We start from the raw sequence: 61087 nt of genomic DNA, 5'->3' as shown, positions 1-61087 counted from the left end.
GAGCAAGCACACTTGTTGACACCCCAGTAGGACAATGTAGGGTGAGGTGTATCTGCAGTATCACTTCTGGCCATGAGGGTGGGCATAGGTGGCCCACCCCGTACATGAAAAGTGTCTATCACAATGTGCAATGAATGTCAATAACATAAAAAGTACACAAAAACTCAAATGAACAAGTAAGAGGAAAAAATAAGACTTTCTTGAAGCTTTGTGAAATTTAAAGTTTTCAATTTGCATCCTATAGAAGTTTCCTTTTGAGTTGAAAGAGAACTGACCTAGGCTGAAACCACTAAATTTCAGCAGGTCAGAAATACACATTAGATAACTCGGTGGGTTTTTTTATTGAAAACCTAAAACAGGTAACATCCAGCATCCAGCCGTACCCACCCACCATGCCCAGATTCCTGTCTTCTTGGGATGTCTTTCAAAATTGTTCCTCACCTCCATTGTTCCTGCACAGGGGGACAGCTGAGCTGCTGCCCTATTTGTGTCTTCACGGGAGCAGAATAAGTTAGATCTGCTTCAAAAAATATACACCTGGAAATCTTTGGGAGAATGGAAGAAAAATCCTAAGCTTCTGCCTGAACCTTAGCCCAGAAAACTATGAATTGCTCCTGTTCATCTCCAGGGGATGTTGACCCTAATGATGATGATGTAAATCTCAATGTCAACTATTTCACTGCTGATCAAAGCATAAGCAAATAAAGATCAACACATTCTACTGGAAATGGCAGCTCTTTTTGGCATCATGAATGGCTGAAGCTTGAGTTATAGACAGCTCCTGTAGGTGTACCATCCTAATGAGAGCCAATGACTGGAACAGGAAGCAAGACAGGGTGCAACTTTTTAACAGTGAGGGTAATTAATCATTGGAACAATTATCTAGGGATGCGGTGAATTCTCCATCACTCAGAGTCTTTGTATGAAAACTGGATGTCTTTCTAAAACATAGCTCCAACAGAAGTTATGGTCTTGATGTAGCAATTACTGGATAAGGTTCTGTGGCCTGTATTATGCAGGAAGGCAGACTAGATGATCATTATAGTCTTTGTCCTAAATGTTAGGTAATGCTCACTCTTACTTTGCTCCATGCTGCACATAGTACACACACACACACACACCCCTGTGTGGCTCTCACAGGTTTGTCTTGCGCTTGGAACACTGAATGACAGAATAACCAAAAAGAAAAGGAGTGGACTCTAAGGTGCCACAAGTCCTCCTTTTCTTTTTGGGGCTATAGGCTAACGCTGCTGCTACTCTGAAACCTGTCAGAATAACCACAGAACATTTCCATGGATGTGATTCCAGTGCTCAGGTGTAATGTCCCTGTTTTGCTGTGACGATAAATTCGCAGCTGTTCTTTGTCACCCTTCACAAATTCTCAGGGTAGAAAAAGGACCAATATGTCCTAAAGCCGCTGACTGGCGGATTAAGCAAATATGGTGAAGCAGCCTGTGTCTTGTCAGTGAAAAACTAGGAGGGAACAGCTGTGTCAGCCGCTCCCCCCGTGCGGTTAATGAGCGGGTTTAGGGTGGGCTAAGCATGCTCACTAACATCTGAAGCTACTGTCCTAAATCTGTTCTTCGCTGCGGTCAGGATCTCTTCCCTGTGCAAAACCGGGGTAGACTCTCAGAGGGACGTTGGTACTCAGGGGAAGCTACATTGGGCTGCGATATCCATGACCCCTCGCTATGGGCAGCTGGGAAGCAGAGACGCAGGAGACTTTGCAAACCCCAGGTGAGTGTAGGAGAACTTGTTTCTTTCAGATCCTGCTCTCTTTAACCTTTTGGGTTGTGGGTCCCCCCTCGCAGAAACTGGGTGGCTACCCAAGCATTGTCTGAACGCTTCTGAAACCCGGCTGACTTCTTTTGTTGAGGTTAGTGGTTTGCGTTTCCTTAAGGTGGGACCTGATTTTTTCTGAGTAACTGCAACTTTGAGGGCAGTGGACGCGTTTTGTCTGCACTCCCCCCCCCCCCCCCCCGCCCTTTGGTTGTTTTTGTAACTAAACTCTGCACATCAGAAGAACTCAGAACTACGAAGATCGCTGTCTGGCACATACTGCCGTGCATGTTTCCATCTCCCACTGTTGAAATTGACCCATTTCATCTTCTGTTCTTGGGTAATGTGTTCAATTGGCTTTTTGACTTTGTGTAAAGGGTAGCTGAAGCTTCGCAGGAGCTTTTTGTCTGTTTATAAAGGCTATGAAGGGACGAACTCGAAAGTTTCTTGCTGGCTATTTAAAAACTCTTTGACCCTAGACAAATACCGAAAAGCCTTACTAGTGGGGCCTGAAGCCAAACCTGTTAAATAACTGTCTTAAAATACCTTGGAAAAAGAGCAAAAGGGTATCTTTGTTTTTCTGGGAACTCTCTTCTGGCCTCAACCTCACTCTGGAGTGCAGAATATCAGGAACGCTTAAAATATACGCATGGCGGAGTGGAGAGAAAGAAAGTAGTAAATTTAAATACTATCTATTGCAAACCTTCTTTGATGGATACAAAGAGCTGGCAAAGAACAGGAGTACTTGTGGCACCTTAGAGACTAACAACTTTGTTGGAGCATAAGCTTTCATGGGCTACAGCTCACTTCATCACATGCATTGAATGGAACATATAGTAAGAAGATTATATATATATATATAAAGAACATGAAAAGGTGGAAGTACCCATACCAACTGTAAGAGGAAAGGAGTACTTGTGGCACCTTAGTGACTAACCAGTTTATTTGAGCATAAGCTCACGAAAACTTATGCTCAAATAAATTGGTTAGTCTCTAAGGTGCCACAAGTACTCCTTTTCTTTTTGCGAATACAGACTAACACGGCTGTTACTCTGAAACCTGTAAGAGGCTAATTAATTAAGAGGCGCTATTATCAGCAGGTGAAAAAAACTTTCGAAGTGATGATCAAGATGGCCCATTTCAGACAGTTGTCAGGAAGGTGTGAGGATACTTAACATGGGGAAATCCTCACAAATGGGCTATCTTGATTATCACTTCAAAAGTGTTTTTTTTCCCTGCTGATAATAGCTCCTCTTAATTAATTAGCCTCTTACAGTTGGTATGGCTCCTTCCACCTTTTCATGTTCTCTGTATGTATAAATATCTTCCATTCTAGGCATCTGATGAAGTGAGCTGTAGCCCACAAAAGCTTATGCTCAAATAAATGTTAGTCTCTAAGGTGCCACAAATACTCCTGTTCTTTTTGTATCTTAAATGTTTCTTACATCTTTATTTGTAAGCTGATTGTTTTACAGCCCAGAGACCCAGAAACAAAGTGTATGTGAGGGATGAGGTATAGACCTTTTTATAGCACATTAATACTGTGCAGACAAACTACTGCAACTTTATATGCTAGAAGTTGACAGTTCACTTAAAGGTGCCCTGGGGTCTGATCAGGCAGCCACTACTCAGATGGGAAGTTCTCACTCCCACAAGTAATCCACTTAACTTCAGTGGAGCTATGTGTGAGTCACAGTGGCAAGATTTTTTTATATATATATAATTGATGCTGCAAGCTGCTCAGTGCAGAAAGAGACTGGGAGACTCTCAGAAGTTAAGGGGACCCTGGGTGCAAGAGGCTATACAGGTCAGCTTGCAGAGTTGTGGGAAGGGTTTCACTTAAGCTATGTCTACACTGCGCTTTTCTCATTAAAACTATTGTCCCTCAGGTAGGGTGACCACATGTCCCGATTTTTTGGGTCTTTTTCTTATATAGGCTTCTATTACACCCCACCCCCACCCCCCGCACACATCTCCCCTGTCCTGATTTTTCACATTTGCTGTCTGGTCACCCTACTCTCAGGGGTGTGGGAAAAAAACACCTCGTTGTGGGGTGGTTTTATTTTGTCAAGAAGAGTGGCTACACTGCTTACCTTACAGCTGCACCAAGGCTTGTAAGCTGTGCAGTGTAGACACTGCCTTGTAAAACGGTGCAGTAATATATTCAGAAATGGTGGGTTTTAGGGCTCTTAATGGCAGAACATCAATTACCTTTTCCTGACCCATGGGTTTAGGTTACTAATTCCAAATTCCTGCACATCTCTTGTAAACAGACAGCTTGAAATTGTGTCCCAGTTTATCAGAGCCTAATACAAATATTTGTAGTTTTAGAAAATGGCAGACCAGAAGTTCCCAGTGAAGAGTCAAGCAGGTTTACCAGAGATCAGCTCTTCACGATGGCAGCAACAGCTTGTTTGAACTTCAGTTCGATGATTTGCTATTCAATCCTGGGGCCCTTTTTTCCAAGAGAGGTAAACAATATACAGCTCTGCAAACTATTATTCAAATTACTTGCATATTTTGTAGATCTTTTTAAGTTACTTCTACTTTAAATAATTAGATCATTTATATTGCAGCATCACCACTAGGGCTACATGTGAGCCCAAGCCCCTATTGTGCCAGGCGCTGTAAGAGACAGTTCCTGTCCCAAAGCACTTGCAGCCTATTTTAACTGAGGCAGCTAAATCGTAGAGAGGTGAAGTGATTTGCCCTGCCTCACATAGCAGGTCAGTAGGAAAACCAGGAATAAAACCCAGGTCTTCTGACTCCCATTCCAATGCCTTATCCTCTGGATATCACTCTTCCCTCCCCTCCCCGATCCACTTATGACTTCCCCCTCAGTCTTTCCCAGGCTAAAATTTGCCTGGCTGGCAGATAGGAAAACCACCTTTATTGTCATATTAAACTGAGCAAACTTAATGTGCAAGCTGAGAAAAATAAATAAATGCATGTAGAGCCCCATGACACATCAGAGTAAGCAATTGCTCAGAGAGAGAGAGAGAGGCAGGCCTTGGGGCAATGCCTACAAGAGAGGGCTACAAGGGTTTTCTCCTGGAGCATTTCAGTGTTCCACTCACCTGCCTGATGGAGTGATCTTCAAAGCTTGCCCCCAGAGGCTGCATAGCCACCAGGATCTGAGAGGCCAGTGCTCTCTGCGCAGAGGCCTTGTACCTCTGTTCCAGTGCTGGAGTCACTCTGGTTCTTTCCCCCCTGGCAGCGTAGTTCTAGCGGAAAGGAAAAGTACAGTTACAGAACATATTACCTCTTCCCAGGTAATTTCTATGAGGCCAGTGGGGAGATGTTGTCATCTTTCCCCCTGCCCACTCCACACCCTTCCTCTGCATGGATCCAAAATTTTCAGGGTGTCCTCTGTGGCAGCCCGGGATGTGGGGGTACAGGAACCAGGCTGTGGAGACCGCAGATTCCTTCATTTGCCACTTCCTTGCAGGGGGGATGAGGTCTGTGCACACCAGGTTCCACCTGTGTACAGACTTAGGGAATGCGTTCTGTCCCTGAGTAAGGTCCAATTAGCTGACCTGTAGTGCAGCAAAGCAACTTAGAATTTCCTTCCTTCACACCTGCTTCCACGTGGAATAGATGCTGCTTCTGCTCCTGACTATAGAAATACTGAATTGTGGTGCAATTTTAAATTGTTGTCGAGTTACTGCTGAATCTCCCATTCTTTAAAAGAGAAAATGTTTTATGACCATACTGGCAGGTACAATGTAAGAAGGATGAAGATGAAAGACTTGATTAAAAGTATTTTACTTAATGCTAACATTTTTCTTTGTGTACTGAGGTCTCTCTTTTTTTTTTTTTTGGTCCATCTTATAAGTCTGGCTGTCATGGTGTTTCCTTTTACAGGCAGAGAAAAAGGGTGCCAGTGACACAGTCGTTGGACTGATTTTTGGATGCTTTGCTTTATCTAATTTCTTGACTTCTTTAATAGTAGGCAATTATGTAAGTATTTCTACAGTTTTCAGTACTGACTTCCTTATGGAATAGGACCTAACAACCTTACTCAGAGTCTGGTCCAGATAAACCAATTTGTGACTGCTGACATATATGTTTGCTCTTTTAAGCAAGTGAAAAGATATGTAAACATAATAATGGCCATACTGGGTCAGCCCAAAGGTCCATCTAGCCCAGTATCCTGTCTTTCAACAGTGGTCAATGCCAGGTGCTTCAGAGGAAATGAACAGAACAGGTAATCATCAAGTAATCCATTCGCTGTCACCCATTCCCGGGTGTTTAGTGGTCAGGAAAAACTAATTATGGGCACTCTGAGACTCACTCCATACTCTAGTAAACATATTTATGTTGTCTTCCTATTTTCCAATTGCTTTTACAGACATCTGCGCTCTTCCTTTCAATGAAGAGTCTGGACACCTGTAAATTCAGCTAGAAATTAGGAAGACATCCAGCAGCATGAGACTAAGTTACTCTGCTGACCATCAGCAAGCACTCTACAGTCTCTACAGTAGAGAAGCTGCTGTTTTTTTCTTTTTTTTTTTAAAAAAAGAAGGCAGCTTTCTCTCTGACGGCACATTCAGCCAGCTGGGTCAGAAGCAATAGTTTGTGTGCTTTGTTCTCTGAGACAGACCTCCCAGGAGAAGAGGTCAAAACTAGGACTGTCAAGCGATTAAAAAAATAAATCATGATTAATAGCACAATTAATTGCACTGTTCAACAATAGAATACTTTATTTAAATATTTTTAGATTTTTCTACATTTTCAAATTGATTTCAATTACAACACAGAATACTAAGTGTACAGTGCTCACTTAATATTTATTTCTGATTACAAGTATTTGCACCATAAGATAGAAATTAGTATTTTTCAATTCACCTAATACAAGTACTGTAGTGCAAACTCTTTATCATGAAAGTTGAACTTACAAATGTAGAATTATGTACAAAACAAATGCATACAAAAACAAAACAATGTAAAATTTTAGAGCTTGCAAGTCCACTCAGCCCTGCTTCTTGTTCAGCCAATCACTCAGACAAACAAGTTTGTTTACGTTTGCAGGAGATAACGCTTCCCGCTTCTTGCTTACAGTGTCACCTGAAAGTGAGAACAGGTGTTCTCACGGCACTATTGTAGCCAGCATCGCAAGATATTTACGTGCCAGATTCAGTAAAGATTCATGTGTCACTTTATGCTTCAACCACCATTCCAGAAGATATGCTTCCATGCTGATGACGGGTTCTGCTTGATAACAATCCAAAGCAGTGCGGACCAACACATTTTCATTTTTGTTATCTGAGTTAGATGGCATCAGCAGAAGGTTGATTTTCTTTTTTGGTGGTTCAGGTTCTGTAGTTTCTGCATTGGAATGTTGCTCTTCTAAGACTTCTGAAAGCATGGTCCACACCCCATCCTGCTCAGATTTTGGAAGGCACTTCAGGTTCTTAAACCTTGGGTGGAGTTCTGTAGCTATATTTAGAAATCTCACATTGGTACCTTTTGCATTTTGTGAAATCTGTAGTGAAAGTTTCCTTAAAAAGAACAACATGTGCCGGGTCATCATCAGAGACTGCTATAACATGAAATATGTCAGAACGTGGGTAAAACAGAGCAGGGGGCATACAATCCTCTCTCAAGGAGTTCAGTCACAAATTTAATAAATGCTTTTTTTTTTTTTTCCAAGCGTCATCAGCATGGAAGTATGTCCTTTGGAATGGTGGCTGAAGCATGAAGGGGCATATGAATGTTTAGCATATATAGCATGTAAATTCCTTGCAATACCCGGCTACAAGAGTTCCATGCAAATGCTTGTTCTCACTTTCTGGTGACATTGTAAATAAGAAGAGGGCAGCATTATTTCCTGAAAATGTATACAGGCTTGTTTGTCTGAGCAACTGGCTGAACAAGAATTAGGACTGAGTGGACTTTGTCTTTGAGTGCAGATATGTAACAAAAAAATCTACATTTGTAAGTTGCACTTTCAGGGTAAAGAGATTGCACTACAGTACTGGTATGAGGTGAATTAAAAATACTATTTCTTTTGTTTATCATTTTTACAGTGCAAATATTTGTAATAAAAAATAATATACACTTAGATTTCAATTACAACACAGACTATAATACAAAAAAAATTCCAAAATAGTTAATAAATTTCAATTAGTCTTCTGTTTAACAGTGCAGTTTAAAAGTGTGATTAATCGCAATTCATTTGTGAGTTAACTGCCCTAGTCAAAACTGTGGCCAGAATATGCTGTAATCAAAAAAAGTTCTCCTGTCCACTTTTTTTTTTTGAAGTATCTTCTTTTAATTTCAATTTTGCCTCTCTTCGTGACTAGTACTCAAAGATTTGAGAAACCCCTTGTTAGTCTCTTTCAAAATTGACACTCCTCCCACCCCCACCCCCTCACTGCAGTGATTACAGTCTGGCCAGTCAGTGGGCATGGAGCTAAACCATGCAAGAAAACATTTTAAAGCTGGAAAATGTCTTCTAGGTTCTTACCTTAAATATGGCTATCAAATATAGTTCTTAAGTTTAGTGTACAGGCTGCTTTAAGGCCCTAACTACACTTTTTTTAGTGTTAAGAGTGTGTTATCTTTTGCCCCTTCCTTTTTTTGGGGGGGGGGGAGGGTGGACGGTGTGTGTGTGGGGGGGGAATAGGGGGATAGTACTTGAAAATCTTTTCAATAAAAGTGTCATTAGACCTCTAGTGTTTCCAATGTAAAGTCCCTTCAATCTACAAGAAAAAGAATAAAAGCCCTTACAACAGACCACAGGGGTGAAAGTAAGGCAGTATGGGTTGCTGTAAAAGTGGCCACCAGTACCGGTCTGTACAGCTGACTTTGCCACGACAGCGCTTTAAAGGGTCTACTTAAGTGCTGCCGCAACAGCATTTTAATGTTGTTGCCCCTTTTGCCCCTCCCCGGGCTGCCAACGGGGAGTGAAAGGAGCAGCTGCCCTGGGGCCGGCGAGTTAAAAGGGCCTGGGGCTCCGGCTGCCACCCTGGACCCTTTTAAATCACTGCTGGAGCCCCGGGTGGCGTGAGCCAGGCAGTGCAGATGGGCTGGCTGGGGGATGCTGACCTCCAGCCCCACCCCTTCTGCCTGAGGCCTCCACCCCTTCTGGGGCGATACCGTACCAGTAGGAGTTCAATTTTACTTTCACCCCTGATAGACCGGTAATGTAGAGGAGGAAAAAGAGGCATCTGGTTGTTTTCTCAGCACTGCTAATATATTTACATTATTGCATTCATTTTCTTCTACCCACCTCCTGACCAGTTCTAAGTTTACCTTCTTTCTCGCTCCTTTCCATCAGTCTACATCCGTGTCTCTCTTCTGCTACCTCCCCCCACATAAGTTACACTTCTCCAAGTGCTTTCACAAAGGCTGAAAATATTCCTCTTGCTGAGCCACGAGGTTGCCCCACAGGTAGCTTTGATTGGAGTTGTAGTCTTTATGTATCTTGACAATATTTAGGAGTGCATGTGACTTCTCAACTGCAAGGTAAGTGAGTGGGGGCTGTGGAGCAGCTGAGAGGCCTCCACTGGGGGTGCTGCTGTGTGAAATGCACAATTCATTACTAATGGAAGAGACAAGTGAGTAGCCTATATCAGTGATCAGACATCTCAGGGTTTCACTGAAAGCAGGACAAACCACTGGCTTCAGGAAAACAGGCTGCAGTACAGGAACTGGTTCTCTAGACCCAAACAATCCAAAGAAACTGAAATATCTGCTCATGCTAAGGGAGGGTTAGAATGCAATTAGAAGTCCCACAGGGTTATATTGTTGAAGGTGACCTGGCCATAGGCTATGCCCTCAGCCATCCATTTCCTAGCTGGTAGAGACTGTAGTGAAAGCAGGCCATGCTGTCTTGCCTCTGGCATTTCTGAAAATGGGGAGAAGTGAGGTGCGTTCCCTACCTCAGAGATGGTCACTAGTTTCTTTTAAAATTGGCTTCTATGACAGAATGATCTTTTCCCTGAATAATTAGTCTTCCACAGATCCTGCGTTTACTGCCTTCTGGAGCTTATATGCCCTGCACTGCATACCCTGTTGTCTTGGATTAGCTTCTAGTCTGTTAGATGAGCAAAGGAGGAGCTGACGAAAATGGCCGTTTCCATCACTTACCTTAATAGCACCATTACTGCCTACTATAGGCAATGCTGGATGTATTGAGTCACTCCATCAAATTGGTATAAGAATGCTGGGGCATTCTGCCACTGTATAGAGGCTACAGCAAATGGCTGTGAGAGTGTTAGCTCTACCAGTGACTTACTGTTGGGGAGAAAAAGTAGGTTAAATCACTTAACCTAAAAATACTCTAAATGGTTTGGTTACAAGTTAAATGTGGGGGGAGTCAGTGATCTTTTTCTAGAATGTACACACAGTGGTTTTTATTTCATAACAAAACTCCCCAAATTTCCTTGATAAAAATGGACTGGAGATAATTAAAATGTAATATTTATTCTTCACCAATTGCAGCTTGTACAAATTGGAGCCAAATTCATGTTTGTAGCTGGGATGTTTGTCTCAGGATGTGTTACAATTCTGTTTGGGTGAGTGTGTTTTCTTGCATCTTATTTGTAGTGTGAAATTTGCATTGTGTTGTTAATTCTACGAAAAATAGATGGTCTTACTGTTAAAACTCAGGGGTAGGAGTCAAAAGACTTCAGTTCTGTTTCTGACATTGGGCTGAATACTTAACTTCTCTTTCTTAGTTTTCCTCTTCTGTAAAGTGGGAATAATACTTACCTAACTCCTAGGGCTATAAGGCTTGTTTAGGACTGAGACCCTTGTCTGGAAGGTGCCATAAATGCAATTTGCTGTTTAGTTATTGGAAAAACCTCAAGTAAGTATGGTAATAAGTGCATACAAAATCTAGCTTACAAAAGGAGGGGATTTTTCAATTGTTTTAAATGCATTTGGAAATTGGAAACTTTGCCTGTTTGCCATTGTAGGGGTTAAGGCACCAACTTGTGCAATGTGTAGGCTTTATTTTTAAAAAGTGTCTATTCCCCATTGGGCAGCTGTGAAATCAAGTTCAGCTTTGTGGGGATGTTGCTTGTCAAAACTACGAGGAGTAACGGAGGAAGGCACTGGAGTTCTTCACAGGGAAGAAGGATGCTGTGCTGGCCCTCTGCCCCCAAAGCGGGGCAGGGGAGTTGGAGGAGGGCTAGAGACTGTTTCCCTCCCCTTCCCAGCAGCCGGTAGAACTCTCCTTTTCCTGTTCAGGCACTGGGGATCAGGGCCGGCTCTACGGGTGTGTTGTGTTTTGTTTGTTGTTTTTTTGCCACCCCAAGCAAAAAATTTGCTGCCCCAAGCTCAGGTGGGGCTGGGGCTTGCAGGCAGCGCTGGAAGCGGAGGGAGTGACGTCACCTTCTCCCAGCGCCTGCAGGGGCTTCCCCCCTCCCCTGCCTGGCTGCGCAGAGAAGCCCCGATATAAGGGGAGGCACAAGGCAGCGCAGCAGCCAGTGCGCAGATGAGGTGATGCAGCCCTGGCTCCCCGGCAGGACTCGCTCTCTCCTCCCCAGGTAGCGGCAGGGCCCTGGCAGCTTAGCATCCCAGGGCTGGGGCTTCCCCTTCCCGCTGCGGCCAGGAGCGCGGTGCCCTCGCCTCGTCTAAATGGCGCAACTGCCCTGAAAAAATGGATGACTGGAACGCCGCCCCTGGAAATGTGCCGCCCCTGGAAATGTGCCACCCCAAGCACGTGCTTGCTTTGCCGGTGCCTAGAGCCGGTCCTGCTAGAGGTATGTCTACAGTGCATTGTCATCGTGGGTCTGTGGAATCTGAGTCTGCAGACTTGGTATCTTTGTTTTGCATCCACACTGCATAGGGAACCTGAGTTTATCATTTCTGGACCTGGGTCTCGCAATCATGCTGACGCATGCTGACGCATGCTGTGCTATGCTGACCCCAGTCAAACCTTATTCTTGGGGCATATTCCAGGCTTCCTAGTGTAGCCTCTAGCTGTAGCCATTCTAGGCCTTGTTTCACTGTGTATTGTGGGGAAACTTGACTGTCCATCCTACAGCACTCGACTGGAAGTTGTCTCAGCCTGCCAACGCATCCAGCTGAGTCATCTTTGGGTCTACACCCCCCCCCCCCACCAAGAACCAGAGCCATAACCATGGGTGAAGCACTGTTGGAAGAACTTGTCTAGCTTGCACTTTCCCTCCCATTTCAGGAAACAGTAGAGTGTCTATGAGACGCTGGTGGTTATTTTAATAGTGATTTTTTGGTCCTACTGGAGGCACTTCTCAGAAAGGAATACAGATGTAGCAGACTCCAGATGGTGGGTGCTGTTCATGATTCTTGCTATAACTGCAGATTTTCCCCATGTGTTGACTGGTGCTTCTGGAGCAGGGCCATGAGAACGACTAATGGGATCAGATCATGTGGACCTGGGATGCCCAGCAGTGGCTCCAGAACTTTCACATGAAGAAGCAGATGTTTCTGGAGCTTTGTCATCAGCTTGCCCTGACACTTCAGCATCAGGACACATGTGAGGGAGGCCAGGCTGGTCAAGAGCAAGGTTGCTATAGCCATCTGAAAGAAGGCTGCCCCTGACTGCTACAGATCCATGGCTAACCAGTTTGGTGTTGGCAAGTCAATGGTGGGAGCTGTGCTGGTGGATGTTTGCATGGTAACTGGAACTGAGATTTACCTAAAGGTTAATGGGCATAAACGAAGTCCCTGAAATAATTTTGAGAGAGTGGGCTTTCCAAACTGCACTGGGGCATGGATGGGACTCCAGTGTCCTTAATCTGCTCTCCCCAAGGAGCATGAGTGCATAAACTACAAGTGATACAACTCAATCATTATGGAGGCCCTGGTTGACCACGGAGGCTAATTCATGGGTGCTAATGTGGGCTGTTCCAGCAAAGTACATGGTGCCAAGGTTTTCTGCAGAACAGGACTTTACCTTCATGGACAGGCTGGGACACTATTCCCACCAAATGAGATGGTCAAAAATAGAGTAACTGTCCTTACTGTTGTTCTAGGGAATTCCACATACCTCTTATGGCTTATGAAACAGTACCCTGATCTCAGAAGGCCTGGCAAAAAAGGTTAATTACACCTTCAGTAGCTGTAGAATGGTGGTTCAGTGTGCCTTTGACAGATTGAAATCCTACTGGGGCTGTTTTGTTACCAGATTTGCCCATTACTTTGGGGTATGCTCATTTATTAGGGTTACTCTTCTGGGGGTGTGGGGGGCAGGGGTTCTGTAATTCTATTGTACTGCTTGTGTCACTTGTTTTCATATGGCACTCTATTCCTCCCTTCTGCAAGTCCCCTCCCAGTGGAGGTGTCCTGCAGGATGTAGGTTCCCCAGGACTGGGTTCCTCCAGCCCCCAAATCAGATGAGCGCACACACATTAACAGAGCAAGTATGAGTGGACCGGGTCAATCAGCACTCTCAAGCTGGCCCTTATATGTCCTTGGGCTCAATAGCCTGGGCCAAGCAGCACTTCCAAGCTGCCACCCTTGTATGCCACAGGTACTGCACCGGAATAGAGTAAGCCTGAGCAGGCTGGGTCGAACAGCACTTCTGGGCTGCCACCCTCATATGCCCCTGGACTTGGCAGACTGGGTCCAGCAGCACTTCCAAGCTGCCACCCTCATATGTCACAGGTTCAGCACATCCCTTTCCCCACTTTCTTGTCACAATTGTTCTGGTAGTAACCCGCTTGATGAGCAAACCCCACAGTATTTTGGGGTGCTACAGGGATCTTTAGCTTAGATAAGAGAAGCGTTGTTGCAGAGTAAATAGGGAAGCCAGAAACACAAAAGAGTAAAGTTCAGAGAGAGGGAGGGAAGCAATCAGCTTAACCATAAATGAGTAATCAGCATAAGATGATGTTAGATGCTTAAAGCCCAGAAGGTTGTCTTGTGTCCGAGATCAAAACAATGAGTCTTGGGGAAATAAAACAACATTTTGTCCATCACTGAGGGAACAAAATGGACAGTGCTTTTTGCTTCCATGAAAGTTAGATCCTGGCCTTGAGGCTGGTGATGCTGAGAGGTTGTTGTAGGCAAGAAACTTAGCTTAGGCAAAGCTTTCCACCTGTTAAAAGTTTTGATTAGTCTCTGAGAAGTGTTATACTTATTTGTAACCAGTTCTCCTTTCACCATTTTAGTCAGTTTCACTTATGCCTGTGGCTTTAATCAATAAGCTTATTCTTGGATTTATTATAAATTTATCTCTGTGCTTTTATACTTAAAGTGTGAATCTTGAACTGAAAAACAGGCTGATGAGTACGCTCTCTTTGGAGACAGCCAACTTGGTAATTTCTGCGAGTGTCTAGTGACAGGATCTAGATATTACAGGGAACACTCTTCTAGGGAGCATGGGGATTACAATGTTAACCTGCAGGGTACAGTAAAGGCTGGCACAGCTTCTCCAGAGATTGTTTGGGTGGCTAACAAAGTGGTGAGACAGGGAGTTGGTACCAGTTCAGCACCACTAAGTTGGTCTTTCTCTTGCTGAGACAGGTGGCTAACTGACTCATAATCCTGTCCACTCCAAGAGAAAAAAACTCCAGCTCTGTTTCACCAATCCTGAGTGCCTCCCACCCCAGTTCTCTTTGGCCTTTCTAGTGTGTCATGTATGCACTGGCTGCTTCACAGGACTGGAAGAATGAATGTGGCACACGTGCCCATTCCAACTGGGGTTCATGCCTTGTAGCATGTACCACCCGATCACAGAATAGTCCAAAGGGTTCTGGGGCTGCAGGATACAGTAGCGTGGTGGGGCTCAGGGTGTGGGACAGGAGCAGGAGGTACAGATGTAACTGTGGTTGGAACCTTCAGTCTCACTGCCCTGAGCACAAGCAGCTTCCCTAACCTTTCTGCTGCACTTGATTTTTCTCCCTCAAGTGTTGCTTCGGCTCCAGAAACTATACTGCCAATCTCTTCTAATGTGCTGCAGCCTCTCTCTCTGTCAGCCTGGCATACGTCCTCATCCCATTGGTATTGCTTCTGATGACCTGGTTTATCCAGGGTGTCGATTATCAATTCTTCTTTCCTGCTTCCTCCTTGATCTCTGTAGCCGCATATGGCTGCCCCCTCCCCTGACCCCTAAAAAGGTCCTGGTTGACTGACTGCCCTGCAGAGGTGAAAGGGCTGGCAAGACAAATGAAAGAACACATTATTGTCTGAGTATTTCAAAAAGAAGTTTGACTTCATCTGTAGCAAAAGTCAAGGTCAAAAATGATACTTTGGTTTCTGCTCAACTCTCAACAGTATCTAAGAACCAACTTTTTCTAAGAATAAAGCCCAATCACATTATGATAAGGTCTGATTTACAAAATCAATTTAAATTATTTCTAACATTCCAGTCCATTTTTTCCCTTGTGGTGGAAGAAGGGCGACCACTTGTCATGGTTTACTACCTATGGTTTTCTAATCATTTTAGACTTATAGTGCCTGGCCAGTACATCTACTAGTGGAAGGGCCTACGGAGGAGGCCCTAATGAGCATGCCCTGCACTGAAATGTGACCACCCGTTTGGAGTCTGTGCTCCGGGAAAAGTTTGCAATCATCAGCAAATGGGATTGTGTGGAAAACTTGTGGGGAAAGCAACAGGGTGCTGAGTTCTCTTGCAGATAGTGAAGCCTCCCTGCAAGCTCCCTGCAGTCCTGCACTGACCCCAGTGCAGCTTAAGCTTACACTACAGCCCCCATGGTTACATACAGACCCCCCAGATCAATTTGGACTCCTTATATGGCACCCACAGACTATTCACACACACACCAAGGACAGCCTGGATTCCTCATAGGGCATCCATAGCCTAAATAACTTTTTACCCCTCCCCTGTTTGGATCATAGCTCAGTAAAAGGGACTGAAAAGCACCCCCCTTTCCTGGCATCTTTCTGGACTCCTAATACAGGACTCCTGGAGTAGATACAACCCCAGGTGCATTTTGGACAGTTAGTAAGGCACCTGTGGGCTATAAATTCTCCCCCATCCCCATTACAGCTGAGAGTAATTGGACAGCCAGCTTGGCATGGTCCAATGGTACCGATTTGTATGGCATTATGTACTATCAGTAAAAGGCTCCTTATCTCCATAAAGCATCTTTGACACAAGGGGAGGGGCTGAATATTTAGTAAAAAATTTCATCATAACTGCTTAACTTTTTGTTTTCATTTCCCGGAATCCATTTTGAATTCAATGTGGCGGCTGGGAGTGGGGGGGTGACACAAGGGTGCTGGCATGTGTTTTGCCTTTAGCAGCTACATGCCGCTACCCCCAATAATCATTTCATTGGGGCATAAGCCAAAATTGACTCTTCCATATATTATCTCGTGTTAATTTTCCACCCATGTCCTAGGACCTGGGTCTGAGAGCTTATTGACCCAAGTCAGAATATTTGTGTGTGGATGCTAAAGGAGGTCTGGGCTCAAACCTGAGTCTTAGCATGGATTTACAATCCAGTATAGACATACACTAGAGATACTGGAGCTTCTAATATATCAAATACGTGCAAAAGCTGGAGCACCCAAGCAGGTCCTGGGACAGCACCTTCCACAGCACCTGAGAGTGAAAGTGGAACTGAGCTTCTCATCAGGACACTGTCCTTGGACTCTGGAGGTGGGGGAGCCTGCATTGCCTGCTAGGTGTCTAAATGTTTCAAGCTCTTTCTTTGTGATGGATAGGTAAGAGTTATTCCCATTTGACAAAGGGCAAGTGACTTGCCCTGTGCTTTGATCACTAGACCATACTGTTTAAAGCTATTATCTTTTTGGTTTGTTTTATTTCATTTTGTTTTGTTTCCTTGTTCTTTCAGTCTGTTGGACAGAGCACCTGATGGGCCAGTATTCATTGGTTTGTGTTTTCTGGTTAGAGCGATGGATGCCATGGGCTTTGCTACAGCAGTGACAGCTTCATTTTCTATTCTTGCAAAGGCTTTTCCCAATAACATAGCTACAGTAATGGTATGTACAGAACTACACATTATGGCCGAACGTCCAGAATAAAAGTGTTTTAATGACTCTCCTACATCTTTGTGCATTGTGCGTACCAGACAGCCACTGTAACCCTACAGATCATGTCAGGTGTCTAATATAAGCTCCTCAAACTTAAAAAGCCTGACAAAAATCTCTAATTTGAATTAAAAAAAAAAAACTATATATCCCTAGGTGAATAATCATGATTCAACTGCAATAAAAGTTATGCAAGTCCTGGAACAATGGAAGGAATGAGGATGTAAAACTGAGCTCATTCAGTAACATATGCAGGAGTGTTTTTTTTTTAAAAAAACAAACAAACAAAAAAAACCAAAAAACCTTCATGTCTTTCTGAGGATTAGTTGAGGAGGGATTTTTGATTATGTTCTTTTTGTGATCCATTTACCAGCCTTCTTTGAAACATGGGTAGGATACTGACAGACAACGTACAATCTGAAAGCTTTTTAAAAATGCAACCACTTAATCTAGTCTTCATGAAAACTGAATTCCGTATGTCATATGACATCACACAACAAAGGAAAATGATCTGGCTTATCCTACAGCTTTCTGCTTAAGGATCAAATCCGCTTTAACCAGGTGCTTCAGCGAGAAGTTAAACCATCACATCTGGGATTTTTTTTTTCTTCTAAAGGTTCCTCCATTCTAGGGTGACCAGATGTCCCGATTTTATAGGGACAGTCCTGATTTTTGGGCCTTTTTCTTATATACACTCCTATTACCCTCCCACCCCTTGTCCTGACTTTTCACACTTGCTGTCTGGCCACCCTAAGTGGGACTGTTACGAAGTGCCCTATGCTGTTGTGTCCAGCTGCATTGGTGATGGCTTCACTAGGAGTAGACAGAAGGGAGGGAGTGTTGACCAAACCCTGCATGATACTAATCCTGTGCCCTTGCTTTAAAGACAGCAAACCAGTAGCAATGGGAGGAGGGATCTAAGACATGGATATGGCTGGAGACTTGGAGTAGGAATTGGTGCTGCTGTTCAATTAGATAGAAGTAATCCTAATTTTTTGGGGGTGTGTGAGCAAATTAACTCAAAGGAGACCAAGTGGAGACACAAGTCTGGTATACATTTAAGTTTTACCCATATTTTAATTATGGGTGGCCTTTTTTAACCAAAATAGTCATAGTGGCAAAAGCCTTTGTGTAGACACAGGTATACTAGTGTAAAGGTGATTTCTACCAGGGCAGTTTTTCTCCTTCCTGCATGGGAATAATGATACTGGTGAAAGCATTACCCATATAGTGCAAGCAGTACATCTTTCTAGTCTAGACATGCCCTTATGTGGGTCTTCTTGTCACTGTTCTATCACTTCCCAGTGGATATTATGGCTAACGACTCTCCTTTTTTTTCTTCTTTTTTTTTTTCCCCCCCCCCAGGAACATTTCTTAGCTTAAGTATAGGCTGATCCAACGATGTAACTGAAGGGTAGTCAATTATTTTTGTCAAAATCCAAATTTCTTGGTCACGGTCCAGACTCCAGAGAAAATAATTATAAAACATATGATAAGTAAATAGATTTTTGGGTCCATTCAAAAGCATGTGGTGGTCTGGGTTTGGCCTGCGGTCCGCCTGTTGACTACCCCTGATGTAACTAATGGAGACTAAGTCCACATAGGCCCCCTTCATCCTATTCTTTGAGGTAGCATCTGATAAAAGAAACCAGACTTAGTGGGTCAAACATACCCATTTTGTGACTTGATGGACTTCATTAGATAGATGCAGGGGCTGAACTTGACCAATTGTATGTAGGTAGAAAAGTTATTTAATTTAAGGCATCTTTCACCCAAGCCCCAAAGAGGTGACTTAATGATAATTCATTGCAATATGCTTACTAAGTTCTCCCCTTCAGGTTCTAATGTAATTTTGTATTTGGGAAATGTAGTCACTTCATTGCTGGCATCCCTGCAGATGTACTGGGTATATGGAACAGCAATGGAGGTATTTTGCCCCAGGAACCAGGTATGTTAGGCAGTACTTGAGTGGCTAATACCAAAAAAGTAAGAACTATACTTGGTCCTGTCCTCTCTGTGCTGTAATAAGAGGATCAGATTCCTTTACCTAGACAACTTTTCAGACTCCTTTTGCTGTCCTTGCATGTGAAGGTGGTTGTTGATGGTTGTGACTTGGTCTAGTTCTTGATCAATGACAGAGCCTCACTTCTATCTAACCAACTCATCACACTGAATGCTCCTCATAGGAAGTGATTTTTGTCTCCAGACTGTTGCTGAAGAATTCAGATGCACCCAAAAATTGATGTTTGTTCTCTCTCCCTCCTCTTTAGGGCTGTCTTGAAACATTTACAGGGCTTGGACTGGTGCTGGGCCCACCTATAGGTGGCTTTTTGTATCAGTCCTTTGGCTATGAAGTCCCTTTCATAGTGCTAGGATGTGTAGTGCTGATCCTGGTGCCTCTGAACATGTACCTCTTACCAAAATACGGTAGGCTCTTCTCCTCCCACTTCCTTTGCTCAGTATTTCAAATTTGAGATGGATGGATAGATAGATGCATACTCTAGTAAAATATTTTAATTCTTCTTGTGTATAACTATCTGTATGAGATTCCTGGAGCTGGATCAGGCATAAGAAGTCTTTTATGCAAAATTGCAACTGATTTTAATGGTGCAGGATCAGGTCCTTGTTGAACATAACTAAAAATAATGGGTGCATGTGGCTTGGAATGAACCAAATGTTTTCTGTCCATCCCTGTAAATGCTAGCTTTCTCTGTTGCATTGAAATGCAGTGAGATTTTTCTACATGTGTCTCTGGGCTTTGGGACTGGAAATGATTAGTTGTCTTTGCTTAGTAGCATTTTGAGGCTAGTTGGAGGCTTACAGTACCGAGGACAAAGGGATTCCAATGTATTGTATTCCACACAATTCAAGATATAATTAACACATACAAGAGAATTCAGCTGCATGCAGTATTTTGAACCCTGATGCATTCTGGGGAGAAAAGGTAGCTAGAAGTTAATGGTCCATATAATATGAACAGCCTAATATTAGAAGGTAGTCATCACCAGATTGCTGGACTACAAAACTAATGGAACATTGGAGACGTGATAACTTTGGAGGATAATAACTGCATGGCTAAACACTTTGTGGGCTTTCTATAAAGCTTCAAGTGAGGGGATGGTAAGTAACTATAATAAATCACAGGAGAGAAAGCACATATATATAATACGCACGTTTCAGAGTAGCAACCGTGTTAGTCTGTATCCGCAAAAAGTCTCTAAGGTGCCACAAGTATTCCTGTTCTAACAAATTTATTTGAGCATAAGCTTTCGTGGGCTACAGTCCACTTCATCAGATGCATAGAACAGAACATATAGTGAGAAGATTATATACACACACACATATACAGAGAACATGAAAAGATGGAAGTAGCCATACCTTAATTAATTAAGATGAGCTATTATCAGCAGGGGAGGGAAAAAAATTGTGTAGTAATAATCAAGATGGCCCATTTAGGCAGTTGACAAGAAGGTGTGAGGCTACTTAACATGGGGAAATAGATTCAATATGTGTAATGACCCAGCCACTCCCAGTCTCTAGTCAAACCCAAGTTAATAGTATCTAGTTTGCATATTAATTCAAGCTCAGCAGTTTCTAATTGGAGTCTGTTTTTGAAGCTTTCCTTTTTTTCTCCTGCTGATAATAGCTCATCTTAATTAATTAAGGTATGGCTACTTCCACCTTTTCATGTTCTCTGTATGTGTGTGTGTGTATATATCTTCTTACTATATATTCCATTCTATGCATCCGATGAAGTGGGCTTTAGCCCACAAAAGCTTATGCCCAAATAAATTTGTTAGTCTCTAAGGTGCCACAAGTACTCCTGTTCTTTTTTTTTTTTTACACATGCATATGAGTCTGTATCCTGCTTACTACCACTAGATGGGATATGCTGGTTAACAATTTGTCTGTCTTTGAAAGATGTGTATAGCTTGGATATAAATACTCTGAATTATGCAGCTTTGGAATTTTGCTATGTGGAAGTCATTATACAATAGTCATAGGTTTTGATCTTGTAGATGACGCATATGAGTAGCAGTCTCATTGTACACACATCGAGATCATGCACATATTGAAGTGTGCGCAGGAGCAGGGCAATGGAACATAACTTAGAAATGAAAAGACATCACAATGGCACCTGAAATGTGTCTTGTCTAGAGTTCGTATCCAAGGTGCAGGAAGCCTGATCAGGTAACTGCATGAATACACTTATGAATTTGGTTTGACAACTGAAAATCTTTTTTGTTTTGGTAGCACATGTCTGAACTAGGAATACCCTGAAAAGGGAGAACTTCCACATGTGGTTTTATGATGCACAATGTGTTTGTTATTTTTTCTTTTTAAGGCCAGAATGAATTATTAGATTATCTAGTCTGATTTTATGTAATGGCAGATGGTGTACTGTAGAGAAATGGCTGTATTTAATATTTTTGCTTCACTTAATAGGCAATAGCTCAATTACTTTAATCTAAGATGAAGGCATTAAATAGAAAAAATTAAGTTCTGTTTTCTCTTCCTCCCCTCCCCCTCCCCCCCGGTTAATTTGTCTATCTTCCAATTTTGGAGGCTGTGTATGAGGTGACCATCTTTAAAGCAGTGGGAGTGGGAGAATACCAAATCTTGGAAGCAAGAGAGTGGGTTATGAGCATATCAAATTAAACACAACCCATGCTACCAAAAGAACACAGTTTCGTTTCTTCTCTTAAAACAGATGCAATCGCTACCAAGGACTCGTTGTGGATGCTCATTACTCTGCCAAAAGTTTTATTTCTCTGTTTTACTAGACTTTCACTAAGTGCGTGTTTAGGCTTTCTGGATCCCACTATGTCACTGTTCGTTTCAGAGAAGGTGAGTCATCTTAATGTGCAAGAGATGGGTTAATGACTTCAGCAATATGGATTACTTTAATTCAAATATTTTAAAATGGATGTCCTAATAAATTGGATTTTTTAAGAAACGTGCTTGTCGTCGGCATTAGCCAAGCTTAATACTGTATATTGTTGACTTGCCATTCAGAGTAATTTGATTTCCACAGTGCTCTTTTAAATTTTTTTCCAGTTGCACAAGTTCCTTCCCTAAGGTATTCAAACTGTGACTGCAACTCTCCCTTTCATGCACCCCTGTCTGTCAGATAAAATGAGTAAATGCTTTGTCCTTGGGATAAGTCACTGTGACAGAACATTGTCCTAAGCAAAAGCATCTTATTTTGGGGCTAAGCTGTTTTGGCTCCACCTCTGCTTGTAAAACCACACAAACTGTTTCAACAGTCTGTTCTGCAGACGCTATCTCGGCCTTGTCACTTATCCATTAAGATGGATAATGTAACTTGTTTGTATGCTTGTATGACATGCTGAAATAAAGTGCCTGCTAACAAAATCATTAGGTATGTATTAATGATGTCGTCATTATATTTCCCCATCAGGAAACTTGAAAACCAAGCTTAATTGCAACTTTGCCAAGTGCAAAATTTTCCTGATTCTTTTTCATTTAAAGTCTCTGGATAAGATGAACAGATAATGCATGTGTGAGTGGCAGGGGGTTCGTGTGCATGTGATTGGGTAAGAAGAGTATTTATAGATTTTGAGGTTTTAATTGAAATAGCTGCAATCTTGGAATATTTGAATTGACTGAGCTCTTCAAATCTAGAATTGTGAATTGTTCATGCCATTGGCCTATAAAACTAGGGAAAGGCAAATGACAAGCGAACAAAGCCTACTCTACAATATTCTAACTTCTTATTCTATTGTTTGTTGAATCACTGAGACCACTTTCCTCTCCCTCCCATGCCCTGTTCTGAATCTCTCTATATATTACAGAGACAAAGTGGGTAAGATGATCTTTTATGGGACCAACTTTTGTTGGTGAGAGAGAGAAGCTTTTGAGTTACACAGAGCTCTTCTCCAGGTCTGGGAAGGGTATTCAGAGTGTCATAGCTAAATACAAAGTGGAACTGCTTGTTTACCTTGAATGGTCCCTTACAATATGTATTAATTTCTTATGCTAAAGTGGCCCATTAACACCCCTCCAGTCATAGAAAAAAAAGTGGGGTTAGTGGGTTACAGATTGTTGTAATAAAGCCAGTATCTTTATTAAGACCTTGATCGTAGTGTCTAGCAACATTATGAATTTAAGCTCAAGGCTCATCTTTTGAAAGTGTTGCACAGGTTTCCTTTGAGGAGGAGGACTGAGAGGTCAGATACAGAGTGATAATTTTGTGAAAAGTGTTCACCCATGTGTGATATGGTGTTTTTGTCTTATCACTTTTCTGTGCGAGTTTATTTGACAGCATAGTGATTGTCTGATTGTTGGGGCATTGAGTGCACTGGATGAAGTAAACCTCACATTGTGATAGGCACGTGTAGGACCACTGGATCTTGAAAGCTGTGTTGTGGTGAAGTATTTATCATTATAGCAGTGGAGATATTCCTTCTGTTCTGGCAGGGTCTAGTGCCATTTTGAGTTGGTGGGCCCTAGTCTGCAGGAAGCTTGCTTCTGATGAGGAGCTTGGTGAGGTTGGGGGGAGGGAGTTGCTTCAAGGCCAGAAGAGGGGGTTCAGGAAAGACTTTTTTCAGGATGTAGTTCCCATTGAGCATGGTGTGTAATTGTTTAATGATGCCCTATACGGGCTCTGGTGTGGGGTGGTAACTGTCAAGTGGGTATATGCAATCAAAATTTTTGTTTGTTCTGTAATGGAGCAAGCTCTCTTGGGCTATTAGGGAGGTCTGGTCTGTGATACGATCCTCTTCTCTGGTGTAGTGTCCTTATTTAGTGAAAGCGGCAAAGAGTCCTGTGGCATCTTATAGACTAACAGACATATTGGAGCATAAGCTTTTGTGGGTGAATACCCACTTCATCAGATGCACGTAGTGAAAATTTCCAGAGGCAGGTATAAATATGCAGGCAAGAATCAGGCTAGGGATAACGAGGTTTGCTCAATCAGAGAGGATGAGGCCTCTTCCAGCAGTTGAGGTGTGAACACCAAGGGAGGAGAAACTGCATTTGTAGTTGGCTAGCCATCCACAGTCTTTGTTTAATCCTGAGCTGACGGTATCAAATTTGCAAATGAACTGAAGCTCAGCAGTTTCTCTTTGAAGTCTGGTCCTGAGGCTTTTTTTGCTGCAGGATGACTATCTTTAAATCTGCTATTGTGTGTCTAGGGAGATTGAAGTGTTCTCCTACAGGTTTTTGTATATTGCCATTCCTAATATCTGATTTGTGTCCATTTATCCTTTTACATATGGACTGTCCCGTTTGGCCGATGTACATAGCAGAGGGGCATTGCTGGCACATGATGGCGTATATTACATTGGTGGACGTGCAGGTGAATGAACCGGTGATGGTGTGGCTGATCTGGTTAGGTCCTGTGATGGTGTCGCTGGTGTAGATATGTGGGCAGAGTTGGCATCGAGGTTTGTTGCATGGATTGGTTCCTGAATTAGAGTTACTATGGTGCGGTGTGTCATTGCTGGTGAGAATATGCTTCAGGTTGGCAGGTTGTCTGTGGGCGAGGACTGGCCTGCCTCCCAAGGCCTGTGAAAATGCGGGATTGTTGTCCAGGATTGGTTGTAGATCACTGATGGTACGTTGGAGAGGATTTAGCTGAGGATTGTATGTGATGGCCAGTGGAGTTCTGTTGGTTTCTTTCTTGGGCTTGTCTTGCAATAGGAGGCTTCTGGGTACACGTCTGGCTCTGTTGATCGATTTCCTTATTTCCTCATGCAGGTATGACAACCTAACATCATCAATTTATCAAGAGTACCCCTAATTGCAGCTGAATTATCTGTTCTTTACAAGGGACCAAACTTCTGCCCCACCACAGACCCTGATACTGTACTAACATGTGGGAAAATGAGAATAACTCTTCCATTGACTGCTTCCAAGTATTCTTTCACAACAGTGACAAAATCACCCACCACTATTACATCCCCACCCACAGTCATAAGAAAAAAAGAATCATCTGACTGGACACTTAAGTTTCCTCTAAGCTGCGCAAACATGCATCTCTCTCCCATCCCATCCCTGGACCTGCTGGGGTGGGGAGAGGCACCTTTCCCCGCTGCCCCTAGCCCAGCCCCACCCCGGACCTGCTGCGGCTGGGGGAGAGGTGCCCCTCCTCCTTCTCCCCTCCCTCAGCCCGGACCTGCCGTGGATGGGGAAGAGGCACCTATCCCCTGGTCCCAGCCCTGGACTTGCTGCGGCAGGGGGAGAGGTGTCCCTGCCCCGGACCTGTTGCAGCTGTGGGTGGGAGAGGCACCCCGGCCGCAACCCAGACCGGCCCAGACCTGACGCGGATGGGGAAGAGGCACCTATCCCGTGGCCCCAGCCTCGGAGCTGCCACAGCAGGGAGAGGCACCTCTTCTCCCCCCTGAACCCAGGTGCTGCAGCGGAGAGAGAACACTGGGGGGGGGGTGTCTCTCTCTCTCTCTCTCTCTCTCTCTCTCTCTCTCTCTCTCTCCTATAGCCCTGGGGCAGCATGCACCCCAAAGCCCTCATCCCCAACCCTCTGCCCAAGCCCTGAGCCCCTTGTCACCATCCCCCCACCCTTAGCTGGAGCTCTCCTCCCCTGCACCTCAACCCTCTGCCTGAGCCCCCTCCCACACTCTGAACCCCTTGGCTCCACCTCCTGCCACATTAATTTTGTTATGTGCACCAATATGGAGGTGATGGTGCACATAACAATTCATTCCACATATATGTGGGAAAAATTAGAGGGAACACTACTGGACACCCCACATTGGACAAAACCACACTTTTTCTGCTTCAGGAAAAAAATAGACTGTGAAATCCTTAACAAACATCATATCCAGCACAATCTTTCCACTGCCAAGAGGGTAGCTGTACAGTCCCTGAAATCCAACCACTAGATAATGATCAAACGTGCAGACAAATTGAGTATTGTTGTAATTCTCAACCATGATGACCACATCAATGAGGTTAACTGACAACTTTCCAACAATGCCTACTATAACAAACTCAGAGAAGACCCCACACCACAATTCACCCAGGAATTTAAAGATACAATCAAATCCTTCCTCAAGCAACTCCAAGAGAAACTCTACAACTTCGTCCTGCACAAAACCACCCCAGGGATCTTCTACATGCTTGCTGTGGTATACAAACAAGGGAACCCAGGCAGACCAATCATACCTAGCCATGGCACTCTTATTGAAGGAATATCCAGACTCATACAAACCATCCTCAAACCACTCACCACACAAAAGGTCAGCTTCATCCAGGACACGAGACTTCCTGCAAAAACTCTGCAACGTTAACAAGCTCCCTCAAAACACCATCCTTACCACCATGAATGTCACCCCCTCTATACCAACATTTCTCACAATGAAGGCATCACTGCCTACCTCCAAATATCTACAAGACCATAAACACTCAGATATTCACCCCAAACACATCACCAAACTTCTCCATTTCATCCTCACCCATAACAATTTCAAATTCAACAACAAACAGTTTGTTCAAATCATGGGAACAGCCATGGGTACTAGGATGGCTCCCCAATATGCCAACCTATTCATGGGTCACCTTGAGAGAGAATTTCTGGACAAATGCACCATGAAACCAATGATGTACCAGAGATCCATGGATAGCATTTTCATCTAAATTCCCTCAGAGATTTCCACCACAACTTCAACAAGCCACCACCCATCCACCAAACTCTCTCTAGAACACTCCCTCACCAGCATCAACTTCCTGGACAGCACAATCAGCTTAAACAATGGATCCCTACAGAAAACTGTGTACAAGAAACCCACGGATCACCACGCTTGACTTCACAGATTCAGTAACTACCCAAAACACACCAAGAAATCTATCTACAGTCAGGCACTCAGATATCACAGAATATGCTTTGAAGAGAAAGTCCGGGATCCATATCTTATGACACTTAAAACTGCCTTCACCAGACAAGGACATTCCACCAGAGACATAGATTGCATCAGGGAACAGGCCCCCCAAACACCCTGAGAGAATCTTCTTCTTCAATATGGAAATAAAACAGTCTCTGCACAACCCTAGTTGTCACCTTATCACAATAGAACTGCCCCCCCACTCAGGGAGTCCCCTGGGGAAGCACAAGGGTTCTATATATTGCTAATGCTATTATATGTAAAGGAAAGGATCTTGGGAAGGGCAAAGTATGAATGTGGAGTGAAAAATTTCTTTGCAGGTTGAGAGGCCAAAAGGGGAGGTGGGGAGGAGAAAGGAGAAGGTTAACTCAATGTTCCAGCTAAACCCAAAGATAAGTTGACTCCTCCAGCCCAAGGTCACTGCACACAACAAATTCTCTTCTACCTGCCAAGAAAGACAGGGGGCTGAGATTCCAACCCTGACCAGCTGTGAAAAAGGAGACCTGCTGAACAAAATTGCAGGGGCTGCGAAAATGAGTGAGATGACGAAGGTCAGCAAGTGAAAAATAACTGTCCTCACATCCCTGAAGTTGGTAAGTGTTTTGGGAAAGCCGAGGAAGCTGCAAAAGCTGGTTTGGACTGGTACAAAGAGCATGGGGGACAGAGGTCCCTGAACGGAATGCCCCCAGAAGAACCAAGGGCTTAAAAATCCTCCCAAGAGCCAGGGCAGGTTGGAGATCAACAGCGGACCCTGGACAATCAATACACAGGACAGAACTCCTGTCCACTCTTCCACCCTCTTCTTACATTACACTCAGGCTTGGCCAGCTTTGGGTAGTACGTGTGTGAGTATGAAAGTGGGTTAGGGCTTGGGGCACTAATACTTTCTTCCTTCCTCTGAGTGATGTGGGGAATCCCCAGCACTCTCTGCTGTTATTTTACTTTATTTTATTAATAAAGCTTTAAAATTTAGTCACTTAGTGTGCTCCATCTCCTTCCCTAACGATTCTGTGGCCTCAGCCTGATCACCTGACACCCCAGGCAGATAGGTTGTGACAGATTTAAGTTACCAGTTGCCCCATACTGGAACCCCTATGGGGTATCATTAAATAATTATAACCCATACTTTGTGAGGACCTCATCCTGAAAGAAATATTTCCTGAATCCCATTTTTTGGCCTTGAAACAACCCCTCATCTCTCCAAGGTCATCTGAAGTAAGCTCTCCACAGACCAGAACCCACCAACTCCAAATGGCACCAGATCCTGCCATAACAGAAGCAAAACTTGAAGACACATCTCTATGGCTACAATGATCAATACCCCCCACAGTGCAGCCTTCGAGATCCATGGGTCCTACACATGCATATCAGTCACAACATGTGGTGTACCTCATTGAGTACACTATATTCCCCAATAACAACTCATAACCAGACAGTCATTATTTTCTCAAATGAACTCACAAACAAAAATGACAAAAGACAAAAACCATATCACCAATGGGCGGACACTTTTCACAAAACAATCACTTCATATCCAAGGTGACCAGACAGCACGTGTGAAAAATTGGCTGGGGGATAATAGGTGCCTAAATCAGACAAAGCCCCAAATATCGGGACTGTCCCTATAAAATCAGGACATCTGGTCACCCTATTCATATCTGACTTCTCAGTCGTCCTCCTCCACCTCAAAGGAAAACTGGACAGCACCTTCAAAAGACAGAACATTCTTAAATTCATAACTTTGCTAGACACTAAAATCATGGTTTTAATAAAGGCATGGGAATTATGGTGTATTACAACAATCTGTAACCCACTACTCCACCTTTTTGACCTATGAGCAGGGTGTTAATGAGCTACTTCACATTAATGGACCCTTTAGACTATATGCTAACTACTGATGCTAAACAGTCTGTTCCATACTTTGTATTTAGCTGTGACACTTTGAGAGCCCTTCCAAGACCTGGAGAAGAGCTCTGTGTAGCTCAAACGCTTGTCTCTTTCAACAGAAGTTGGTTCATTAAAAGATATTGCCTCACCCACCTTGTCTCTCTAATATCCTGGAACCAACATGGCTACAACAACAGAAGGTTTATTACTAAAAAAAAAATATCAAATTATAGCTTTTAAACTGGAAAAAAGAAATCTTAAAGGCAAGTCATGCTGTAAAATAAATTCACCTAGTAGGAAGGTACAAATGCTATAGTAATCTACTATTAACAAAACTAAACACTGGAGGAGATGTAAATACAAAAGCCACTTGTACTGAACTCTGAGATATAGATTTCAAACACCCCAGATTCTGAGCTGTTAAAATGCAGCATTCAGGATTGGGGGCAAATCTCTGTCTACCTTTGAGATTACACTTGAGCCATACATGTCTATGGAGTGATGGAATCTGATGAATTGAATAGATTTGGGGTTAAGGGGGAACCCCAAAACTACTGCTGATATTGGAGTAGCAAGTATTGAAAAATATATTTTATAAGGAGTTAAAATTATTGGCTTCAGCCACTTAACTGAAAATGTGATTCTTATGGAATACTTCAATCATTCTGTGCTTTTTTTTTTTAAAAAAAACAAACTTTGTATTTTACAGTTCAAATTACCAGCTGGTTATGTGGGTTTAGTATTTCTAGCGTTGGCACTCTCCTACTCCCTGTCTTCGCCATTATTTGGGCTTCTAAGTGATAAAATGCCAGTGAGTAAAATCTCTTGTTGCTTGTATAGTGTCCTATGTACGTGACTAGCTTAAATATGCAAAGTAAAAAAGCAGAGAAATCTCATTTCTGAAGTCTTAGACCAAGACCCCAATTCTGCAAAAGGATCCATCTGCCAGGCCTTTACACCTGCACTGAATCACGTTTTCATCAAGTCAGTGGATCCCTTTGTAGGATCTGGGGCTACACTAAGATCACAAATACACTTGTTCATTATCTTTACTGTTTCTATGTACATTATAGCTGATACACAGCTGGAGTTTTACATGGGCTAAATGGATGATCTGCCTCTTAGATGTAAAGAATCACTACTCCAGGTAGAGCTGGAATTGGGGTGGAGAGGAGGGAGAGGGTGTAGGGTGGTGAACAAACGATAAGGAAATTAAAAAAAAATTTTCCCCCTTCTGGACAAATGTACTGGCCAGCCATATCTTGACACTCTTAATGAAAAGCTCACCATAGGAATATATTTCAAAGGAGCTCTGTATGTGTGTGGGCTAGGAGGCTTTGGTGACAGCCTTTTACCTTTGGAGATCTTTGTTTAAGCCTTATCTGATCACAAGTGCAAATGTCTACTTATTTTGACATAGTATGTGTCACTTTTTGCTACATAATTGGCTGCCACTGCTTTTCCTGTGGTCTTTTGCCATTTACCAGAGACATTGAACATCCAAAATTAGATGCATGGTCAACTCTGTATGGCAGCAAGCGCTTGATAGTATTGGGAGCGATTAATATTACATTAGCATCACATGCAAACTTTTTTTTTTAAATACTGCTGAAAAGTAGGTCCTGAATCATACTGCTGGTGAAAACCAAGCTTTGGGCCCCTGGTAGCAGAGTCTGTTTGCAAGAGAGTCACAGTGACTTGAAATACCCTTACCTCCTGATTTTGTCATCTGCAAGCTTCCTGATGTAATCGCCACAGTAGGCACACTTGCCGGGGAGAGGGCATGATAGGAAATGTACTAATTAGTGCCTCTCCCATACATCTACCTATGGAGCCTCAGTCAGAATGTAAAGGAGTTTTCCCAGGGGCCACTTTTAAAAGCTTGGGATTGAGGTAATCCAGTTAAACAAATTTGCCTCTAATACCGGTCATATCTGCAGCATCTTCTTACACTGGGAATAGGAGATACTGTGCTGCCATAACTAATGCTGAGTGGCAAATGTTAAGTGTAAGGACTCGTATGCTGTTGTGATGGGGAGAAAATATTCACTTTCTCTAGAAAATTATTGTTCTAAATCCCACTCCCTGCTTTCACCCACAAGAGGTTTGAACTGCTTCTGAAGGACGGGAAATGCATCTGAATGAGTCCCAAGTATCTTCCTTTCCCTGGTGGGCCAGAAGCACCTTACACAAGTTATTTTTGCATATGTGCTAGTTTAGCAAATAAGAGTTTGGTTGAGTTTGGATTTCTTTAGACCTTTTGATTTCTCTTTCTCAGCACCTAAGGAAATGGTGGTTGGTCGTTGGGGGCTTACTGGCAGCACTGTCCTTTTTCCTGTTAGGACCTGCTCCCATCTTGCACATTGAAAGGTACAGTTTACCGCCTTTTATCTCTAACCCTATCAAGTGAGCTTTCCCCATTAATTGGCATTCTGTCTAATTATGACCACTTTATGTAGCCATTCAATACAAGAGGATTTTATCTACTGAGCTTTTGGAAAGAGATACTGTTTTCCTTGCTCAAGCAGCAGACTACAAATGGGAGCTTCAGAATACTTACATACGGTTATAATTAAAAAATGACTAGAAAATTACTAGAAAAAATAACTCTGTATTGACCTGCATCCTTTGCCTCTTCAGAGTTGTATCTGCTCACTTTAGTCTGTGTGTGGGGTGGAGAATAATAAAGTTTAGTTTTGTTATTACTGGTAAGTCCTCCAGGACCAACATGGCTGTGGGAGAGCAAAGTGATTTATTTGGTTAGTGCTTGGGATGCATAAGCAACTACAGCTATGTCCTCACAGGGCGGGAGGAAGAGTTCCCACTGAGAGAGCCATCTTGATGTTATATCTAATGGGAGACAGGTACTGTGTTTTGATTTATTTGTTTAACCTCCGTGTAGCTAGATGAGGTAAATGCTATAGCCTGCATTTGATGTCTACCTCAACTAACTACACTGAAATAAACTACAGTGCCTATCTCTCCTTGAATATTCATGACATTGAAATGCCGCTCAATGGAAAATCATTCCCCCCCCCCAAAAAAAGCAAAGAGTGTCTGTGTTCCATTTGTAAAGCCACCTGTGCTACCCCTATTGTCTTCCAATGATCTATTCTATTACATCTGTGAAATGACACTGATGGCCAGGGTTGCAAAGGTGTAGAGCTGGTTGTTTTTTTTCTAACTTTTGAAGGAGAACATAACCAATTTTAAACATTTGGGGAGGAGGGGTGAGTGGAGGAGAAACTTCAGGAAGTAGCTTGTAGGGTTTTTTTTTTTTTTTCCCCCATCCTCTATCTCTACACCGATGTAACTGTGGACTGCAGAATCTTTAGTGTTGTGAAACAAAGACCATATCTTGGATTTAACTATCCCAGGATGAATTTTCAGGGTCAGCAGTTGGTAAAACCATTCTCTGTTTATAAACTGAGCTCCCTGCATAAGAAAATCATTGACGCAACAAAAATGGAATCACAGAATTTTGTTGTTTTTCACAAAGTCCATTTTTCAAATTGGAGCTGCACTCTTAAGAAATCTCTTCTGTCAAAACATGCAGGGCTATTTACTGGATGATTTAAAACAAATATTACAGCTAACGATGTTTTGAAGGGAAAACTAATCTCTGAATCATGGAGAACTGGTGTAACAGTCCTAACTAATGAAAGTAAAGTTTAATTTGAAAGGAATGGCGTAAAACTTCTTTAAATGCTTATTTTGCAGCAAACTCTGGATGTTTGTCCTAGTGCTGGTTTTTTGTGGCTTTTCCTTTGCGTTGACTTCTATCCCACTGTTCCCTGAGATGCTCAGTTGTGCTTAGTAAGTAATTCTATCTGTTTATATTACTAATAATGGGAAGCTCTGCAAACAATTTCCAGCCACCCTTTCATTCTCTGAGAGGGAGGGAGGAGGGAAGTAATTAATTAATTAATTGATCTGAGCCTCAGATGTTGGGTGAATCTTTTGAAAAAGTGACTTAGGCTCTTGTCAAGTGTCTTTCTGGCTTTTTTAAAAAAATGAGCTGGGCTTCTATATCACTTAAGCACTTCTGAATTTTATCTATTGGTAAGGGGGTGTGATGATCTCAATAGGGTCATGGGGTCCAGCTGGTTTTGGTGGTTTGCATAGCAAGCCATAAGACTAATGTATGTATTTATTAAGGGGACTTTTATTACAGGTCATTGGAAGGATTAATATCCAGCAAATACCATTGTCTCTCTGGGAGACACCATAGCAACAATTCTATCCGCAGGAGTCAGGATTACTTAAAATACAGTTTCCCATCTCTCATGCTGCTTGGCCATAGTGGGCTGAGGTCCTCTTGGTTCCATGTTTAGCCAATGTGTATTTCTCCTTGGAACCAAGGGCTTTCCCCTTTTTCAGACCCATCTCTCTCAGCTTTCCTTCTCCTATACCCCATCACAAGACTGACTGACTGTGTGTGATATTAATATCTACTTATCACACTCTCAAAGGTGATTACACTGTAGTGCTGGGAATCCCACTTAACATTGTCCTTATCTTCCTTCTCCTAGGGAGGTGGTGCCAGATGGCTTAATAGGCAAGACATGGGGGAAAAGGTGGTAGATCCTCTGCACAGAGAAACTTCTCTGTGCTGTAGTGGCTGCACTTGTGGGTATATTAATGTAGTTCATATTTCCCTGTGGGGGGGGGACATTCCCCACCTCCCCCAGCAATGGAGCACTTTAAAAGGAAAGTAGTGTACTTAGTGGGAATAACCTGTCTGTCTTTCTCCAGTGAGAATGGATTCGAGCAGGGGCTAAGTGCTTTGGGACTGGTGTCTGGGCTCTGTGGTGCAGTGTGGTCCCTTGGGTAGGTACGCAGTCATGCTCTATAAACTTCTGGTGTTTTGGTTGCTCTGTGTTACTATAACGTTGCTGGGCTGCTTAAGTGTGTAAAAGAGCTGGTTTGCCCTGTAGCACCTCCCTGCTGGCTAAGTATGGCTCTTCAATGTCCTACCTCAATATTCTGTGCTCTCAGGACCCCTTAAGAAGGCCACAAAGTCCAAAGGTATAACATGAAATTCCCCTGCTTGGGTTCTACTTTATGAAGTCCAAAGACTTTTTTGAAATAAAGTCTCTTCTGTCCAGATTCAAAATGAAGCCGCCTTGGCTTGCAGTCTCTGTCCCCTCAGGTTCAGGGGTTGCATAGCCCTCTTTCTAGGGGGTGTTACCCAGGATTCTTCCAACCCAAAGCTCTTGGTAACTTTTTATTCTGTGAGAGGTGGTGTCAGGAAATAAATCAGGGGAGACACGGCCGTCCGACCAATAGATGGCTGGCACAAACCGGACAACACAAGAGTGCTTTCACTTCAAGCTAAACTTTACTTAGTCTCAAGAACTTATACACACGTCTGCAAGAGGTTAGTAAAACACCCCCAACCCTTGATAATTACCAAAGCTGAGTGTGGCTCTCGAGTGGCACAGTGGCAGACACTGCCAGTGGGAAACACAAGATGCATCCAGAGGGAGAGTCCAGGCCTGAAGAGTCCCCCTACCTCAAACTTTTTCCCCTTATTTATACATTAGTAATAGAATGACATGTCCCTTAAAGCAAACTTGTTAAGCAAGCAGTTTCAATGGTCAAGCGAGAGGTTCCTTCTGATTATCGATTAACCAGGTGTGGGTTTTTCCAGAGTTTGCAGCATTGAGGCCCCAGTAGACATTCCTGGGGCACATCCTGCTCCTCTAAAACGCATGTATCAGCAACTTCAACACAATCCTTATCAAGAAGGATGTGGGTCAAGCTGCCCTCTCTGTGGCACCACCCCCCCATGCCTTTGTTAAGCTAAACCTGCTGACTTGGCTAATTTACAGCCTGCCGACTTGGCTGCTTTTAGCAATAAGCCATAGTGGTTTCAGGCACTTTACTGGTTTGCCAAAGTCTGTGCTTCCAGGCTCCCAGTAGCTTCCTTCAGGGACCGTTTCAGCTGCTGCCTGTGTAATTTTTTCCCTTCTTTCCCTGTGTTGAGAGAGAGAGATCCATGGGTAGCCCTTCCATGTCTCCTGTTTCCCGGATACCTCTTCTTAAGCCTAATTGGGCAGCAGGTAGTCAGTCACAGATGCGCTGGACCCTGCTTCCTCTTAAAGGGGCCAGTCTCCCAGTGACAAATTGATAAAGAAAAATCACTTAACACAATGACAGGCATAAAAGTTAACCTTGGACCAAAGGCTCATTACTTAATTGCTGCCAGGTGGGCATGTTCTGCAGTGACTCAAAATGTGCAGGAAAGGGATAACAGGATGGAGTCTGAACTAATCTTCCTTTAGATGGTGGTGTCTTTCACATCAAGAAATAATTGTTGGTGACTAAGGCTGCGTGAGCCTGCACTTCCCCTGTGTGTGGTTACTTCTTGGCTATCCAAACTCTTGGTGTGTGCTAGTTTAAAGACAGTGACCATGAACCTCCCAATAGTACAGGGAGGGACGCTTGTGCCTGAGATGAAGGATATAGTGATGTTCCCATCACTACTCCCTCTGTCTCCCCCTCTGCTCTCCTGCCAATTGCCACCTTTTCCCCTTCATTGTCTGGACAGTTTGATGTGTGGCTAATTTGGCATTTTGAGGGTGGGTGTGTGTGTTCAGGGCTGGCTCTAGACCAAATGGCGCCCCAGGCAAGGAGTGCCTTTGGTGCTCCTCCCCTCATTTGTTAAACTTTTGAAAATTTATATATATAAAAATTTTGCATTTGTAGACCATTTCATGACTTTGATGCACGATTTGCATGCATGATTTATCCCTGTCATATAAGACTTGCATGCTAGGATCTGTAAATCTGCATTTATTCATGCCATATATAAAAAATGTTTTCCTCTAAGCTTATAGAAACTTTTTAATTTTAAGAATAACTGAAGTATATGAACATCACAAAATTGAACTGTGCACCAACTCTGGGTGGAGCCGTATTAAATAGTGTTACAGTAGGAGACAGCCTTAGAATGTTAACTCTAGTCCAGGGGTCAGCAACCTTTCAGAAGTGATGTGCCGAGTCTTCATTTATTCACCTCTAATTTAAGGTTTCGTGTGCCAGTAATACATTTTAACATTTGTTAAACTAGACTAAACTAAACTATTGTATGTAAACTAAATACAGTTTTTAAAATGTTTAAGAAGCTTCATTTAAAATTAAACTAAAATGCAGAGCCCCCTAGACCAGTGACCAGGACCTGGACAGTGTGAGTGCTGCTGAAAATCAGCTTGCCATAGGTTGCCTACTCCTGCCATAGTCCTTTAGTTCAGAAGGTTTTCTCACCTCTGCCCTTGTGAGCTGAAGTACAGTGTCAGAGATCCAAAGACTGGCCAATGGCGTTTTCAAGCAATGAAATAGCAAGCGATGTCAGTCTCTCATTGACCATCATTAAGGCTAAGATTTAGTCATGGGTATTTTTAGTAAAAGTCATGGACAGGTCACAGGCAATAAACAAAAATTCATGGCCTGTGACCTGTCCATGACTTTTACTATATATATACCCCCGACTAAAACTTAGCAGTTCCTGAGCCCCCAGGACACAGCTGCTCTGGGGGCTCCCCAGGGCCAGTGTGGCTGGCTGCGGGGTGCCCGAGCAGCTGGCCCCGGGATCAGCCTCACTGGCCACTGCAGCTGCAAAAGTCACTGAGGTCACGGAAGGTCACAGAATCCGTGACTTCCACTATCTCCATGGCAGAATCGCAGCCTTAGCCATCGTTGATCAGATATACATTTTTAATAAGCCTGAGCTTCAAAAAGCTATGCTTACCACTCGTGACTGTGATCGGCCCTGTGAACAGAATCCTCAAAGCTGTCCACACATTAGGTAAAGTGTCCTTCAGCTTTGCATTACGAATGAATTGGAGAACTTGGAGTGAAGAGTGCTTCCCATGTTGCAAAATGTGATGGATGTTGTCCAATTCGACATGGAGGTCTTTATCATTGACATCCGAACATACCCCATGTGTCTGCATCCAGTGAAGATCTGTATAATTGTTCGAGTGATTTTCTGTCTACTGGCAGCTTACTAAGGGCATACAAAAAACCCCAGGTCTTTTCATGGTACTTCATTTGTCTAAACCTTTCTTTGATGGATACTTGAGAAGCATCAATGAGTGAGCAAAAAAACTCCCTCCTGAATTTTTCTTCCGAGCTTCCCATCACCTCATCTCTCCCCTCATAACCAAACTCTCTCTTCTTCCAATGAATACAACTTTCCTTGAAGACAGGCTCAACTCCCAAGTCTTCTGCCATTTCTTTGGCAGCAGTGATGCACCTTCAAATGCATTATCTCTGTAGGCCACAAGGAAATCAAGGCAGCTCCTTGTCAAAGTAGCAGCGGTTGCAATGTCTATTGACTGAGTTTGTAGTGCCTTGCTTACAACGTTTACTTGGAACAGGATATTGTGCCAAACCACAACTGAGATCAGAAATTTGAAGTCCGTGATCTGATTTGCCAGGCTTTGCACCTCGGGTCGGATTCTGGCCTCTGCTTTACTCGACTGCACCTGTTCTATCAGGGCGTCCTAAACCTCAGTCACTTGGTAGCTCACTGGCTTTCTGTTGTCGATACAGCTCTCCCAGTGAGTGTCATTTAGCAGCTTCATGGTCAGATTTGTCACGTTATCCATGAGGATCTTCCACCTGATAGCTGATGCTGAAAACAGGATGTATATCCTTTGCAATACTCTGAAGAGAGATACTGATTCTAAAGAAGATGCTGCTGCATCTGGCACAATTAGGTTGAGGGAATGGCAACCACAAGGCATGAAGAAAGCTTTTGGATTTAGTGCCAGGATCCTTGCCTGGATGCCATTGTTTCTTCCCTTCGTGTTCATGCTGTTGTTGTAGCCTTGGTTGCGGCAATCCTGAAACTTTATTTTATTCTCATTCAAAACATTCATAAACAGTTCTGTTAAGCTTTTTCCAGTAGAGCCCATCCACTGACTGGAAACAGATAGTGTTTCTTTACTTGGATACAGCCTTCCTTATCAACAAATCTTACTGTAAATGACATCTGTTCATTGTGACTAATGTCAGGACTGCAGTCCATTATTACGGCATAGTACTTCGCTTTGTCAAGCCACATCAATATGTTAAGTCCCTTCCTTTCCATAAGGTCAATCCATTCATTTTGAATTGTTTTGCTACAGTAATGGTCCATAGCTTCTTTATGAACTACTTGATGATGTAGGTGCTCACTCATGATGTTGTATTTCCCAAGGAGCTCTACCAAATGGAGCACAAACCATAGCTTTGGACAGCATTTTCCAGAGTGTTAGTCTGCCCTGATTTATCATCCAAGATAAATGAATCCACATGTGGAATACCTGAAACATTTTACTTCAAACATTCTATTTTCCCTTTTTGTCATTTAAAGAGAAAAACAGCACCCTGAGCCCAGTGTCCCAAGTCCAAGTTGCCTGGGTCACCTGCCCCTGAATCCGGCCCTGTATGTATTTGGATAGAGAGGAGGGGTCCCAGAGTTTCTCACCCAGTTGCTGCCATCAAGTGAGTGGAAGCTGAGGAAGACGTGAGGTATGCCACAGCCAGTGCTCTGCCCACCCTGCTTGTGTTGCTAGCAGCACACAGGCAACAGGAGCACAAACCATAGCTTTGGACAGCATTTTCCAGAGTGTTAGTCTGCCCTGATTTATCATCCGCAACTGATGGGATTTAACGGAACAAGAATGGATGCTCTCTGCTGAGTGACTGAAATGCTGGATGTCCTACTGAGAGTTGAGAGCAATGCTGGGTATATGACAGCAGCCTGGTGGACATAGTAAAGATGTGTACAGTGCAAGGTCACCTGTACCAGTCCCCTCCTGTTGCTAAATATGTCTTTAGGTTGTGTAAACTGAACTAGTTTTTTACAAGAAGTGAAGTTAATTGTAAACAATAATGTTGTGATACTGCATGAGAATGATACTGTACTGTGCTTTCAAAAAAGCTGAACACGCACTATTCACATGGAAATCAATGGACCTTGTAAGGTTCTCAGCACCTCAGAAAACCAGGCCCCTGTATAAGTAGTCTAACTTTGAACACAAGGCCCCACTCCTGCATTGAATTCTAGCACAGACCTGGGCATGGTCCCATTTAAATCAGTGGGACTCTGCATGGACACAGGAGTCAATAAGACACAAGTCTGAAAACACAGGTTAGTTTTATATTCTGCGTAGCTTTTTTTCCCCATCACTTCACAGAACCTCAAATTGGTGCATGGACTACACTGACAGTCCTTATGTCAAACCACTCTTGCATGGGACTACTCATTAGAGGTCTGCCAGCTGATGTGCTATCTGTACATAAGTTATAGATCTGAAACCTCTTGTCTCAACGTATTGTGATAAAGAATCTCTTTTAGCTGTGGATGTTGTAATCTCTTCTTTGAGGTACCCATACTTCTCTTTGATATTTTTAGAGGTTTTGTAGGACCAACATTAGGTGGATTCCTAAATGAGAGGCTGGGGTTTGAATGGGCTGCCGCCATACAAGGAGGATGGGCATTACTAAGTGTAAGTAAAGATAGTATTCTTGCTTGTTGCTTTTATTGCAGACTGCAACTGTAAAATATAACACAAATATTACAACTGTAATAATTGGTGTCCATTTCTTTAAAGGGACTAGCTATTGGAATATTCTATATCCTAGAGGCCTCACGAAGAAGAAGGTACTGTGGTACTTCTATTCTTTACATCCATTTCCAACCAGATTTAAAAGGCTTTCATTAAAGAGAAAACAAAATCAACTTAGTAAGGAAAGAAACTTCTGGGGGCACAGACCACACTTGTATTTGTTTGTTTGGCTTTTTTGTTTGTGTGTTTGTTAAATAATGCTAGCATTATGTATGCAAAAAGTATCCAGAAGTTCTGTCACACATTGCCTTTTCTTCTTTTCCTTTCCCCTCCACTCAAACAGATCCAGCCTGCAGACTCCTCCAGGTACAAATGAAGAAACAGTTCACCTTTTGGCTAGTGAGACATAGCCAGAAATATTTTTGGATCACTGTTCATTTTTTATAGTTAACTTAGTGATGAGAAGAGTGGACTTCACACACGCACAAACATGCAATGCTGCATAATTCTAGAGCTGGGGGGCGGAGGGATATCTTCCCATAATGCACAATGAATTGTGGTTTATTTGTAATTGCAATACATTGCTCCAGGGTTGTTCTGAAACTTGGATATTAAATATCGAATGCCTTTCTTTCGGATGTTCCTGCTGTGCATTGGTTGAACTGGTAACTATTAGATGTCAGTCTGCTTATCTGTGTTCACTGTACAGTGTTCTGAAGAGTGGTTTTGTCCAATGTGAAAGAATTTTATTTCAAGATGTTCTACTTTTTGTATTTATATCTGCTGGGGACTATTCCAGAGAGTCTGTCACTACCATTTTTTTTCCCCCAATGTGTGTGTATTTTACTTTTTTAAAGGGGAAGATAGTGGTTAAAAATATCAAAATATACTATAAGATGTTCAAAGGGAATTTTGAAATAGTGAAGCAGTGATCGTAGTGATCTGTTAAATAAAGCCAATTAACTTCTTATTTCTAAATTCTGTGAATTTCTTTAGCCAAATGAGATTACAAGTGAGGGTGGAAAGGAAGTCCGCAATCTCCCATGTCATCCTAATAAACTCAGGAGTGGGAAGGAAAGGCTAAAGTGGGAGGGCTGAGTTTACACAGTGGGTCATATTAAAGTAGTATGGTGTTGGGCCTATTTAGACTAGGACTGAATTTGGCTTGTGATGAAGATGGAGTTGGGTGGACTTTGGGCCTGTATTACTAGTGGATGCCAGTTGGGCCACTTACCTCTGCAATTATAGCGGAGTTTATTTCTTCAATATATAAAAAATACATGAAAGATTTCTGTCTCAAAAAGCTCTGAGCACTCTGCCATCGCTGTAAAGCACCATAACTTGTATCAGGAGCACCCAGTGAGCCTCACGTCTTGAGAGCAGCCAGCAGCACTCTAATGATAAACCCCACCCCTACCACAACCTTCCCCAAAGTCTTGGAGAAACAAATAGGCTCTGAAGGCAATTAGGAGTGAGGGGAGTGAGCCCCAAACTCAAGGGGCTTTTGTTAAGATCGACCTGCCAGCAGCATTTTTGCTGTATACCAAGAGGATTTTAAGCACTTTGGCTGATGACAACTGTCGCAATATTGAACTGGGAGAGGTAGCCCTTTCTCTTGGCTAAGGATTTTGGTATTATAGAAGCTGTGGGGGTTTCCTCTGTCTCTTTAGGAGAGATTTTTGGCACCCTTACTTGAGAAGAGAGTGAGGGGAGTGGTTTTGGTAGCTTTTTTAGCTTCTACTCTGAGGACTTCTAGTGACATGGACACTCCTGATCTCTGGAGCCATGTTCTGATGGCACCTTCTCAGCAAAGCCGATCCACAACCTGAGGCGGGGAGCTCAAATGACACCCCCATGCCCCCTCGCTTAGGCCAAACCTTTGAAAGATCTCAATTCTGCCTTCTTCCTGTTCTTCTACTCTCATGGTACTGCTCTGCTACCTACCCCAATAAAGGAGAACTAACAACTTAAAAAGCCTTGTTCAAAAATTTTAAGTAACACTTATCTTTCAAATGCCTGAACAGCAAATGTAACTTGTCTGCATAGTAAGCACTGGCATTTTTATCTGTTTGAATAATCAAAGTGGTGATTTCCGAGCCTTCTTATTTGCAAAGATTTGAACTGCTTCCTATTGAAGGTCCACAATCTGGGCCAGCTCATGCTCTATTGAGATAGTTGCAAGGCCGACCAGCCTCTCCTGTGTCATTGTGGAGCGTAGATGTGTTTTTATTAACTTCAGCTTGGAGAAGCTGCGTTCTCCACTGGCAACTATTACAGGAAGTGTTAGAAGTATGCGCAGAGCAACAAAAGCATTTAGAAAGAGGGTGGCCTCTTATTTGTGCACATATGTTCCAGAACAGCCTTTGGAGTTGATTCTGCTGAAATGTATCTTGAAAGGGCTTTCAGTTCATCACCTAAATCACTCGCAACAATATTACGCATGTCATTGTGTGTCAACACTGTCTCTAGTGCCCTGCATTGCTGGTGTAGGTCTTCTTCAGGTATAGTGAGCAGTTTTAGAATATCATACAACATCTCAAATATATTGCTGTGTTCCTTGAGCTGCATGAAACATTATTCAACTGACTGCATTGCACAATCTAGCACCTGGTTAAATAATTCAACTTTGAATTGTTGTTTGGGGTCTCTTATGGGATTATCCCATGCCTCGTAATCAAAATGTCATCTTCTTCGGTGACTCTTGTATTCTTGAATGGGTGGGAAAATAGCTTCAGTGAGAAGTTCCTCTGCCAACTTCTGTGCACTCTTCAGAACGTTTCAAAATCCCTCATCTGACCGGTAAGACTGTAGGTATGACTTTGCTTTGTCCAGTTGTTCCATTGCTCCAGATATATCAAGGTCAACACCTCAGAGTCTCTTGCTTACAACATTTATTTCAAACCATATGTAATGCCACAACACTAAGCCACACAGAAATTTGAAGTTATGTATGTTTCTGGTGATTCCATTTTCTCCCACGAACAGTTCCTGTCATAGCATTATCCTCCATAATGGCAACTATGGCATCATCTATCTTCCCAATTTGGTGTTTGATAGGCTTTATCGCCTCCGCTCGACTTTCCCATCGTGTGGCTCTCAGTGTCAGAGAGGATGTTCCCAGATGTTGCTTCAAAATTTGCCATCAATGAGTTGAAGCAGAGAAAAAGACAGATGCTTTGAATTACATTAAAAAATTCAGCAGCCTCACTAGATGCTGAATCACTGACCACCAAGTTCAATGAATGAGAACTGCATGGGACAAAAAAGGCTCAAGGGTTTAACTTTCGGATCTGTGTCTGCACTCCTCTTTCTTCTCATGTTGGCACCATTATCATAGCCCTGACCTCTCATGTCAGCTATCACAATTCCCGTATCTTCCAGCTTTTGAAGAAGCACATTTGTCATATCAGCTCCTGTAGTATCATCAGTGTCAATAAATTCTAGAAAATGCTCTGACAGTCACCATTGCAGGGACCTTCTCACTAGGATCTGTTAAACGCACCATTAAAGCCATTTGTTCCGTATGGCTGATGTCAGGTGTGCAGTCCAGAATAACAGAGTAATAGCTTGCAGACTTCAGATTTGCCACAATCTTCTGTTTTGACTTCTGTTGCCAGTAATTGTGATATCTCATTTTGAATTGTTTTTCCAAGGTAATGTTGTGCGCACATTTCTTGGGCGGTGACTCTTCTTAGATGCTCCTGGAATACAGCATCAAACTCAGCCATCAGCTCCACAGTTTTAAGGACATTTCCATTGTGTGGCACATACAGCTGATCTGAAGTGCCATGCAGTGCTAGGTTTTGGGTAGCAAGCATTCTCACAATGGCAATGAGCCTGTTCAGAACATTTTGCCATTAAAGAGACTCTGATGCAATCCTCTCTTGATGCTGATCATCTATGGTGGCCTTTAACCTTAGTCTCCTCTCAAACTCTTTCTGCCTATGGAATGCTCTCTGGTGATTTGCTGCCTTCTCATGGCATGCTAGATTTCTAGCCAGATTTTTCCAGTCCTTTATTCCTGTAGAACCCAATGTGGCTGGAACACTAGACTGAAAGAGTTTGCAACAAAAACAGTATCCAGCATTCTGGGTTTTTGAGTACGTAAGCCATGGCCTCTCCACTTTGTCACTATTGGGGATTTCGCACTAGTAATGTGTTGGATGGAAACTTTTATTTTCATTGACTTTGGGGAACATGAAGTTTTTCACTTGCTGTGGCCCATGCAGTACAAGGAAGTCCCTCAGACTGCTGCTCAAGTGGGTCCACAGTCCTGGATCATCTAGACTTAAGGAACTAAACTCAGCAGCAGCTGTTTCTTACACCTCCACCACACTCTTCTCTGATTTACACTTTTCTTCAGAAATGTGCAGGGTTACATCCATTTGAGACGGAGATGTGGATGTTGCAGTAGCTGCCGGGTCACCTGCACTCTGACTAACTAGAACAGGCATCTCCTCAAACCTCTCACATCCTCACTGGGGCTGGAAGGCTCGCCGTGAACATTTTGTGTCTATGTATCTCAGGACAGCTCCTTCTTGCTTAGATAGAAAAGCTTCCTTTGCTTTCTTTCTTTTTTTCTGAATGCTGCCCCAGAGGGGCGTTTTCTTCTTTCACTCATGACTGCTATTCTGTGCCAGCTATAGTGGCTCTCAACACTCAGTTGAAGGGGACAAATAAGCAGGCTGGTAGCAGGGCCTGAGTGAGGGAAGATATCAACGTCTTAAGGGGCTAACTGGCTCCTACTACTTCAGTTGACTGCCTGTTCTCCTCAAGTGGGTTCAGGGAAGCAGCAGGAAACAGGAAGCTCCCTGAGAAGCTGGTGTTAATCAGTCCAGGCTCCTGGGCGTGCTAGAGAGGTACATAAGAGGCTCCTCCTCCTCTCTCTCCCTGCAGCTCCTGCTGCTTTCTGTTATTGCCTCTCACCTTTTCTCCTGCCTGCCTGTTATGTCTCTTGTGCCCTCCTTCCTCCAGCACAGCACTCCACCATCTCTGTGCATCTAGAGCAGAGAGAATACATATGCACCACACACAATTTTCTACACTCTGGGTCCTTGTGGCGCCCCCCCCCCCCCACAGTCTGGCACCTGAGGCAGCCGCCTCATGGTAAGGCCAGCCCGGCTTCTCACCCTTAGGCTCCCTGTCCCCAGCTGTACTATTAACATGCAGCAATAATTAAACCATGTTTCCACTTGATTTGGATATTGCTTTGTAGTGGGGAGGATGCCAAAGTGCTACTTGTTTTTTGGTAAGGAACCTCTCACTAGAGCTAGTCAAAAACTTTCCAACAGAATGGATTTTTTTCAATATGTTGTAATATTCTATGGAACAGAAATTCCAAATTTGACCACCTCTGCTTCTTCCCATGTGGTTCCTATTTGTGCTTTACTCTCTCTCTGGGAATGGGAAGGGTGGGGGTAGCTCTTGCCACCTGCTCCAATGCAGTGCTCCCTGCCTCTCTTCAAAGGCACACTTGCAGTGATTCCCCATTGTGCATGCCGGACTATGAATCACACCAAATCTCTGGTTTTATGTGCTTTGGGATCTGGGGTAGCTCAAATCCCTTGCATGCCTTTGATACCAGTCTTGAAGTCAGCAGAAGCTGAATCCCAAGATAATCTAAATGCTAGAAGAGGATCGTAGGGTGATGGGGCCAGTGGCAAGTTGGTCAGCTGGCTTATGATAATGAAACCAGTGATACCTTGTTTTCAGTATTATTTACTTGAACACCTCTGGAAAATTAGGATGTTTTGTTCATGATTGGTCTAGCTGCTTAAGCATGCTGTCTCTCACACCCTTCTTTGACCGCTTGCCCTTGATAACCCTGTTTGATAGGCTGTCAGGGACTCTTTCTCCGTCTTGGCATCCTATAGCCCTTCCTGTTTCTAGGTGCCTATCGCAAACAATTATTTTTTTAACCTAAATATTCTGAAATTGAGTTCTGAATGAGACTCTTTGGTGCAGGACAACTCAATATCTTCATAAATGATCTGGAGGATGGTGTGGACTGCACTCTCAGCAAATTTGCGGATGATACTAAACTGGGAGGAGTGGTAGATATGCTGGAGGGCAGGGATAGGATACAGAGGGACCTAGACAAATTAGAGGATTGGGCCAAAAGAAATCTGATGAGGTTCAATAAGGATAAGTGCAGGGTCCTGCACTTAAGACGGAAGAACCCAATGCACAGCTACAGACTAGGGACCGAATGGCTAGGCAGCAGTTCTGTGGAAAAGGACCTAGGGGTGACAGTGGACGAGAAGCTGGATATGAGTCAGCAGTGTGTCTTTGTTGCCAAGAAGGCCAATGGCATTTTGGGATGTATAAGTAGGGGCATAGCGAGCAGATTGAGGGACGTGATCGTCCCCCTCTATTCGACATTGGTGAGGCCTCATCTGGAGTACTGTGTCCAGTTTTGGGCCCCACACTACGAGAAGGATGTGGAAAAATTGGAAAGAGTCCTGCAGAGGGCAACAAAAATGATCAGGGGGGCTGGAGCACATGACTTATGAGGAGAGGCTGAGGAAACTGGGATTGTTTAGTCTGCAGAAGAGAAGAATGAGGGGGGATTTGATGGCTGCTTTCAACAACCTGAAAGGGGGTTCCAAAGAGGATGGATCTAAACTGTTCTCAGTGGTAGCAGATGACAGAACAAGGAGTAATGGTCTCAAGTTGCAGAGGGGAGGTTTAGGTTGGATATTAGGAAAAACTTTTTCACTAGGAGGGTGGTGAAACACTGGAATGCGTTGCCTAGGGAGGTGGTGGAATCTCCTTCCTTAGAAGTTTTTAAGGTCAGGCTTGACAAAGCCCTGGCTGGGATGATTTAATTGGGGATTGGCCCTGCTTTTGAGCAGGGGGTTGGACTAGATGACCTCCTGAGGTCCCTTCCAACCCTGATATTCTATGATTCATATCTGTACACAGACATTTTTGTTGAGGACTTGGGTATAATTTTGAAACCCACAGCCTCAACAAAAGCTGCTTCCAAAACTTGACTGACTTTTCCACCCCAGATATGCTTACACAAGACAGCTCTTCACAGTACACTGAGAATCTTGGCTGAAAGGATGTTGGATTTTTCTGAGATTTGCAATTTTCATCTTTGCTTCCCCCAGGCAGTAGAGCTAGTGGGAAACTTCATGATGGAACCATTCTTCTGTTGGAAAATGCCAGTTTTATCATGAAATCAAAAGTTTCATGAAAAGGTGGTGTTTTAGACACAATTCTATTGGAAATCAGGCAGGTTTCCTACCAACTTGCTCACCTGGCCTGCAACTAGTTCAAGCTTCCTGGGTCCTCAGAAGCCCACGCTTCCTGGCTGCAGGGCAGGATGGGGAGCCTCCCTCTGTTTGAAAAGGTCAAAATGAAATGTGTGAGTTGAAAGGGGATTTTAAAATTGTTGGATGCCAAGTAATTTTTCCTTTGAAAATTACTTAAAAAATCAACTTACAGAAACAAGAAATGGTATAGGCGTATTTTGAATAATTGTTTCTCTTTACTGCCAATTCAGTGGACTGGCTCCATTGTTTAGTCCTTCCTATGGTTGTTTTTTTAACATACCTTAGGTGATACCATGATTAACACCAAGCAAATAATCAATGTTTTAATGTTATTTTATTATTAAAGCATTGAACACAAATTATAAACTGGTTATTTCCATTACACTCCTTTTAATGTATGCTACTTTGTGGAGAGCTTTAAACAGAGATTGCGCTCCTGAGATTTCAGGGCAGGTGGACCTGTTGGTTTTTAATAAATAACTAGTCAGTTTATAGCCAGCAAATTAAGCAATCTTAACTATAACTGAAGAAAATTATTTAAATTAGTTACTTAGAAGAAGCCATTTAAGGAGCTGTCTTAAAGGGGCCAATTAACCAATATTAAGAATCTTAAATCCAATTAAATCTCACTGTGTCTCTGTTTACCAATCTTTAGCCCTCATCTCCTCCAAGAATACATGGTCTAACCACTTGGTGATTAACAGGAGAAACTGTTAATATCTTAATTTTAATATCCCAATAAAATCATTTTACAAGTTTAAATCTAACCCCTTGGCAGTGTCTTAATTAACTCTCTTTTATCAATCCATGTTTAAAAGTTTGGGCAGGTGTCTTTGGGTTGGTTTCTTCTTGCTTCTTCTCTGTTTTCTTATCTGTTTGTGGCAGGTTGCTTGGAGAGATGGATAAGGTGTATTGGGTAATGCTTTTCAGCTAGCAGAGTAGCAGGGAATGTAAGTACGAGGTGCTCACTTCAGAGTCTTTTATGCCCTTCTTATTTTCATGAAATTGTAGGAAAACACACCTCTTTTGTGCCTGTTTAGATTTAAATGGGCACTATTTCTTAGGTTCCAGGCCTTTGGGGTTGGCTTAAATTACACTTTCCGCTCCTCCATATATAGTCTGTTTTAAAGAATGTGCAACATTTCTGTAGTTGCCTTTGTTTGTATTGCAGCCATAAAGGTCCAAATAACTTCTTTTTCTTCCCGTCCCAGTTCATTTTCTGAGAATTTTTTTCCTGTATTGGGTGAGGGTTTGTTTGTGCACTGCCAGTAATTAATTTCCCCATTAATATAAATATTCAATACTTAAATGGCTTCTAACATTGCTAATTAGTCTAGCATCAAATTACCTTGCTATATTTGTACATAAAACATCTTGCTATTCATACAACAATATCAGGCAGTTGTTATATGAAGCCTGGCATTTAGGTACAAAATATTTGTAAATGTATGTAAGAAGCTTATGCCATCTTAAGCATTTGAGAAACAACAAAGGGTTTTCATCTTTAGGTGGAAAACAGCATTAATTGGAAGTAACCAGTATCTTCTGTAAAATATTTGCCACCATAAATGTTCTACAAGTTTAAAGAATGAAGATTTTAGTGTACTTACAAATTAAATCAATTTCAATAAAGATACTTCTAGAATTCTTTGTGTGGGTTAAAACTCAGGGTTTTTTTCTTGGTATAGGCCCACTTTACCTTTATATTTTTTGCTCTGATCATAGAATATCAGGGTAGGAAGGGACCTCAGGAGGTCATCTAGTCCAACCCCCTGCTCAAAGCAGGACCAATCCCCCGTTTTTGCCCCAGATCCCTAAATGGCCCCTCAAGGATTGAACTCACAACCCTGGGTTTAGCAGGCTAATGCTCAAACCACTGAGCTATCCCTCCCCCCCAATAGAATGTCAGGGTTGGAAGGGACCTCAGGAGATCATCTAGTCCAACCTCCTGCTCAAAGCAGGATCAATCCCCAAAAGCAGTATCAATCCCCAAACAATAACATAACAATATGTAGTTCTGGATACCCTGATATACTGACTGGAGTGGGCACCTGAAGATTAGTTTTTGTTTTTTTTTCAAGCAGTATTTATGTCAGTTTCACTTAGTTGTATTATATGCAATATTTTAATTCTTTATCCAGTGTCGAAACTGAGTGTTTTGAGTGGCTTTTAGAGCTGTCAAGCAATTAAAAAATTAATCATGATTAATCACACTATTAAACAAGAATAGAATGCCATTTATTTAAATATTTTTGGATGTTTTCTACATTTTCAAATATATTGATTTCAGTTACAACACAGAATACAAAGTGTACAGTGCTCACTTTCTATTTCTTTTTGATTACAAGTATTTGTGCTATAAAAAAATAGAAACCGTATTTTTCAATTCACTTAATACAAGTACTGTTGTGCAATCTCTTTATCATGAAAGTTGAATTTACAAATGAGGAATTATGTACAAAAAAACTGCATTCAAAAATAAAACAATGTAAAATTTTAGAGCCTGCAAGTCCACTCAGGCTTAATTCTTATTACACCAATCACTCAGACAAACAAGTTTTTGTTTACATTTGCAGGAGATAATACTACCTGGTTCTTTTTTACAATGTCACCTGAAAGTGGGAAAAGGCGTTCTCATGACACTGTTGTAGCCAGAATCGCAAGACATTTATGTGCCAGATGCACTAAAAGATTCATATGTCTCTGCGTGCTTCAACCACCATTCCAGGGGACATGTGTCCATGCTGATGATGGGTTCTGCTCGATAAGAATCCAAAGCAGTGTGGACCAGCACATGTTCATGTTCGTTATCTGAGTCAGATGCCACCAGCATAAGGTTGATTTTTTTTTCTTTTTTTTTTCTTTTTGGTGGTTTGGGTTCTGTAGTTTCCGCATTGGAATGTTGCTCTTTTAAGACTTCTGAAAGCATGCTCTACGCCTCATCCCTCTCAGATTTTGGAAGGCACTTCAGGTTCTTAAACCTCAGGTTGAGTGCTGTAGCTATCTTTAGAAATCTCACATTGGTACCCTCTTTTGTGAAATCTGCAGTGAAAGTGTTCTTAAAATTAACATGTGCTGGCTCATCATCCGAGACTGCTATAACATGAAATATATGACAGAATGTGGGTAAAACAGAGGGGACATAGAATTCTCCCCCAAGGAGTTCAGTCACAAATTTAATTAACGCATTTTTTTTAACGGGCGTCATCAGCATGGAAGTATGTCCTCTGGAATGATGGCCGAAGCATGAAGGGGCATATGAATGTTTAGCATATCTGGCACATGAATACCTTGCAATGCTGGCTACAAAAGTGCCATGCAAATGCCTGTTCTCATTTTCTGGTGATATTGTAAATAAGAGGGCAGCATTATCTTCTGTAAATGTAAACAAACTTGTTTGCCTTAGCGATTTGGCTGAACAAGAAGTAGGACTGAGTGGACTTGTAGGCGCTGAAGTTTTACATTGTATTGTTTTTTGAGTGCAGTTATGTAACACACAAATCTACATTTGTAAGTTGCACTTTTATGACAAAGAGATTGCAGTACAGTACTTCTATGAGGTGAATTGAAAAATACTATTTCTTTTGTTTATCATTTTTACAGTGCAAATATTTGTAATAAAAATAATACACTTTGATTTCCTTTACAACACAGAATACAATATATATGAAAATGTAGGAAAACATCCAAAATATTTAATACATTTCAATTAGTACTCTATTGTTTAACAGCACAATTAAAACTGCGATTAATTGTGATTAATTTTTTTGAGTTAATTGCGTGAGTTAACTGCGATTAATCAACAGCTCTAGTGGCTTTATTAATACATAACTACTTTGTTGCCCAGAATGGGTAGTTAAAGGTCAGTATGGTCTGTTTTTTCATAAGTATTCTGTTGCTCCCAGTTAGCTGTAGTGTATGTATCATTTTCATCCTCTGTGCCACTTTGGAGCAGTGTATTCGGAGTGATTTTAGTAACAAAGCAATTTATTTTCTGGAATGGCCAGTGAAAGCTCGGTTCAGATGGGTTTTTCATTAGCATTAGATTATTCTCACCTATTTTGTATAATCTTGGTAATCTGTGCAACTTCAGAACTTAATGTTCTGGGGCTTTTTTAATCTTAAAAATGGTTCTGGGCCCAAACAGGTTAAAGAAGGTGTGCTGTTAATTAGTTTTCCTTACTAAAATATTGTTCTCAAGATTGTCTAACTGTATCAGCTATTTTTAAAATCAGTTTTATTTATTAAAATGCTGTTCCTAGGAGTTCCGGCTCCTTTCATCTTTTATCTCCTTCCATTAAATCCTATTTGGTTTACTCATGCAAACGATCCTACTTCAGTAAAGAAACTGCTTGTGTGATTTAAGGCAGAAGGATTTAGCCCGGCATGTATAAATAAGTAACAAGGTAAAGAGTAACCAGATCCTGCTGTGACTTTTTCCCCTACTTGTTTTTCTACTGGCTTCATATATATTGTATTCTGTGTTGTAATGGAAATCAAAATGTATATTTTTATTACAAATATTTGCACTGTAAAAATGATAAACAAAAGAAATAGTATTTTTCAATTCACCTCATAGAAGTACTGTACTGTAATCTGTCATGAAAGTGCAACTTACAAATGTAGATTTTTTTTTTTTTGGTTAAGTAACTGCACTCAAAGAAAACAATGTAAAACTTCAGAGCCTACAAGTCCACTCAGTCCTACTTCTTGTTCAGCCAATCGCTAAGACAAACAAGTTTGTTTACATTTACACCATTGGCTCTGCCACAGACTTGCTCTGTTTCTACATCAGCACTGCTGTGTTTCTGCAGCTTTTTCCCAGTGACTTCTATGGCAACAAAAAGGTAATTAAAATGGCACAGCATTACTTGTGCAGGCCTTTTGTCCTTTATGGTGTAAGACTTTCTAGATGTGGTAACTGTGTGTTGCACAGTGTTGGCTTCTTGCAACAGAATGCCTTGATTAAATAGGGAATACGTTTCCCAAGCGAGGCAATCCCTTTTCTGATTTAGTCCCCCCTCACCTTGCCTGCACTTGCAGTCATTTTGAGCAACTATCAAGCTTCAAATATGGCCTGTTCCCAGCCTCATGTTTACACTGCAGCTTTTATTCTGCCTGTCCTGAAGGCCTGTGCCTTGGACAGCTACATTGCAGCAGTGTACAAGCGCTCAATTCTGTTGTCAGAGGACACCAAAATACCAGTTTCTCCTGAAGAGGCTTTGATGCTGATGAACAAAAATATGGACGTGTTGGAAGGGGCCATCAGGACAGCAGCCCTGCAGGTACTGTCATTGGCTATTCTGTACTTAGATGTGTTTAGGGGGAGACTTTTTGTTTTCGCCTGTCTTCTCAGGGTGCATGTATCATTGTGCCTCCTGAAGATGGTATTTACAGCTGGGTCTTCCCAAAGGAAACAGTTTACTCCTATCTTGAAGACATCCCAGATCCACAGGTAACTGGATTCCATGTAGTGACCCTGAAAAATATTGTCTTTGCTACTAAAAGGGGCAGCGGTATGGTGGGAGAGGGGTAAAAATCTTTATTCAGCAGTGAAGACCAATAACGTCATTGTGGCTTGTATAGTTCTAAAAAGTATAGGCTAATAATGAACATGTAATATCTGAAAAGTCTTTTGTGGCTGGTTGCTTTCACGATTGTTTGGTCTCTCCCGCCCACCCCCCGCATAAAGTATAGTCTTAAATAAAATGGAATAACTGTAATGTACTTGTTGGGTCCGATGCTTATTTGAAACAAAATATAAGGGCCCTGCTTTTTCAACGAGCTCTGTAGGTTCTATGGCAAAACCAGGACCTAAGAAATATTCACTATTACAATGCAGGAAACCTGCTCAAAGGGCTAAAAAAAAATCCTGTAATCTGTTTTTATCTGAACTCTGAATGATGAGTTATTACATAGTGATCTTTATTCAGTGCTAGTAATAAATTTCTGGTAACTAGGTAAAAGTCAAAGTCCAATAAGCATAAACTGACATCCCTTGTTATCAGGTCCGAACAGATATTCTGTGATGTCACAGTGCAATAATTTATGTTGCGCAAATATGAAAAAATACTTCTAAAATGGGGGAGTAGCTTCATTCTAATAGATATTAGGCTGCATTTAAGGGGAAATAGTCCCAATAACTTTATAAATCTTAGTGCTAAAACAATAACAGTTTACAAAAACACTACTGAACAAACAAACCCATAAGAAAAATATCAGTTAAACTTGAAAGTCTTCAAAGAAGGACTTTCAGACCTTCTAATTTCAATTCCTTGCTTTTTAAGCCATTCCTGGCTTTGTCCCATTGCACAGGTTACTAGAATTAGGAAAGGAATATAAAGTAAAGGAAGCTGTCAAATTGTTTTCTGGTTATTATAGTACTTGAAGTCCTACAAACTCATTCGGGCATGTAGGAATGAAATCATGAAGGCTAAATCATACCTGGAGTTGCAGCTAGTGAGGGATGTTAAGAGTAACAAGAAGGGTTTCTTCAGGTATGTTGGCAACAAGAAGAAAGCCAAGGAAAGTGTGGGCCCCTTACTGAATGAGGGAGGCAACCTAGTGACAGAGGATGTGGAAAAAACTAATGTACTCAATGCTTTTTTTGCCTCTGTCTTCACGAACAAGGTCAGCTCCCAGACTACTGCACTGGGCAGCACAGCATGGGGAGGAGGTGGCCAGCCCTCTGTGAAGGAAGAAGTGGTTCGGGACTATTTAGAAAAACTGGATCTGCACAAGTTCATGGGGCCGGATGTGTTGCATCCAAGAGTGCTAAAGGAATTGGCGGATGTGATTGCAGAGCCATTGGCCATTATCTTTGAAAACTCATGGCGATCGGGGGAAGTCCCGGAAGACTGGAAAAAGGTTAATGTAGTGCCCATCTTTAAAAAAGGGAAGAAGGAGGATCCTGGGAACTACAGGCCGGTCAGCCTCACCTCAGTCCCCAGAAAAATCATGGAGCATGTCCTCAAGGAATCAATTCTGAAGCACTTAGACAAGAGGAAAGTGATCAGGAACAGTCAGCATGGATTCACCAAGGGAAAGTCATGCCTGACTAATCTAATTGCCTTCTATGATGAGATAATTGGTTCTGTGGATGAAGGGAAAGCAGTGGACATGTTGTTCCTTGACTTTAGCAAAGCTTTTGACACGGTCTCCCACAGTATTCTTGTCAGCAAGTTAAAGAAGTATGGGCTGTGTGGATGCACTACAAGGTGGGTAGAAAGTTGGCTAGATTGTCAGGCTCAACGGGTAGTGAACAAGGGCTCCATGTCTATTTGGCAGCCGGTATCTAGCGGAGTGCCCCAAGGGTCGGTCCTGGGGCTGGTTTTGTTCAATATCTTCATTAATGATCTGGAGAATAGTGTGGATTGCACCCTCAGCAAGTTTGCGGATGACACTAAACTGGGAGGAGTGGTAGATGCACTGGAGGGTAGGGATAGGATACAGTGGGACCTTGACAAATTGGAGGATTGGACCAAAAGAAATCTGATGAGGTTCAACAAGGACAAGTGCAGAGTCCTGCACTTAGGACAGAAGAATCCAATGCACCGCTACAGACTAGGGACCGAATGGCTAGGCAGCAGTTCTGCAGAGAAGGACCTGGGGTGACAGTGGACGAGAAGCTGGATATGAGTCAACAGTGTGCCCTTGTTGCCAAGAAGACCAATGGCATTTTGGGGTGTATAAGTAGGGGCATTGCCAGCAGATCGAGGGACGTGATCGTTCCCCTCTATTCGACATTGGTGAGGCCTCATCTGGAGTACTGTGTCCAGTTTTGGGCCCCACACTACAAGAAGGATGTGGAAAAACTGGAGAGAGTCCAGCGAAGGGCAACAAAAATGATTAGGGGTCTGGAACACATGACTTATGAGGAGAGGCTGAGGGAATTGGGATTGTTTAGTCTACGGAAGAGAAAAATGAGGGGAGATTTGATAGCTGCTTTTAACTACCTGAAAGGTGGATCCAAAGAGGATGGATCTGGACTATTCTTAGTGATAGCAGATGACAGGACAAGGAGTAATGGTCTCAAGTTGCAGTGGGGGAGATTTAGGTTGGATATTAGGAAAAACTTTTTCACTATTAGGGTGGTGAAACACTGGAATGCGTTACCTGGGGAGGTGGTGGAATCCCCTTCCTTTGAAGTTTTTAAGGTCAGGCTTGACAAAGCCCTGGCTGGGATGATTTAGTCGGGATTGGTCCTGCGCTGGGCAGGGGGTTGGACTAGATGACCTCCAGAGGTCCCTTCCAACCCTGATATTCTATGAGAATTGTGCATCCTATATTAGAAACAGTCATTAGAACTGCATTGAGCTCTGCAAGGTCCATGCTTCTTCCAAAGATATGGCGGAGACTAAAAAAGCAGAGCACAGGACTGTGGGAGTTATAAAAACAATACAAAAATTATAGGATGGAACAAGCATTATGGGATGGAAAAAATGGTGTAGGCCTTTATTTGAGGATCCTCTGAACTCTATCCGAGATATTCTGATTAGACCAACCTCTGTGTACTAGACACTGGCTATCAAGGACTACAGATCCCCTGGTGGGTGCCCTTTGGAACTGAACTGGGCTTCCCAGGTCAGAAACTGAGAGTTGCTGCTCCTTTCTGTGGTTTGGGCAAAGAAAAGCTGTGATGGAGTCCTTTTGTTGAATTGCAGCGTTTGAAGATATGTGACCAGGGTTAAGACTGAGCTACTGTTGACAACATGCTAGTGCTGGGTTTATGCTCTCTGTGCTGAAGATGCAGTGTTAAGGCTGTGTGGCTACATTTAAGTCTAAGAAGAAGGAGGGATTTATTGTATGATCAAATTCACAGGCTATTGCTCTCTGATATAACTGTCTGTATTATCAGCTAGTACTGTGCAATCCTAAACTGGTCACAGTTCAAAATCACCTCACTCCTTTTTATTTCAACTAAATTGCCTTTGCCAGACTTACAGAGCACTAGCCTGAACTTCAGCATGCCAATGCACAAAGGAGAGCCCAGGACTATAAACTTAAAGGAGACGGTGCATTCAGGAATGGGGTGGATCTGTGTATAATAAGAGTGTTAGTTAGGTTTATGTTGCAGTTGAAAGCTGCAGCCATTAGCTGAACTATAGAAGTGCTACCTACTGACCTCAGATAGTTATAATAACTAACGCTGCATTAATCCACTGCATTTGCCATTGTATGTTGCTCAGATAACCTTTTAAATAAAATTGTGTTTTCTATTTTGGGTGTTTTATTGCCTGTATAAATATTTATACTTTTTGTTCCTGGAGGCAACTGAGGCATACCTATAGGTTTGTATAGTATCTGTCTCTCTGGAGGCACCACCAACTACAAATATTCATATGAGTAAGAGAACTTCTGCAGAAGGATGACTAGAGGATTTCCACCTAATTCCCCATCTCAGATGGGACCCACCTTCCCCTCCCCCGAATCTCCATTATCCTTAATGACATAAGGCACCCAGGCAACAGGTATGAGTTGCCTGCTCCTGAATAACCTAGGAAGGTAAAGAAGCTTGTGTGGGAACTTGACTCCTAGTTCCCAGGAATCCGTGGGCAAATCATTAGTATCCCACAAAGCATTGTGAAAATGTCCCATAAGGCATTGCACTGGATGGCAGCACAGGACACACTGGGATACCGATTCGTAGTGCACCACTTTTTCTATAGCTGCCACCACTCTTAGTGGGTATGTGCAGTGCCATCATAAGCAGCCAAGCATACATACATCCAAGGGATATACAGATGTTGTTGGCAGTACACCAATGCAACTTACATTAGTGAAACTTGGCAAGGTAAACATAGCCTTAATTTCCTATCTGTAAAATTAGGAGGAGAATGCTACTTCACAAGAATGTAGAAATGATTAAGGTTTATAAAGTGCTAACATTCACCCAAATGCACCCCAAACCTCTAACAACTTGGCAATCCATTGACTTCCACATTCCCAGCTTATTTTGACAAATGACTCTTGAAAACATTTTTAAACGTTGATAACTGTGCACAGACCCTAGCACAAGTGGAAGATTTGCCTCTGTCTTTGTACATAAAATTAGTCATTTAGATTTGGAGGCCCACTAAAGCTATAGCACCACTATCATCTTGTGTAAAAGCTTTTCTAAAATCTTTGGGCTGGCCCTGTTCATAGAGATGTGATCACAAGGAACAGGAAACAGTTTTGTCTGTTGAAGGAAGGGCCAAAAATATTTCCCAGGCCTTTACAAATATACAGTACCAAAGTGAGGAATGAGTATTTCCAGGGTGTTTTGAGCATTTCAGGGTATTATTTATGCCCATGAGATTATATATACTAGAGCAAATTATTACTATTCTTATGTTTTCATGTAGCGGACATGAAAATTAAAAATGCATGCAGACTTTCTTCAATATTTTTGTTATGACTTGGGTGAAATCTTGTTGTGGGTTAAGTTAAAGCCTCATTAAGATTGATAAGTGTGAATGCACCCTTCAGTTAACATAATTGTAAGGAAAAGCCCCCCCTAAAACAAAAGGAGTATTTGAACCTGCCCAGAAGCTTTTGCAGAATATTGCTTGGGTCAGAGAGAGAGAGTGTGAAAATTGGCAGAACACAGAGGATCAGTGTGAGCCAAGCGAACAGCCAGAAAGATCTACTGAAAGTCTAGTGTATGACCTTGGAAGAAACCTGTGAAGAGGTTTGTGGGTCAGGGTGAAGGTTGAAAACTGTGGTTTTGTTTTGGTGCTCTGAGCAAAGAAGCTGTTCCCTGTTCTTTGATTCCTTCTGTGTTCAGAGACACAGGACTTTGGACTTTCTGCGGGAATAATTAAAACTGTATCAAAGAAACACCTATCACCAATTTCTACTACTAGACACCAAATTTTTGGCTAGCTGCTTGGGTCAAAACAGGTAACAGTGTTAAGAGTGGGATCCAATTTCCAAGGAGAGAGATTGTGAACGGGTATAACTGTTGAAACAAGTTGAAGCAAATGATGGCAGCTCTCTCAGAAATTAAAGATGGCCAAAATGAATTAAAGCAAGACCTAAAACAAGATCTGGAGGTTTCCCAGAAAGGCCTCAGAGGGGACTTGCAGGCTGAGAATAAATCCCTGTTAGAGCATCAATTACAAATTGCCTGGACAGACTGGGAACCACAACTGCAACACACTCAGGCTGGAATAGCAGAATGGATTGATGAAGTGACCAACAATCTGATGGCCATCAACCAGAAGTTTTACCAAGAAATAGTGGAGACCAAACAGGCTTTGGCCAATCTGGATTCTGCTAACTGAGAAGAATTGAAGCAAGGACTTAAGGAGCTGAAAATTTGGATCCAGAGGGAAATCAAAGGATCACAGACCACAAGGGAAAGCAGCCACCTGGATGAGACTTGAGCTAGCCAGAGGACTTGGATAAGACTGGATATTTACAATAGCTTTCTACCCCATTTGTAAACCACAGAGGCCCAGAGGGAAAGAGTGGGCTGTGCAAGAGCCATCTTTCAGGGGAAAAACTCCTGGGAAGCTTCTTTGGCTCAGTTCGACATTGTAGCTCAAATTGATGGCTGGAAGGGACCGAAAGGGGGATTACTAGCAGCCAACTTGTGTGACCTGTCATGGCATTCTTGCATGCTATCCAGACCAATGAAGGGTTGTATCACTATCTGCCCTGTAACCCTGTGTGCCTGAAATACTCTGCTGCTATAGCTCCCAGCCTGGGATGCTCACAACTAGCCTTCAAGCATGTAGGTCACACTCTGTGTCTGGGTGCTAGACAGCCCTGGTTTAGCGGCTCCAACTTCAGCAGCCTATCTACTGCTCCACTCTGGCTTCCACCAGCCTTGGTTACAACCAGCAAGGTGACCCCAACACACCCCTCATCCCAAATTTTCCCTAAGACGTGTGCCCTGAAGTATCCACCCCACTTGGACTACTCCGAGAAATAATAAGTTTCATTGCTTGTTTAAAGAGACAAAAGCAAGTTATAGCTTACTAAATAGCTGCGGTAAATATGTCCTTCCCTATAAACACAGTACTGAGTTGGTTTATAATAACAATAAAACACCATTTATTAACAATAGGACATAGGGTAAGTGATGCCAAGTGAAAGATATAAAAGTGGAGATGATTACAAGCAAATAAAAGTGAAAACATACATCTAAAATCTGAAGTTTTATCTAGTGAGGTGCAGGCTTTGTTCAAGATGGCTTTTTCTTCAGTCAGGACCTTCCGCAGACGTACAAGGTGCTGGTTTCCTTTGTCTTCCTAGGTGGAAGTTCTTTGCCTAAGCAGATTTCTCACCTACATTCAGTTTCCAGAGACTTGAACCCTGCATTGGTTGAAGTAACCATCTTTCTCAGCTTGCAAGAGCTCTGGCCTCTCATGTTTGTCTAGGGATGGATGCATAAATGGCTTTCTGTCTTTGCTAACAATGTTGTGAATCATTATGAAAGGAATCGATAAGACAGAAAATATCTCATTGCCGCTATATAAATCTATGGTATGTCCACATCTTGAATACTGCGTGCAGATGTGGTTTCCTGTCTCAAAAGAGATATATTGGAATTGGAAAAGATACAGAAAAGGGCAACAAAAATGATTAGGGGTATGGAACAGCTTCCATATGAAGAGAGATCAATAAGAGTGGGACTTCTCAGGTTGGAAAAGAGACGCCTAAGGTGGGGATATGATAGAGGTCCATAAAATCATGAATGGTGTGGAGAAAGTAACTAAGGATGTGTTGTTTACTCCTTCACATAACACAAGAACTAGGGGGTCACCAAATGAAATTAATAGGCAGCAAGTTTTTAAAAAGTATTTCTTCACACAACGCACACTCAATCTGTGCAACTCCTTGCCAGAGGATGTTGTGAAGGCCAAGACTAAAAAAGGGTTCTAAAAAGAATTAGAGAAGTTCATGGTGGATAGGTCCATCAATGGCTATTAGCCAGGATGGGCAGGAATGGTGTCCCTAGCCTCTGTTTGCCAGAAGCTGGGAATGGGCAACAGGAGGTTGATCACTTCAATGATTACCTGTTCTGTTCATTCCCTCTGGGGCACCTGGCATTGGCCACTGTCAGAAGACAGGATACTGCGCTAGATGGATCTTTGGTCTGACCCAGTATGGCCATTCTCATGTTCTTATGTCTCTCAAAGTTCAATGACTTTATTTCAGGAGACAGGATGGTCTTATGCTGTTCTTCCCTTCCTGTGGGCTTCCCATCCTCCTGTATGTCAATGGGGGTTCCATTGTTTTAATTCCACCATGTGTAATTTACATATAAGATAGATAAATAACTAATGTTCCCTGCTGTCCTGGAAGAGACCTGTATCTCCCTCTGTTTGGACACAGACTATAACATTTAAAATCAATTAATGTTCATGATTCCTGATAGTGTTAATACATCCATTTTACGATATTACTCATCAGTGTTTCATAGGCTTTCATAAAGCCTCACTCCAATACTTTTATAATACACTAATATTGTATACAATCAGCTGATTCAGTTGCTTATCATTTGAGGTTCAGTGTCCTGTCCCCCACCCCACTCTTCCCATGCCGCATTTTATACACCAGTCAACCTTTGAAATGTTTTTGAAAAGTGAAACCCAGACCAAGCTTCTCTATCCTACTGGGGTGCAGACCCCATGCTGTTTCTTCCCCCACTGGTTAGATTGATTTGATTTCTTTACCTTATATATAAATGGTCCTTCATTGTCTCTGTCTGATGACGGGGTTGGTCAGAGGAGGAAATACCCATTCCTTTGTCTAGGGCAGACCTGTCTACCAACTCCCCCTGACCTGAGTAGTTTAAACACATTTTAGTCATTCCCATAAAAAAACAAAACTCTTTATACATACCACATATATACATCATGCAAGAATATTAATGATCAGTGAGTTATTAATTTTCCAGTGACCTATTATATGACTCTTAGATACAGATTATATAACCACACCTGAGTTGAAGTACACTGAATTGGTCAAGCCAGCTGAAACTCATTACCTGATACCAGTGAACCTGTGGCTTTAGGTTGCTCTTATGCTCACATCTTCCCCCTTACAAAGCTGCAGGAGGCTTAGCCATTGACTGAACTGGAGACAGCAGGTCAGAACTGTCTTACCTGAACAGGGCCTCTACCACCATATTTTCTTTCTCCTTTATATAGAAGAAATGTATTTTTGTCCCCTTGGTCAGCTTACAGTCTCCAGAACATATCAGAGAGAATCTATAATTTCTTCTACAGAGTTATTACAAACATTTCAGTGACATTAATGACCAGTGTGGTGTGGTAGCTTTCAAATGATATATCTTTTTAGATGAATACTCACTACACCTTACAGACTGGTGTCATGATATGTCAGGCCTGACAAGAATTTCTGAGACAGAGTAGTGAACCACAAATGAGCCTGTGTGTCACAGTAACCCAGCTCTGATTTTGCAACACATCAAAGAGGTTTAAAGTTGAAATATTGTGTAGGACGTAGGAGAAGAATGCTGCATGAAGGATTCAAGAAACTTAAAGAAGAAAGTGAGCTTTGGGATAAATAGTTAATATCGGGAGCTTTCATTAAGACTTTAATGAAAGAGAGGACACAACACGATTGTTTCAATGAATTTGTGCTTGCTCTTTGTTTCACCGGACAACCGCTGTTAATTGCAAAGGGACCTATTGATGACATTGTGCAGCAATACTGTCCAGCAGCAAAAACCCTTCCTAATGCAGACAATCTCACTCATAAGTATCTGAAAGAAAATGATGATGCTTTATTATCTAAACTGATGGAT

At 42.5% G+C, this 61087-nt stretch overlaps 1 protein-coding gene across 1 annotated transcript; it reads left to right on the top strand.

Annotated features, from left to right (window-relative positions):
* The first annotated feature begins 2067 nt into the window (after positions 1-2067).
* LOC140908254 (MFS-type transporter SLC18B1-like) lies at positions 2068-39453 on the top strand. Its single transcript, XM_073335205.1, has 14 exons — positions 2068-2119; positions 4105-4250; positions 5644-5739; positions 10228-10301; positions 16536-16683; positions 19002-19158; positions 21443-21579; positions 29191-29292; positions 30760-30851; positions 32202-32297; positions 33237-33311; positions 38890-38983; positions 39089-39138; positions 39387-39453. Exons 1-14 carry the CDS (start codon positions 2068-2070, stop codon positions 39451-39453), a joined length of 1386 nt encoding a protein of 461 aa, XP_073191306.1.
* The last annotated feature ends 21634 nt before the right edge of the window (positions 39454-61087 follow it).

Source organism: Lepidochelys kempii, chromosome 3 (genome assembly GCF_965140265.1).
Source record: "Lepidochelys kempii isolate rLepKem1 chromosome 3, rLepKem1.hap2, whole genome shotgun sequence".
Lineage (NCBI taxonomy): Eukaryota > Metazoa > Chordata > Testudines > Cheloniidae > Lepidochelys > Lepidochelys kempii.
Note: the sequence above shows the minus strand (reverse complement) of the source record. Positions and strands in the feature narration are given on the sequence as shown.

Coding starts and splice junctions, on each gene's coding strand:
- LOC140908254 (XM_073335205.1), top strand. CDS start 2,068: ATGTTTCCATCTCCCACTGTTGAAATTGACCCATTTCATCTTCTGTTC. Junction 5,740..10,227: donor CTTTAATAGTAGGCAATTAT/GTAAGTATTTCT, acceptor CACCAATTGCAG/CTTGTACAAATTGGAGCCAA. Junction 19,159..21,442: donor GTACCTCTTACCAAAATACG/GTAGGCTCTTCT, acceptor CTCTTAAAACAG/ATGCAATCGCTACCAAGGAC.